Source organism: Simochromis diagramma, unplaced genomic scaffold (genome assembly GCF_900408965.1).
Source record: "Simochromis diagramma unplaced genomic scaffold, fSimDia1.1 OVJJ01000402.1, whole genome shotgun sequence".
Taxonomy (NCBI): Eukaryota; Metazoa; Chordata; class Actinopteri; order Cichliformes; family Cichlidae; genus Simochromis; species Simochromis diagramma.
In genome coordinates, this window is record NW_024386972.1 from 4,172,200 (window position 1) to 4,233,147 (window position 60,948).

Consider the following 60,948-nt stretch of genomic DNA (forward strand, 5'->3'; position numbering starts at 1 on the left):
TCAGAGGATTTTTTTTTTCTCCTCTTCCTTTGTCTATGAGTGGGAGTATATTTATATCACTATCAAGCTGCCTTATGTTTTGTAACACTGCAGGGTTAAAAATGAAGACTTCAACGGCACAGTTGTTGTATTTAGCACGGGTCAAATTCAAATTATTTTAAATACCTTTAACTATTAGGCTTTCGGTACTTTGTCTTAATGTGACCTGAAGTCAATTCAATAAAAAGCCAAGCAAAAAGAATTGCACTGAGATTTGTGGGAATAGCTTGTTCAAAGATGTAGCCTACTTTAAAACCAATCATGGCCCCAAGTGCTGAATGTATTGGGAACCAAGACATGGCTGTGCAAGAGCCTGACAGTTTTAACATTAAAATAAATTGCCTAACCTTTCCAACATCCAGTGACAAAAACAGGAAAAATGAAAGATAATGGGTTATTATTCACTGAGGGATCCTATACATAATAATGATCTCATCAATAATGTTACACTGGGACTCATATACTAGGGCTTGTGGCTTAAAAAAATAAAATAATGGAATTATTTATTTTGAATCATCGGTGCTAGTTGATCTTTAGCTGTTTAAATGAGAAAATAGAAAGGGGTACATAAGAAGAGAGTGAGAATATTTACTGGTATAAAAGAAAGACGAGCGGGACAAAGACCAGGAAAATGTAACGCGTTATAATTCTCTTCAGCTCTGTTTCCAACCGTCAGCCATGAGTCACTTTGCCAAATAGCACAGGCCGAACCACACAAAAGAGGCACATCAGTGCCGGCTTAAAGTACATGGCAGTAAGTGGGCAATAGACTTACAAAGTATTGCTGTGTTCGCCTGACAAATGCAATAAACAGCATTATCCTTCAGAGGCAATGCTGGTCGTGGCGGCTGTGCTCCACAGCCCTGTGCCCACCTCCTCCTCACTGTGGAGGCCAGGGACAACAGAACACTTGGGGGTAGCGGGTGGTAGTGGTGGTGATGGGGGGTTGGGGGTTTGTCTCATGGGGGGAGGAATAGGAGTTGTTGGTAGACCGAGACTGGCACCGACATGTGGGGAGGTGTGTGTGAGGCAATCTACAGAACAAATGAGGGCACCATCGCCCGTCATATTTCACATTTTCTTCGTTCTAAATAAGACAAAGACCATGTGAGCAGAAAGCTCTTAGGAGGCATAAACAGCTGGAGAATGCTGCACCTCCACTGCACTGTGACCCACGCTGCAATAAATCTGTATAAAAGTGATTATGATGAGGCAAAGTGATCAAGCAAATGAAATATCTGGGCTTTAGCATATAACTCAGTGAGGTGAGGTGAGCTTTATAGCCCTTGCTCTGAGGAAGCCTTACCTTGCATGTCCTGGGCAATTTGCTTCTCTTATTGCATGTTCTATCTTTACTCTGAAAGGGTTTGTCCATGTGAGCAATTGCATGTTTGAGAAGTTGCTCATGTTGTTTGGATACTTAAAGACGGCAAAAATTTAAAAAAAAAATTTATAATGAATTTTGTTTTTAAAAATGTAATAATATCTTTAGCTCCTGGAGGTGGATTGATTCTTTTTTTCCCCTGTGTTTCAACTTTTTGTGTTGAGTGAGTGCAAAGTTAATTGAGCAAACTCCAGGTATTACACTCATAAGAAACCACTTATGAATAAAAAAATCCAACCAACCCAGGTAGTATTCTAGATTTCCATGCGTGACAACTCGGTTTTGTCAGAGCAATATAATATGCTGTGACTTTATTGAGTTAAATGTATCGAATATAAGAAACATTTAACTAAAATGTGAAAAAGCAAAGAAATAAAACATTTTGACTTCAAGAAATTAGAAATTATGTGTCAGTTTCAATGAACAAATATGTTACAATAAGTTGTTCCCATTTTTTTCTTTTAAAGTTTTAAAATTAGGGGTATGTTTGGACATTAGACCAGCGGTCCCCAACCCCCGGGCCTCGGACCGGTACCGGTCCGTGAGTCGTTTGGTACCGGGCCGCGAGAGTTGAGGCTCAGGTGTGAAATGTATAGTTTTCAGGGTTTTTATCGGTTTTCAGCGTTATTTTGTTATCGTTTTTATCGTTAACTCAGTTTTCCCGGGTCTTTTCACATGTGTTATGAATAAATTTTCTTTTTTTCGGTACCGGTACTAGTTTTATTTTGTTGTATTTATCCGCGACACCTTAAAGGCCGGTCCATGAAAATATTGTGGGGCATAAACCGGTCCGTGGCGCAAAAAAGGTTGGAGACCACTGCATTAGACTAATGGGTTAGGTGGAGAATTCAGATGCCACTTCTAGCCCCTAAAAAGATTTGAGCTAGCCCTGACCTAGAAGGTTTTTTTTCTTCTTCTTCTTCTTCTTCTTCTTTTTCTTCATCCACACCCCACAGCGCAGCATCTTGGCTTTTTCCCTTCCAGGCAAACAGTCAGTGAGCCTCCCATCAGCTCAGTCAGTGTCCCAGCTTTCTGTGCTGCTGAGTCTATATAGTGATGATCTAGCAATGATAACTGGATCAATACCTCCAGCCATGTGGACAGCCGGCTGGGAGCTGCATCACTACTCTCACAGGCGACCGAGTTGCAAACACCTCACCCCCAACCAGCCCCACTTGCAGCCCCCCTCCCCACTTGTCTGCCGAGCTTCACAAGCTCCACGTAAGCTTCACAAGTCCTCTGGCACACTTCATCTTATAATTTGATCAAGTGTCACATTCAACTGATCTTATGGTCATAAATGAGAAATATGTGAATTTTATGAACTGTAAATGAGTGTCCCTTCATGGGTGGTTATTTTAGTGTCAAAATATATTAAATACATAGGAAGGGAAGGGTGTAGCTAATCACTGATCCTACACAGTCAGCATTGCACTTTGCATTAGATGCCATTTCATTTGTTGTGAAAAATAATATCAAAGCCTATTCTTCCTCAGAATACTGTAGAGTAAGAGGTCAGTGATAATCCAAAAAATATAGGTAAAATAACTCATAAAAGGTTTAAAAAGTGACTAACTTTAAAAGAATGCATAAAAATATAGTGTTACTTGTGTGCCGGGAATAAATGTGAGCCAGCAGCATAGGTAAAACCAATGAGATGTTACTTGTAGAGGAATGAAATTGGTTAATACAAAGGCATGTCGGTAATAACAATGTCCTTTCTCCGGTGACAAAGACAAAGTGCCTGCGTTTGGAGCGTACAAGCGCAAGAGACAAGTGATGGCTGAAGGTAGACTTTGGGAGAGCATTTGAATTTCATGTCCAAGAAGAGGCAGCCCATCATTAAAAAACCCTAATTTCTGTGTCAGGTGGAGTTACAGGTAATCGATCATCTTGTCACACCGATTTATTTTTTTCTGCCCGTTCAAAGTGAATTCTACTTCTTTCCAATTAAACTTGTTGCTGAAAAAGAAAATGTCTCTGGCTATTAAAGGCACATTTTGCCATGTTAGGTCTTTTTCCACCAAAGGTAATTTCTGAACATTTGGAAGAAAGATCCCAGGGGAGGTTGTGGCTTCCGGGCAATTCTTCATGTAGAGCTGATCTGAACAAAGCAGCCCTTTTGAGATTCGTATTGGCTGTTTATTAATGAATTTGCCCAGTCTCAGATAGTTTATTTCGATCTTTTCTACTGGCATTTTAGCCACAAAGAAAAAGGCCTACTGGTTAATATGAATGTCACAGTTTGCCATAGTTATAGTTTTAATAATAATAATAATAAAATATATTTTCTTTGTTAATTTAGTTACACATTTATTAGAGCAGGAATCAAAGGAAATTTGGTGGCCCACACAATTAATGTGGTTTTGCCACTTAGGTATCTCTCTTAGGTCTTAGTTTGGAGAGGATTTTCCTGCACTGACAGCTTCAGTCAGCCTGACACTTGGGAACAATGGCTCTGGCTCTGACAGTATGTGCCACCAAAGCATTGGAATATGTCTGCATAAAAGCGATTTACAGGTAGACTTCTAAATGTTAAGGGTTGTCAGCTTCAATTTCTTAAAAGTCTCTTGGCCAATCCAGTTGATAAAAGGCTTGTGCCTTTCTGGGGAAATACTCCTCAGCTCCTGACAGACAGTGACAGAAAATGCCACTGCTTATGGCCATCCACCAGTAGCAGTGAGGTTTCGCATGGCAGCAAGAGCTCCTTTGTCCTGGGTCTAATTTATCTACGAGGCTAATCTTCAAAGCAGGAAGGAGGGGGGCAGCCATGCTCAGAGGTGTGTCATTTTACAGGAAAGACCCACCAGAAGGATTTGTGACTTATTTGGATTATGAAGGGGGCCCTTCTTCTCCCGAAAAAAGTCCCAAAAAGTTCATGCTGCTTTACTTCAGGTATTACACCGAGCCACTTAAATCTTCTCCTTTCCATCATTTACAGTCTCAGTTAGGAAGTTAATCATATGGCTTGCGGTACTTAATGAAAGTGAGAGATGTAATTTGTTAATTTCTTCCAGTCTCGTTTAACATGGCTTGAGAGCCGCATGGCAGGAATTTTGTAAGATTCGGTGTCAGAGCCAAGACTGCATTCATCCTTAGCTAACAGCATTTATTTGGACAGAGGTGCAATGGCAGCAGAAAAGGAGTGGATGAGATGGAGCCTTGATTAGCAGCCAGCTTCCCAGCATGCTCTGCTATGACAAATGACTGACTTCGAACAATATCTAAGGCGATCAGGATAAAGTACCAACCATTTCAAGCCTCAGCAAAATTCTAATTCTAATTAGACTTTGCACCACACACCAAATAAAAATTGTTCCCAGGGCATTTTGGCCTATCAACTGTTTCTCCATTCGCTGAAACAAAACGAATAAAGAAAATGATTAAAGTGATAACAAAGGCATAAAATTTGAATTATTGAGGCACCACATCTGGGATCTGTATGTCACTGCGCTGCCATTTTTACCCTCTCAATCAGCACTCCATTCTTTCTGCTTGAGAGAAACTGCAAAACAGGGGGAAGCAAGGAAAAGAGGAGAGAAAGAACAGGAATAAATTGTAGCATTAAAAGGTAGAAAGTGAGAACGCAAATAGGCCTTCAGCTTTAGCGTTATTAATGACTCTTCAAAAATCTCAGACTTTTCCAATCTCTCAGAGAAGCGCATGAAGGAGTCTGCAGATGAAGCTGACCTTCAAAATGTTCTTTGGTCTTTAGTTAAGAAATTCACTTGCCATTATGGCATCATTAAGGAAACAAGGATAAAATTACTCCATGGTTAATGGCCTATAGGATCCCCCACCAAAATTTGTTTCAGATCTAATAAAACTGTGCTTAACACACTCGAATGAATTATGAGGACTGTTATGCAGGGTATTAAAATGTGGAAAATAGATTTTCTAGAGCTTGGAGGACTGGACTTTTCAAATCAGATAGTAGAATGGGATTTTCTGGGCAATAAATTCCACCATGTCTCAATTTAATTTCTTTCGGCTCTAAAATCTGAATGTATGATTTATCATATAGTTTTGGTCATATTTAATAAAAGAAATGCTGGGGCCAACTTTGCTGCCCCATGAAGAACAAACACAAGTATACGTTCACATGTTATGATCTAAAATCCAAAACAGGCTTTATCTTTGTTCATTTTCAGAACTGCACCTGAATGATGTCCCATCTTTCATTAAATCGAGGTTTGTCTGTTAATTTGTTTAATATTGGATTAGGAGAAATGATCCTAATTTAGGTATTTGCAAAGTGCATCAGCATTTAAAAGACGCAAGCAGCAAGCTGTTATGGAGAAAAATAAAGCTGCAGGCTGTTGAGCCTCTCCCCCACTCACTGCAGACCTGCAGAACTGTCCCATTTCTACCACTTATTACCTGCTATTGTAATCCAGACCCTGATGCCATTGTGAAATACAGACTTATTATGAAGAGGGGAAAAAGTTAGCCCAAGATGGTGCCACAGAGAGGTGGTTTCTGTGGTAATGGCATTTGCTCTCTTTAAACTTTAATCTTTCCTATTAATTCTCTGCAACTGGAGAATGTACGAGAGTTAATGTTCCATGAACGTGTTTCTCACTCCGCAATCTCTTCAAGCTAATTACCTTCAGGTGCTAAATGGTGGGAAATTGCCATCCATTTGGATGAGAAAAATTTCACCTCCTGCTCCCTAGTGAAACATTTTTTTTCTGGGCACATTAAGAAAAAAAAAAAGAAGAAGAAAAGAGGCAGGCCTCCATGAAGGTAAACAGTGGTCATAAAACTACCTCCTAGTCTTTTCTGTTCTCCTGCCTGAAACTGGAAACCATAGTCCCACTCTCCCACTACTGCTTTCCTGTAGAGGTCAGGTAGAGGTCAACAGGTGCTCTTCTTGACAAGGGGAATGCAGACCAGATGTTTGATTGGCATGAATCATCTAAACTGCCCATTAGAAACTTATGATGTGAAAGGATAGGACTCTTGGTGCTAGGGCATTTTTTAATTTGATGTCTAAACAGAAAGGAGATCTTGAAGTTGCTACATTTTTTAATTAAGCCCCTTTCAGACATGCTCTCCTTACCATTAACCTGATGGCTTCTGACTGTGTCGGTTTCACATCCTAATGACCACCCTGGTCACTTTTCCATAAAAGTCACAGCAGCAATTAAGGGTCAAACCTAGTGACTCTCTTCATAACTGAGCTATGTGTTGTTGCGCCAGCAGAAAGGTCAGTGCAACAGTATTAAAACTGTGCATGTCTGACTCAGTTTTTAATTTACAATAAGATTAAATCATTTATCTATGATGCATTTTTGCGACTCCCAATCAAGAAGAGATATCGCTCTGCCAGAGCTTGGGTGTGAGGTTTGAGGACAGCTGCTGCTGCAACATGCAATATATACACAAGGCTATATTGGTTTTCCAGGACAATGGAGGATATAGATGAATTTTCTATAGCATAAATACACATCCCTAGGGTACAGTCCACTCATTGCAAGTGCATTACGTCTTTTACACATACTGTATGGGAAATGTTGTGAGTTGTGAGCATAGCACAGCTCTCTGTACAGTTGTTGTGGGTTTGTCTAAATAAACCCTGATGAAATATGACAAAAAAATCACCTGTGTCTAAATGTCAATTCACTTAATTCACTTTAATAGACTGATAATGCCTACAATATTAGATACCTCATGTCTGAAAAGGAATTTCATCGTTAAACCAGTTATTACTCTTTGCCATGTTTAGTAGTTTTACTATGGAGAGACACATATAGAACTCGTGGCAAGTTTTAAAAGTGTATATGATAACGAACGTGACAGAACCTAGAATCTCAGGTCTACTGTAAATGTCTATAGAGTTTTGGACCTTTGAGCCTGCATAAATACAGTAAGGAAACAATAATCTTATTATAATACACAGCAGCTGTCTGCCTGTGTATTTGCTTGTTTGTCCACTAACTCCTCCCAGACCATTAGGAGCTGAGTAACCAAATTTGGCACAGAAGCACATCATGGCCCCCTGGAAGTTCTCATCTTTATCAGACAATATGATACCATCATGCTAGCTAGCAACCACCTATTAACATGCAAAAATGGCAAATTTTCTACATTTATGCAATAATAAGACCAAATAATTTTTTATAATAATAATGGATTGCATTTATATAGCGCTTTTCGAGAACCTCAAAGTGCTGTACAATTCCACTATTCATTCACTCTCACATTCACACACTGGTGGAGGCAAGCTACGGTTGTAGCCACAGCTGCCCTGGGGCAGACTGACAGAAGCGAGGCTGCCATATCGCGCAGTCGGCCCCTCTGGCCAACACCAGTAGGCAGTAGGTGAAGTGTCTTGCCCAAGGACACAATGACCGAGACTGTCCAAGCTGGGGCTCGAACCAGCAACCTTCCAATTACAAGACGAACTGCCAACTCTTGAGCCACGATCGCCCATTTTATTTAATAATAAAATCTTTAATTTCACAATCCCATTTAAAAATAACATCTAATTCAGATCCAAAAAGCAAAACTATGTAATATATATTATGACACATACAGCAAGCACCTGGCAAAATGACATTTTTAACCTTTATGCATCTACCGTCCATATAAAAGCATCTTAGGATTTTAATTTTGCAGGAATAAGATCTACTATACATCCGTAAAAGTTCCATTAAGCATCCCTGAATGCCTGCATGCTTTTACTTTGAAACACAAAAACAGCTGTCATAATTACAATAGTAACTTTCTCTTCTAGATTGTTAAATTTAAAAAACATCAACACCTTTATTCAGATAGATTTTATTACAGAAATCATATGTAAGTATAGTGAGCTATTGTCTTAAAAATTGTCATTAAGTCTTCATCCTGCACATAGTGAATCAAACCGTTTAGGAAGTCTTAAACACTGAATCCGTCCAACTGTACTCAGTCCCCTGTGAGCCACATATGAAACCCTTGTGGTGCAGTTCAGTGGGTTCTCAAAAAGAGTCAGGAAGATGCATCATATGAGGGGAGTAAAAAGGCCAGCTGGGATGGGTGGGCCACATTGTGATCACTCACCTTCATCCCTGATTTGTAGTCATTATCCCTACCAGCGTTTGAAGATCAAAAACAAGGACAGGGAGAGTGATGGGGGACAGAGAGAGGCAGCCAGAGAAAGAGAATAGGGGAAAATGACTGAAGGAGGGAGGGACAAAGAGACGGCTGGATGTGTGTTTGCACGTCTGTCCCAGTGACTGCCATTTGCCCCTGTTTGGATGTAGTAGTGTAGATGGCAGCGATGTTGGGAGTGGGTGGGGTTGGGAGGAGGGTGGATAAGGGTGATAGCACCTTAAAACCAACCAAGCTGCAAAAGCAATGAATATTAAATTCACGCCTAAATAGCTGGGTCTATGTGAAGCATTACTGTATTATAATTTTAGATTTGTCAGTGATGGGACGCGGGTTTGAGTTGGAACAACAAGGCACGTCAGAGCAGTCTTTACTCCTCTGATAACGGCGGGGCTTCAAATTGATAATCTTAAATTATGAGTTTCGTTTTTTGTCCTCTTAGACAAATGCAAATGAAGTGTACTTCATTTGTGCTGGGAAGTGTGATAAGGTAAGACAGTAAAAATAGGAACATATAACAATTATAGGCAAGTGTAATATTCTCTTTACCCATCCATGTTACAGTGTGTGTTACAGAGTGTAAATGTTGAAGGACTCCCATCAGGCCATTGTATAAATTAGCCAAACCCTTACTGTGCCGAAATCTATCCCCAACTGTTAGAGTGAGAAAGCAGTGATTTTTCCCTCCGTTTTTAGATTTAATTATCTTTTGTTGTTCTTTTTATCTACCTTCAAGGATTGTCCTCAGTGGGGGGTTAAAAGAATGGGAAGTGAAAAAGACGAGGGGGGTGTCTGATAGCAAGAATTGGGTGTGTAGGGCTAGTTTGTCCTCCGTTTGATCTGATTCCTTACAATGACACAGCGGGAAATTAAATATGAAACTGAATTTAAACCACTGCTTAATGAACAACGGGAAAACAAAGTTGGCTCGATTCCAACCGAAGTGAAAGTCTTTAACTTCTCCTCAGAGCATTATCGCTTTAGTTCGGCTTAATCTGGAGTCATTTTTGCTTCATTTAATCACAACATTCAGGGAAGTGTTTGATGATCTGTAATAAAATCCCAATTTCAAAATCATTTGTCTTGCATCTATATTTATAAAAAAAGAAAAAGTAAAGAAAAAAGATGAGAAGTAAAGCAGACTTTGTAGTGTAAAACAATAGTGTAAAATCTTCCTTTTTGTTTGACATATAAGAGCTGCGCAGTGGCAAGTCTTCCCAAATATTGATTTAGTAGACCTTCAGGAAAAGCTTACTCATTCCCCTCTGAGAGAAACAACATGTGTAGAACATTACCTGAATTGATGTTGGTAAATAATTTAGTATCAACCTTTACTGTATGTGCAGTCATTCAAGGGAAGGTGCACATACTGTACAGAAAAGTGTTATTGGTTGTTCCGCTTGTTTTTCTTTGGTTTATGCTCTGTATTTCTACTGCTCTCGACTATAGATTCTTGGTATGTACAAAAGATTGCAAATGCTTAAAAAGTATCTTGAGATTTTTTTAATTGATCGAACAATAACATTCTAAGACGCAATAAATAACACAATTACTGAAAAACTTATACTAAAGTTAATATTGTTCATACTGAGTTTCCTAACCTTGCTATTACCAACAGTATTATTATACCTGTAAACAAATCAGCAAATCCCTTTGTTCTTTACTGGTAGATTTAAGGGGGAATCATTTCAAAGAATACCGAGTGCAACAAAAACAGTGTGGAATGATGCCTTTGGCAGGTGAAACTGCTCCCCTGCCAAACTGTCACCATTTAGGCCCTGATAACGCAGGTAATTGCATTTCCAGAAGAGCAGGAGCAGATGAAACATGCTGTGGACAGATACTGCTGGCACACTGGCCCCTTCTGTTGGAAAATTTCATTTTTCCACAAGGAAGCCATGAATGCTAAGGCTGAATCCAAATCCGTTTTTCCGCACTTTATCAGTGTGTGGCCCACCAAGTGGGGAGATGGAGGTAATTCATTCAGCTGAGACTCACCACCCTAATCCAATTTCCAGCCTCCCCCAGCAAGAGATAATTACAAGTATTAAAGCTGTTAGGACAGGGGAGAAAGGGCCCTCTCTCTGAAACTCTGCTGCAGGCCCTGGAAATATCGACTGAGCGGGGGATTTCTGCTGGGAGAACTCAAGCTAAGGTATTGTTCAAAACTAAGAAAGTGTGTTAACTAATGAGGCAAAGGGAATCTCAAGGTATAAAAGGACACCCATAGCCACATGTCATAACAGACCCCAGGACTTTTTTTTTCTCTTTTTTCCTCTTTTTTCCTCGTGCATCACTTAAGCCTGCATGAACAATTGGTCATTTCATCTGTAAAGACAAGTAGGGTTTTCTGCACAATCAGTATGCATTTAATAGTCCTTGGGATGCCCCATGACTCTTACCTCCATATAAACTTCACAGTCAGATGCACAGGACTTTACTGTCATGTCAGTTTTTAAAAAAAGTTAAAATCTATATGGCTTTTAAAACTTCCAAACTAGTATCCACCACCCCATATAATATACACTTTTTCATTGTTTTCCTAGCTGTGGCCACTCCAGCATCGCATCCACCTACACATAAAACACTGGTAAACTATACCTTTCATGTCTTTGAAGCCACAATAGAGGACTGGGGTTGGAGCAACACAGAGGGTTTCTTTTTTCCACTGCTTAAACTTTGACTCTTCAAGACGCCGAAGCTGCATAGAGCTCTAATTAACGGAAGCAGAGACGCTTCTGCGCTCTCCCATTCAGTGCTCCACAATAGACAAACCTATGAAGCAGAACCGGGAATGGAATATTGAAGGAATGAATGGAAATGCACCCAAATAAGAGACCCAGTATCACCCCTGTCCACTCTTAGCTCCTGCTCTTTATTGTGTATCTTTGTTGAAGAGGGTCTGCCACAGGAGTCCCATTCTCTTTTAATTACTGGAGATCAAAGAGGCATGAAGAAAATGCATGCTTAACTAAAGAAAGGACTTTTTTTGTTTTTAGATTATTTGAAAAAATATTTGGACAAAAAGTTTTTAGACCTGGATGAACATTTTTTGAAGGCTATTGCCAACACTGCTGAGTCCTATAAACAGTTTTCGACTTTGCATACGGCTTTTTATTGCTATTAAAGTTCATGCAAATATGTTAATAAATAGATAAGCTATGTATGCAAGATTTTATTAATAAAAGTAGATGTTTTGAATAGTTAAAAGCATTACATTGTGTAATCTTAACAATTCTGTATCAAACTACACTAATGAATCATTCGGCCCCACCTTACACCTTAAACCCAATCCTAAATTTCTTGAGATATCTCAGTAACAGAGAGGGGCTAAGGATAACTAGGCCTACAAGGGACAGCCATTGAATTCATCACTTTAATGTCCGTCTCTGTTTTATACATAGCAGTGACTATTAAGCTCATTCCTGTTACTTGAAGCTGAAGAAAATTATCGTTTTCCGTACCTCTCATTTTAGAGATGTCCCACTGCTCCATGCATATTTATACCAGCCATTTTAGAGAAGTGCTAATGCAGTTAATGAGACAAAAACTGCTCTTAACCCATTACTATTTAGGTGTATTTCGATACCAAGATGAGCCACTTATCCCTGTTTGAATGCTGTGGTAATTCAAGAAATAGCTTAAAATGTTTCTATTACGGGTTCCATCGAAAGAGAAGGAAAAGGGAATGATCTAATTCAGTTTTGATCCAGTTTTAATGGACAAAATTAAGTTTGGGGCCTTTTTAAGTCTTCCCCAGGCAGGTATAAAGTATACAAATTAAAAACCAGAAACACACTTGACTTCAAATTATATGAAACAGAAAGACACAATATAAAGGAAAGAAAACATAACTTATACAATAGCTGCAGTTAAATGCGAGATACCAATTGATACTTAAACATGCAGCATACTGAAATCCAGCAGCAGACAAGAAAATGTTAAGCTTCACCTCAAGTAAGTAAAAAAGTTTCAATATGCTGTACTTGCAATAACTGATTGTATATTACATCCAGTGGTGATTTAGTTGAATAATGATCTTTCAGTATAAAGTCCGCTCAGTTTAAATAAAGTGGGTGTTGCTAATCGCCCCTTTCTTTTAAAGCAAGTATCAAGAGGGTCTGAGAATGGTGTACTGTTGCTTAATGGGCAAAAATAGCCTAGCTGCTGATATCATTTTAAACAGTGACATTCCTATTTCTTACCAAGTATGTCTACTATTGTTTGCAGGCTTTATATCCTTGAAATATTACTAGCCTTGGTGCAGGCGGAAACTGCATAGGGTCTTGTGTGAAGTTTTTAATATGTCACAGGCATAGTGCTGTTTGGAAATGCAGTGTATTTTACTCAGCCCCCAATAATCTATTCTGTTCAGCCAGGCGCATACATTGACAAATGTTTCCAGCATTAGGTATTTACCTAGTGGAATGTAATGGATGTAAAGAGTTTGAAAATGCCTGGCGCACTAACAGCATGGGCAGTAGCAAGACTATCTAGACTGAAGGAAAAAAAATATACTATTCAAAACGGGATCAATGGTTCTGAAGGATGGTGTATTTGTGTTTGTGTGTGTGTGTGTGTGTGTGTGTGTGTGTGTGTGTGTGTGTGTGTCCATGGTCATTTTGTGCGCATGCACGTGTTTTTGTTTAGCTCTGTCTAAATATATGTGTGTATAACTGTTTGTGCTCTGAACCGCTGACTGTAAACTTACCATAAGTCACCCTAGACACAGTAATAGTTTCAGCACAATCCATGCAGTGGAAATGTAAATATGTTTCCTTATGCAAAGACAGTGTAGAGGCATTAATTGTCACAAAGTGTTCCTGTCTGAAAGAATAAATGTGCATCACCCAAAGAGTTGGGCGAGGAGAACTTACGGAAGGACTAGCAAACTGCAGGGTTTCTAGAAAACGATGGCTTGGCCAGGCATCTCACAAAGACCCTCAAGGAAAGTAGATTTTTTTAAACACGCCAAAAACTTCCTACTTACATTACATACATCATTTATTTATTTTCCCACAAGAAAGTAATTAATCTTCAGTTGTGTATTCTAAAGTTTGAATCCAATAATTTTTTACATGCTAGACTTACTGATTGTTATGTTGTAAAATCTGTTTCCAGCACCAAAAACTTTTTTGTTTTGTTTCTTTTCAATATGATATAAATAATATATAGTATAGTGTAGTTAGTTAATATACAGCAACTGCATAACTTCCACTTGTAAAATGTAAATCACCTCAAATCACCAAAGCTCGCACATACCAAGGAAGAAAATCCAGGGACAAAAACAAAAGTGTTCAGTATGTCATGAATTTCTAACATCATTACCATGCAATAATGCAATAAGAACATTTTAGCAGCTGTATAAAAAAGAATTTAAGAATCTAACTCTCTATCTCTTTTTCTTTTTAGTTTAATTTAGTTTTCACGTTTAGTTTTGATGCCACGTGCTGCAAAAGTATTGAGGTTTCATATTATCTCTGCAGCCCTGGCAGGCTGAGAAATCTAAGTTTCTGGTGGGACAGAGATCTTTTTGGGACAGTTTGAAGGGGTTGATCCCCGGTTCAGCTTGAATTCTCTTCTCTTCATCTGTTAACTGATCCCTTTCTCTCTCCCTCTCTCTCTTTCTTTTACTCTCCCTGAAACTTCTTTTTCAGTCCTATAGAAGCTTACATCAACCGACTGATTCATTACATGTAACATGCATTTTGTCAGATTTACAGTGCAGGCGGCAGGACACTTTCAGGCAAAAAAAAAAGGGGTAAGCTCATTTTGATTTTATACGTTTTTATACTTTTCTAAATTATTGCTGTACAAGTGATTAGATTACTTAAAGGTCTGTTAACCTTTAAATAGATTTAGGAATACTTGGGTTCTAAATAGGAAGAAGAAAATCCAAATGTGGTACAGCTAAAAAAGAGGCAGGTCTTTCCCATCAAAAGTCTCATATATCTTTTAGAAATGTGATTTAAAATCCAGCCTACAACATGAGGGCTGCTATGATGTGCAGTCAATATATGGGTGGCGCTCCCCATAAAGGCCTTGGCCTTCTTTCTGTGTTTTGATTTATTGTCACTGTAACTCAGCTCAGACGGACTCGTGAAACAGTCAGTCAGTCCACTGTTGACACTGTTTTTCTTATTTGTAGCACAAATTTTTTAGTCTTTTTGTTTCTTTTGTCTATTTATCATCCATTGTTTTCTGTACAACCCTGCCGCCTCTACTGCTAAATATTACAGTCCAATATTTTGAAACATAAGCCAGTAGAGAAGAGTCATAAAAGCTGTATTAATACCTTTGTTATGGATCTATTAGTTTATTATAATTCATATTACTAATGCAGTAATTCTTGGTTCTATGATTGAAAAGGAATTACCAAATAATTACTTACTAGTTTTTTATGATAGTGAACATTATAAAGATCAGTTTTAGTTGTAGTCGGGCTTTGATATATACTACTAGAAATAATTTAGTACTTAATAATAGAGAGGTGGACATGAAGTTCTTTTTATTTTAGATGTTTGATATCCTTATTTACAGTCTTTTTATAAACACTTATAGCAGATTTGTGTTCCACTTGTCAAAATTTTTAAGATTTAAGCATAGCACAGGTAACAATTGAAATTACATTTTGTTGGGAATTACCTCTGTTCAGTGTTTAGTTAACCTTGTGTTTTTTAAATTATTAGCATTTTTAATGACGGAGAAGACTGACCTTTACCAAAATCCCCCTTGTAATTTGAGCTCAGTGTTGCTCAGGACGAATTAAGTGCAAGTTAATGATTAAGCTATGAATCTATCAGATATTCAGCATGGGAAAGTTTTAGGGAGGAATGGCTTGGCTTGGCTCAACAATCATTAAAACGTGCTGACAGCGATGAGAGAACAAGTTCCCACTTTGATCCGATGACAGACCCGAGCTTAGCCTAACGTCATCCTTCTGCTCTGGCTCTGCTCTCTCACTCTGAGTTTCACCTAGAAAAGCAGTCCACTTGAAAAGTGAAAACACTTCAAATATTCACGTGAAAAGAAATATGAGAAATAAGGACCGTAATCCACAAAGAGTGAAGTATCTGCATGGAAGGTTTTCTTCTGCAAACTAGCAAAACAGAAATTACAGACAAAGAGACAGGTTTTGGTTGTATCATCAAAAAATATTCGTTTTTACATCTTATTAGGATGCTTATTGATTTTTTATTCAACTGAGACAAGCTAATTTTAACTTTTACATTTATTGAATGCATGAGGTTTGATTGATTAATTGATTTTTTTTGTATAAACACATAATACTAAATATATTGCCAGTAAATAATCCATTACTGATAATTATGACAAAGTAATATTCAAAGCTAGCTTAGCTATATGTGAACTCAAAGACAAACACCATTGATCTAAATTTGTGGCTTTTGTGTTTGCGAGAGTAAACTTTTTTTCGTTTCTTTTGAGAAGATTTATCAGCAGCCTGAATCATGTCCTTACTTGAGCCTCAGCAGTAGGTGACAGCAGTGTAAGTCAGTGCTAAGCAGCTGAACTGCTGTGGAAACCAAGGTCTTCTGCTGCCCCCCAGGGGCTTGTACAAGAGATCACAGACAGCTCTATGTTTCATAAAACACTCATTTGATGTGGTACAGCTTTAACATATGTGTCCAATCATGCCGATAGCACAGCTCTCATAAAGTGTTGTGGATATTGTGTGCTTGTAGAAATTTTGCTCAAAACGATGTAAAATGTTAATACATAAAATATAAATAAGGCATTAATTAATGCTTTCTGTTTCTATAATTTACTTTTTATTTTTTAGTTAAATAGCAGATATTTTATTACTGGGTAATCTTATCTTCTTGAATCTTGAAAAACATTCGTAAAGGCAACCTACTGGATTGCTATATGGAACGTGCCTGAAAAAAAAATGAAATAGTGAAATGCATTAAGACACAGAAATGCTCATAACATCTGTTTCCTCTGTGTTACAAAGGATATTGCTTTGTAGCAAGCAATATGTGCCATCAGTGACTGGTGGAATAATATTTGTGTTCCCCCCTCAAACAGACACACTGTCAGAGAAGCACTTGTCTACATTTTGTAGTTTCTTGAGGAAAATAATTGCCTTATCTGCAACTGTCAAAATGATGAATGCCCTGGAGAGCACAGAGAATTGACTGATGGAATTGGGGGAAAATCTAATCCCTGATCTGAACACTTTGTATAATACATTAACCCCTCTGGTACAATAGGCTGCACAAAAACAGATTTGTATAGACTTGTAGAAATAAATTCAACAGAGGCTGAAGGATCGATAAACATCAGGAGTTATGGCATTGTCGGTACTGAGTCAAAGGGAGCGTTGCGAAAACATGAAGTGAGATGTATGCAGGAGTTGCAAAATATATAAAACCATGCCAAACATATTGGCATTATCTAAATCATATAACATTTCAAATGATATAAAGCATAGCTGTGGTGTTACAGCATCCATGTAGCCTACTAGTAATACATTAGAAAGATAATATATGATACCCAAAATTAAATTAATTAAACATAGCAGGTAATATGTAGGTAAAATAAAAAGTAAGTTAATGATTAAAAATTGGGCTCTTCCGCAATATATATTAAATATACAAACAATGTATTCTAATCATTGTTACTAAATTTTAACATTTAGTTTTACACATTTTTAACTGCATTAATCTGCAATCAATATATTTTGCAGTTCTGTGCTTGCAGCATGTAGAGCACATGTGCACAATTTTATTATTTTATTGAGAACAAGACATATAAAACGAAAAGCCCAATAAGACGCAATGAATGTAAGCATCACGTAAACATAGTTTAATGTTCAGTGCAATGAGTTGCGGTCCGACATAATGTATAGCAGCTGACAAATCTCCTTTTAGTTGTTTATGTTTTAATTACCATATGGTTGGAGTCAATGCAGTTTAGTAAAACAATATGTTCAAATTATTGTGATACAGTTATCACTTAGCCATTGTGTCCTGCACAATAAATACCATTTTCATTAATAAGCAATAAAAAAGTAAAATGTTCTGCTTCAAAGCAAAGAAGAGCAGATGGATTGTCATTCTATTATCGTATATTTTTATCATATATTTATTTATTTTTTAACCAAGTTGTTTGAATGCAATCTTATCAAAGTTGAATATTTAGGCTCGGCTGCAAAGAACATATTAAGTATAAGAATTCAGTGTTATAAATGAGCACACGTTGATATGCACAGGAGGATAATGAAATTATCCTGTGCTCTTCCTCTATCGGTCCACAAGCAGCAGAGTGTAAAATCTCACCCAGATATGAAGGGATTTGTCTCCTAATTAAAAACGATATTAACTTTTCATAACCTAATGTTCTGAAATGAAGTTTTCTAAAAAAACGAATGCTCAGAACCTACCTGTGAACGAGCTTTCCCTCTTTTTTTGTCACACTTGGGTGGAATACATTATCCCCAATATTAGGAGAGAACATACCTGTAACAGGTTAATGACCTCACACTTTCCACACCATTTCACTTAGCGGGCCATAGCCAGGAAAAGCTAAATGCTTCACTCCCAGTTCACTGAATTATGAATCACCTAAAAGGTGAAGTGATTAAAGATTCAGCATTTTGTGGATTGGCCAATAGATGGTCTCTTTGCTGAGCTCTGGTGGGTTCCCTTCTAACATTAGCTGAAAAGTGTCTTGATATCCATTAGGGAGGACATAAATATTAGAAGAGGAGTACAAATAATCCAGAAATAACCAATCAAACTGTCAGAGAGAAATTACGATGTGACGTATACTTAAAATCAACATCACAATCTCATCTGTAGCCATTAATAAATAAATAACACATTGGAAAACATTGAATCATGGGGATATTGGATTACCTTTTAATGAAATGATTTCTTTTTCACATTATTCAGTCTGATCTTATTATTATTATAATACATTTAAAGATTATTTTCACAGAAAGAATCCTGAATTTATCAAACGTAGTCTAAAACATAGGCATTTTCAAACCAGCCGGTGCATACAGTGGCCTAGACGTGTCAGATTTCTTCAGCCTTATCCGTCCTGTAACGAGCACTGACAGGTCACATGGCACAAACTGAGATGTCTGAATAATTTGAACAAATGCTAAATCATTGCAAAGCAGCCAGAGAGATCAGCGATGTGAGAGTGAAGTGTTTGCACTTCCCCAAGGCTCAGTGGCATCTGTTCTACATGTGTGCAGTAAAAACATCCATGTTTCATTATATTAATCCCAATTAACTGAGCTAGTATTAGAGTAAATATTCAAATTTGAAGTGCTAAACTATTAATTGGCGTTGTTCTTTGCAAGAAATTAGCATTGCAGTGTAATGGGGGGATATTTGATGAGAATTCCTTTTGTTGGTGTCATCAAAACTTTCTAACATTTCAAAAACTCAGTCATCCTGTTTTGGAAAGCTCAGATTCAGTGTCTATATTGCTCAACGTGTTTGCCATGAGCAAACAAAATGAGCAAACAAATGAGCAAAATAAAGACTGGCTGAAGTCCGTTCTTAATTGTGTAAACCGGAGAGGTTTGAGTCTAATTACTGTCCTTTGGTTCAGCTTGAGGCCACCAGGGAGAGCTGTGCCTCAGCGTCACTGGAACAAGCCACTCCAGCAGCCTTACTGTAACAGTAATGATCACCCACTCCTTCAGATTTTTCTTTGCACTATCCCTCCACATGTGACCCTGAACTTTAGCACTTTAGCAGGAGAGGATAGAGATTTTGGCATTGAAACTGTCCCCTAAAAGAATTTTGCATGACCCTAATGTGCTTTCATAAGGTGGGACTCAGGTTTGTTTTTTTTTAAACCTGGCAGGGGAATTAAGTGCAAAAAACCTCTGCAGGCTGTGAGGTTGTCGGGGTCTGTTGCCTCTACTGGCCATTAACTGGGGATTAGTGCTGGTGGGTCACACATCTCTTTGAAGAGGTAATTCCTCACACTTCCTTGCTATAGAAAATCAGGAAGCAATCATAGAAAAAAAAAAACATGCAGATGGTCCAGACAGGGAAGCCCGGGACCATTTTTATTCAATCACAATTAAGACTTGGAGTAGCTGCTGCCTTTGTGCGAACTTAGCACATCAGAAAATTACAGCGGACATCAGGATAAGCAGGAAATCCTCAGAGTCCAGTTAAAAACTGAAGGGGGGGAAAGGGTAGCAGTAAGATCAAATGTTTCTCTTTTTTCTTTGTTTATGAGCTTGTGGAGTCAACCTAACTCAGCATAGTTGCTTCACAGTTTCTCATATATCTGTCAACACAATATATTTGAGGGTATGTAAGGCTGTAAATTGAACTATAAAAGTAGTCAGAGAGGGGATCATCATGATGTCACATAGAGAGGCTTAGAGAACTGAAAAATATGTTAGTGGGCATGAATTGTTCTTCTGCTGCCGGAAAACAGTTTTAGTTATTGTGGAATATATTTGAACATGCTGACCTCTGCAGGGACAGAAGGTTAATTTTCCCACAGGAAATAAAGGCTTTCTTTTATTATGTTTAATCCTTGTAAATTTAAAATACTTAACATGTTTTGTCTGTGGCGACCACATAAAAAAAGCAGATTTCTCTCTCTGGTTTGCTCTGGTGGTCTCTCTGGTAAACTGTTAGCATGTCGTCCAAGCCAACCTTACGGTGTTGTATATAGCACTGAGGCTTTGTTCACCTTCTCTGAGCTGTTTTCTGTATTTTTGTTTTTAAATCACTGACTTTGTAAAAACCAGGGGCAGCCTAAATTGAAGGTTGAAGATTTCACTTGTATTTAAAGTTTGCACATAAACTGAGAGTCTTGAGGCATTTTTAAGGGCTGCAGTTGTGCTGTGGTGCTTGCAACGGGTGTTTACTCATTTTAGGTTTACGTGCAGCCGAAACACAAACATATGAATTATCTCTTTTATGAGGTGCAGCCATGCCCTTGCAGCCCAGTAAGGAGTCTGTAAAGAGATTCAGTTGGGCTGTGTTATGTTTTATCTTTGTTTTGATTACTCACTTTTAAAAATTCTGCTTTATATCACATCATGTGTAAAACAGTATCATCAATACTTCAGCAGTATATCCAGCTTCTGGTGCTTTTGCAGCTGCGGGCTGGGAAAAGAAAAACTAGGAGCCAATAAACTAACTTTAAAAGAGATGTTGCTAAGGAAACGGCTGCAAAGCAAACAATAAAATAAATGTTTAAATGCTAAAGCAAAAAAGCAGATTCACACTTTTAGTGTCTATTTATTTTTATTGATGTTAGCCCATGGACCATATATTATATTATATTATATTATATTATATTATATTATATTATATTATATTATATTATATTATATATGAACTATATTTGTAGTGTGAAGACATGTAAATTGTTATTTATAATATTTAGAAGTTTATTTTTTTATGTACATATTTATTTTATTTTTTATGTCTATTGTCTACCTTTAATGGTTTCATGAGTTAGTTCAACTTCACTGATATTGTGAGTTGTTGTATATTTGTACAACTGTATTTGTAACATCAGTGAATATAATTTAGTGTATACACTTAAATATCCTGTTAGTTTGAGTACATAAACTATGAGGTATGTTAAACTGCAAACTGACAAAACAGATTTTTGATAAATAAATGGTGATGTGAATTTGGCTTAAAAAAAGCAATACTTCAACAACTCCATATAAAACTTGTAATGTTTGTTTCCTTTAGCCAGACACTAACTATGTGACTCCACTGGAGAGACCTCGTTGCCACAGTTACAGCTTCTACTGTTTAAACCTATTTCTGTCGGATTATCAGCCGTAGGGTAACATGTCAGTCTGCCAGAGATTAGCAGCGTCTGTGAAAGACGAAAGTCAGGGGTGAGCATGGGTGCTGACTTATCTGCCTGTGAGAAACTGGTCATTTTCAAGCCATCTGGGAAGTCAGTGTGTCCAGAGTTAGAGCTTTGTTTAGTTTTCTTATGATGTAATTTAACCACACATCTCCTAAATTACTGTATGGGATATATTCATTATTGCCACTGCAAAAAAACATAAAAAACAAAAACACATTAAAATACAGTTTGTTTATAATTTATTATCGATCAGAGTCTCCTTTGTACATTTAGAAAGATTTTGTGAACCTTGGATCTAAACTAAATTGGTGTTTTACTATCAAGATCAACTGTGAAAAATTACTTAGAAAGAGGAACAAGGGGTTCCATCATCTTAAGCTCAGCTTCTGCCATTGGAAAAGTAAAGAGAGGTGTGTGTTTTCCCTCAGAGGCCTCTTTCCTGCACAAACTTACCAAGTAAATAGGGAAAAGCAACTCTTGAACTTTCTGTGGCCAAGGACTACAGATATGAAGGTAGGAATGGCTGTTGGTCAGGTAGAAAAGAGAGTGAATTAGTGACTTGATTCCTAATCTCTAATTTAGGAACCGAGAATCAGGTTCCTAAATTGTTAAAGTGTACACAATAAGTCACTTCCGAAGAGTGCTTGTTTAAAATTCCCATTTATCAATGCTCTGGTAGCTCATAAATTTAGAACCTTTAAAGTGAGCATTTTTTTAATGGTTTACATAATGTAACAAAAAACCCTGCACTGTCTGTCATCTCAAGAGGCTAATCACACTGGTGCTTATCTGTCATCAGGCATTAATGAACGGTCCTGGCCTTACCACCTGTTCTGCATATTCTATTGCTGCGCAGATGTTTTTGTATTTCAAGGGGCATTGCTTTGCCCAGTATGTGTAGCACTTGTCCAGTTTGCTAATAATCAATGTAACAATAAGAGACTTATGTGTTTAAAAGTGTGCACACCTGATTCTGTTCTCGCAGGGACATTTATGTGCACCACAGCAAACACCTGCCTTTTACACTTCTCTACAACAGAGGTAGAGAGGTGCTTCCAAGTGGACTGGCAAACTGCATGTCATATAGTTTATGATGTTCAGTGCTTTTATTTTCATGACTTTGTGGGTTTATTATTTTATCCCCAAGAGAATTAACAGCATAGGACCCACGTACATATTGCATATAAAATTCTGATAATTCAGACAATGACAAATGCACTTTCTAAATTTTCTTTCAGCTCTCTATTTTACATATTATAATATAGTATTAAACATACAGTAGTATAATCCATTACACTTTGCTATGGTATCATAACTTAAAATTATGAAATTCATTTTTAAAGAGTTTTAAGACAAAAATGAATCGAACATGTTTTAAATTACTTCAGAAAAATACATTTCAAATATGAAATGTCAGTCAAACTCAGACGATTTGAACACCAGAGGCCGATTTGGCAGCAATCGACTGCTTTAGTTAAGAGTTCTTTAGCTTGGAAAAAACTTCATGATTCAAAGTAGCAACAACCTTTTTAAGCTGCAGAATAATTAACTGAACCAAGTATGTAATTTCATCAAAAATAATGTTTTCATTCATAAATAACAGCCAAGGAATGGTCACTAACTAAATTTAATTTTAGCTGTTGCAAGTGCTAAGTGCCTATATATAGTTAAGAAAGGGTCTTTGTTATTTTATGAGTGGTGCCACCTTACTGACTGAGAACAACCATGCAGCACTAGCAATGGTGTCACATTATTTAAAGTTAGCATAGAGTATAGCTGCTGTTGACTGGCACTGTATGAAAACATATCTTTTGTCCATTTTTTACTAACTCTTGCCCTTTGTAAAGGATACAGTGTAGTGTATACATGCAGCGCAGCAGTTCTGCTGCACTATTGTTACTGTAAACCACTTTGGCTTATGTAAGGCAAGCTTACTTCTTGCGGTGGGAATAATGTCAGTAAATCTTTCCAATGTCCTGTTCACAGAGCACTTCAATTTTTTGATAAGAATCTTTCAATAAAAGAAGGTAAATGTTGGCTCACTCAAAGCACTGGCTCTCCCTATATATAGCATGTTTTTCTCAAGTGGGTATTTTACCCAGCTTTATCGTCACCGACATACCATATAAGACCACAGTCCTTTGCACTAGAAATAGGGTGGCTTTGTGTGTGAAAAGTGGCAGAGGGAAAGGTATGAAAATGTTCTTTTCCTGCTCCTGCAATCAGTGAGTAACCACTTTGTATAAGGCTGGCTTGTTTTCTCCCGTGTTGACTCCTCAAACAGTTTAAGAGAGGGTATATTTAGAGGGACAGAGATAGAACAGGACAAAAGACGGGTGTCTGTCTGCAATAAAGCTTTCTTTGCAATTTCATTGTTTGGATTTTATTTGATTGGATGTCCTGAAATTACCTGTCGTGATCGCAGGTGGTTTGCTTTCTTGCCATAAATACACAGAATGTGAATATAAAACATTTTAGACTTGCTTCTTATTCCAAAGTTTCACATTTTCTAGTAGTGAGAATGTATAGTCCCTGTCTGGCCCTTGTGGTTATTTTGGTCTGTTGGGCAAACTTCTCAGGAAACCATGCAGTAGAATCACATGGGTGTTGCACACATGACGTGTGGTTTGTCAAAACATACCTGTCTTTGTACTGCTGAAGCTGGAGATTAATCTGTACGTGGTAAATGCATCAGCACCACTTCTTATAGGAAATGAGGAGATTTGGGGATGCATAATGTTTCTCATTAGCCACCCCTGCTCCTTATAAAACCTCAACTGTAATGCCTGTTTTATTGTGACTAGTAGTGGCAGTAGAAAGGCACTTTGTGTTTGGAGCAAAGCCAGCAGAGTGGGACAAATGGAGTGACCCATTCAGTAGCTCTAAATTCTTTTTAAAGACCTCCTCGTTCTAGCTTGGTGCAGGCACAAAAGGAGGTATTGATGTAAGGAAAGACTGAAGCTTTGTGGCATGGGAAGCCATTCTTTCGCAAACATGAATTCAAAATGCAAATGGTAGCACTTACAGTGGGTGCATTTTACTTTAGCTCTGCTGCGTTTCAAGAACAAAAAGTAGAGACTTGTAAGAAATGACAGTGTTTTTTGTGATTTTTGATGTTGATTGATCTAGTGAATGATTAAATTCTGCTCCTGTTGGCAGTTCTCATAGTTTAACTATTATGTTATGTTAATGTCCCCCACACAGTCCTGTTTTCCAACAGTGTTTATGGCGTAAACTTATCCTCTGTGAAGCCTAAAGAAACAAAGTATATTGAAGGAAGGAAAAGTGAACACTCGGTGTTTTCCACATGTTTTCCACAAGTTAGTTTTGTGGTTTTAAATTATATTTAAAAGCCATGTTTCATAGTAAGTGCAACAAAAAAAGAATGCACAAGTATTAGCATGATACTTACTCACAGAAAAACCAAAGCATAGCTTTGTCAGCTTCTTTTCTTTGCACCACCTGCAGACCTCACCCCAAGTATTTGCTTTAAATCTCCCCTCACCCACAAACCCATTGTTTGTGTTGCAGGGGCCCGACTGAAAGTAAATGCCACACTAGTTTGACATATCCATGAAATGTTTAAGCTGTTCTAAACTAGAATGGATATCTAAATTTGGAATGAGAGCCATGTTTTATGTTTTCCTATGGGAACGGGTAAGGGTTGGCAGTACGGTGCATAAATACTGAGGTCACAATTAAATGATAAAAGGTGTTCCAGTGAAAACAAATGCAAATAAAAGAAAACTAAATGAGGGAGTCAAAGATTGTACTGTATTTGGAAAGAAAACCCCTGGTGTTCATCACCTGTCACATTGCCTATAACAAATGTAACCAAATGTTTTGGCAGCCAAGGGGTCATTCAACCAAAAAAAAAAACCCCAACCAAGCATAAAAAAATGTATTACCGGTAGTCAAAACACCAAAACACAACCCAAAGTTGTCTTCTGCTTTGATTTTTTTATGAATTCATTTGTTGTCAGAGTATTTTTACATTTATGAAAACACATCAGAGAAAGAAACTAGACACTTTACTGTTTTGAAAACTGGGTACTGCATTTTTTAAGCTGCCACAATTCATCACAATTATTGTAATTTTCTGCCTTTATACATTCTGTTGACCATAATGGTCAGACAGTGCGAGCTCATGCCCACATCTCTCAGTCACTTTTCACATGTTTTGTAGAGTCTAAATCCAGAGAAAATGGGCATTAATTTCCGTTCTGTCAAAGGCTTTTATGTTGTGGTCAGCCACAATGGAGTTCCTGAAAAACAAACTAAAAAAAAAAAGCTGAAAAATGTTATGTCACGCAGAAATTTGAAAATGTTGCTCAGTAGTTCAGTACATTGTGATTTCACAAGTCTTCCATGACACGGCTTGATAAAGCATTTCCTACCATCTTACTGGAAGATCAATGGACACGTACATAGATGCAAGTGAAAAAAATGTGTAATGTATGTATGTAAGTGAGAGAAAAAGGTCTTTCTTTTCATTTTGACATTTCTTTTAGAAACATTGCTAACAGCAGACACATCTGTGGTGCAACCACAGATCTCTGATGTCTGTCCCTGGCCGTATGTTGTGGAAAAAAAAGAAATGAAAGCAGTCATAAATCCCCAGGTTAGCGCACAAAATAGGAAAATATCTGGCTTTGGAGTGTCAATAAATGACAGATAAACCTTCCAGCTTTGCTCTTAACAGCTAGTAAGTTGTGTACTGGATGAGTTCTTGAGTGAAATTCTGCTCTCACTTCACGTAGTCACTCATTATCACATGCAACAACCTGAGTTTTATGAATTGCATTCCTCAGTGTGAGATAATTTGCTGTGTATTTAGATTTATGTCTCCTGCTAAACCATCATTATCGCCTACAGCAGTTTTATATGTCGCTCTGAGACAAGTCTGAATTACCTCAATTTTGTGTCTGTTTGTCGCAGATCGTACAACACACTATCATTCGGATCAACGGCGCAGGGTTGTTTTGCATATTTCAAACCCCTCATGGTTGATGTGGCAAAGCACCATATAACAGAGTGCGAGGGTGTGGTTACCTAAATGCCCTTATTTAACTGCTGAGGAGGGGGGCTGAGAAGGCTTTAATTCACTGGAAAGTGGTTATTCTATATTTGCCCCAACCATACAGTGACTCCACCCTCCACACATCCCACATAAAGTCACTCCACTAAAAGAGTTTATGAATACTGAACCCATTAGGTTTGGACTCAGATGCTGCAGACCTGGCAGCTCTTTATTACTCAAATAGAACGACCAAAATAACCAGATAATGACCTGTTAATATGAGTGAATGCACTTGCAGTGAGGTGGCTTAGCTCAACAGTAGAGGGGGAATGGATAAATGAATGATCCTTTTTTATAAAATCTCTCTATTTAATATAAAAAGATAGATAGAGAGTCTTTATAAACTTTCTCTCTGCATTTCTGTAAGAGGGTGTGGTCAGGTGGACAAAAATGACTTGGACCACATTATATGTAAAGTTCGGGTAATTACTAGGTTGAAAGACTTAAATAGCTGGGCCCACAGTGGTAAACACACTGGAAGTCAAGACAGCTGTCACTGCAGTATCCTTCCTCCTTGCCTCCTTAAAGACAAACATAATGTACCAAAAGCTTAAATATTTAGATATGACAACAAAGCAATGGTCACTTTAGATAACCACTCATACGGGAAATAAGTGAGTGGTCATGTTTCACAACTAAAACAATGAAATTAACTGTGAATGTTTACTGACTTTTTTTTTTCTCTGTGGATTACTTTCATGTACAGATTTCTAATTTTTTTAAAAAGCTTTCCAAACTCAAAAGAAAAGGAGCATTGGAAGGCAATTGTTAGAAGTGCTGTGAGGAATTCAAGCAACACCCTGCCAAAGTACCACTGGAAGAAATAAAAGGTGAAAGAATGAAGCCAAATTAACTTGAATCTGCTCACTGAGATATAGCGCAGTATCATTTATAAGTCACTCTTGCTTGGTTCTTATTTATATCTCAAGTGATGATTGTTTCAGAGATAAAAAGGCCAGACATAAACAACAACAATAAAAACTGGGTTGAGACTGAAATGAGACAAAGGCATTTTCAACTAGAAAAACTTGCATTTCCTGCGAAAATGCAGTGTGAATGCTGTGTAGTGGAATCTGCTGAAAACAGCTGAAGAACTATCTGCTGAAAAGAGCTGAAGAAGCTGAAATTTGTGCTGACAAGAAGTGAAAAAACTGAATTTCCTGCTGAAAAGAGGTGAAGAAGCTGAAATTTTTGATTGAAAAGAGTTTAAAAAATTAACCTGTCTACTGAAAAAAATGTTGCCATGAGTGGGATTCGAACGCAGCTCACCCTGGCAAGCTAAATCAGCAAACACACTTCTAATGTGGTCCTATTCATCTAAATGGGTCAAACATGGCATAAAAAGCTTACTATTTATAGTATCGTATAGTATAAAAGTTACTAGCACCAACAAATATAGGAGGCATTAGCAGAAAGAGCAGAACAGTTTAAAATTTGAATGGTGAAAATTGGATGAAAACTGAGGGAGTAGTTAACCAGCAAAGAACTGAGCAACTAGAATAATAAGGTAGATGGTAGAAGATAGAATAAAGAGAAACAGGATCTCAATAGTGTGAATGCTTCATGGTTAAAAAAGGATACATTTTTATTTCATTTTCATATTTTTATCTATTGGTATGACTTGTTCTGTCCCTTATATCCACAGATATCTGTACCATATATGCACTTGACATTGAACCTGACATTGGGTGGCACCATCGTGATAAATGCTTTGATTTTTCATTTAGCCCCAACATCTGGTCAAAGTTTCAATCAGTCCAGGGGATTTTTTTAATGGTGAACAACTGTGCCCACTGTACCCACGCAAAGTCTCTTCAGATGTTAGAATATTGTCGGAAACCATCTGGAAAACACCGATTTCACTGTGATCTTTTTCTAAAGACTGCAAAGAATCTTTCAGTGTCCACTTGTGTCCATCCTTCATCACTCTTTGCTAAATTAATGTTGCTACATAAGCAAATACAGGATGTAGCTACAAGCAAACCCCCGCTAACACTGATTGAAGTGGGATTCTACAGGAGAGCTGTTTACTGTGTTTGTTTTATTTTACGCCATCTGTGTTGTTTTATTTTACACCATCTGTGTATGTATGGCTGTGATGTGCCATATTTGCTTCCTGTTACACTGTCATTGTTTAGCCTCTTTTTAAAAAATATCTGACAAAGATGACAAAATGGGATGTGCTCATGCTCAATATGCTCCTGTCAGCAGAATGTAAAATTTTTTCAGACAATTTATTGAATTTGAACACTCCTGGATGGAGTGCTTTCATGTGAAAAATATGTCCTCTTCAGAAATAAAGCGTTTTTCAACTGTAAAGATTTATTGCAACAAGCTTTTTCTTTTCAAAAATAAAAAAAAAGAACAGGTTCTGTGTCAACAAATCGCCTGACAGGCCAGAGCGTCAAGGCCTGTTACCACCAGCCAAGAGGCTTGTTTCAAAAGACAGAGACCTCCTGACAAACTTTGCACGATTCTGCAAACCAGCTGCAGTTGGAATGTTAACATAAAGTAGCACTGTTACAGTCTGTTTTACAGGATGGGTGCTTATATTCCTGAACACATTTTCATGTACAAAACACTACAGCATACATGTGTAAAAACACCCCTGCATAGTGGGGGTAGAACCTGTGGGGCACATTCAGACACTTTGTCATAATGACTGTTTAGCAAATGGAAAAAATAAATAAATCATCATGGGACATTACCTGTAAATGACACGAAAGTGAAGTTGCCTGGCAAGACACTGGTATTTCCTCTCAAGTATATGAGCATTGCTATACAAAGCGGTTTCTGCAAGGTTCTTTGGCATAAGAGCAGCATATGTTGCTAACTGGAGTTACTTTACAAAAATAACTAATTGAGGTTCCTGGAAATGTTTGAAACAGCTCATTGTTGCTCAAAAGCTCTCCCTAATAACTTTCTATATTTGCTAAGGAACAAATATGGGAGTGGTTTGCAGGACGAGCTGAAAGCACCATTTGTGTAGGACAGGAAAAGAAATTGTGCAGAGTGCAAAAACAAAGATGTGCTCTATGTGAAGATTTTATCAAAACTCCAGACTGTTGCTTTCATAGTTAAACGTTTCATGTGTATTTTCTGCTCAACAGTCTATTTTCTTTGTCAAATTGTTTTAAATAGTAAAAAAAACTTTAAATAGGACATTATCAGAAAATATATCACTCTGTATCAGGATCTTCATAAAAATAACTTATCACAGAGGCTTTAGAAAGGTTGAAATTTTCTGCATCAAGTGTTGGAGTTAACATTTTTTAAAGTCTATAAAAAGCTGAACACTTTGTCCTCAATGAGACTGATAGATTTATCTGTTAGCATTTCCTCACTGCTCACAAATTTGTACCCAAAAAGCTTCATTGTTGGTCCACAAACTCTCTGTACCACTTGGGCTATCTTGAATGGAAGCTTGAACCTCCATTTCTCCACTTGTTCAGATGAGTTTTTCTGTGTAGAGTAAACTCCGCTTGTCTCCTTCGAGGCCTGGGTGTTCTTCAGAATCCAGGATTTCACTTGTGGAGTGAATGGGATTCCAGTAAACTTGTACATCTCGGTTGCTTTCTTCATGGGGAACCGAGCAATGTCCTCATACCGCACCAGCATGTATCGCCTGCGCAGCCAAAATGGCTGTCTGAGGCCGAACTCGGCAGACATTTTGATATTGTCGCAATTTCCTTTTAACTTCCTCACCTCGTCATCGTCAATAGGAACATTTCCACCCATGGCCCACTCCTTCCAGTTCTTGTATTTGGCTGCAAAGGCCACCATACGTGATGCCAAGATAGCCCGGGGATCGCGAACCAGCTGGATGAATTTTACATCAAGACGTGGGTCCTCAGCCAAAGGACGCAGAGTCTCGAGCTGGCGCACTCGTACCGACTTGATGGCAATGTGCTCTTTCTTAAGGCAGGATTCAGACGCCATTGTCAGGTTCAGGGGACCACAGCGTCTGGTCTTACAGTGATATCGTTCAAAAACCCCTTTGACAACAGGGCTGCAGACAGACTTCTCACACAGAGAGCTGCTGGACTCCCTGCGAAACAGGGCTGGGGTGATGTGGTCCACGGGAAGGGGGTCGATGAAGGTTTCTAGCAAAGAAAAGTCACACAGGAAGAGTTTTTGGAGCACATCACGGTATGCTTTGGCTGCCGCTGTAGCATTGGTGCCTCCAGTGTCCAAACTCAACATCTTTTCCACGTGCCACAGAGGCTCAAACAGGTAAAACATGTTTTCTCCCTGCTGGTTGAAAAACTCGCCCACAAATGAAGAGCCTGTCCTAGTCGTGGTTAGCAGGAGAATGTGTTTTCTACCCCTTCTCAATGCCCCTCGGTGCTCGCTGTAGTCCTCCACCCGCGGCTTCATCAGCGTGACGTTCCTCTTGCTGATTGACAGACGGAAACTACTGTGCTTCAGCAGTACGTTGGACAAACTGCTGGGTTGTTGAGAGGTTTGAGGGGTCTGCTTTAGCTTATCTGACACCCTGAAAGCATGAGAGAAACCAAACGCATGTTACATTTCAGGTTAACATAGAGTCAGAGCCTTGACGTCTAAAGCATTTTTTTAATATCTAATATCTCGCTCAGAAAAGAATTCAATCCTCCTTTCGTGATTGAAATTGACTTACCTTGAGATAATGTTGTTTTCTTTCTCAATGATAACAAGTGCCATAAAAAAGACAATGGGTAGAGTGTATTTGATCTTCATTCTTGGATGTGGCGGAGCCTGGATATGCTTTTACAGACTGCTTCTTAATAGCTTCTGCCAATCTCGCCAAGTCACCAGTTGCGTTCTTAAAGAGCCATCCAGTTATTTGTGTTCCCTGTTGTAGAAAATGTTTTATCCTGCAAATGAAATGAACATCAAACTGTCAGCTACAAATTTTACACATTTGAGCAAGGCTGTGGTAGAACACTCATTTTACTATTTTTGTAAATGGGGAACCTAACAATGCACTGTGATGCTGAGTCACAGAGGTTCCGCTCTTCTTTTATTTCTGAATTTGTTAGTTGCATACAGCACCACTGTGTTCTGCAAAACTACGATGAGAGTCACTTACTAAAGAAAAAACCCACCTATAATAAGATGCTAAAAATACAAAAAAGTATAACACATTGTTTCCCATTGGAATTTAAGCTAGTCCTTGCCATGAGGAAGTACTTGTTATCTTTAAGTGCAGCAGTGCGTTTCAGGTACATGCCCACCCACCACTGCAAGTCTGAGGTATGGTGCAAACTGTATTTATGAGTTAGTCTTTGTAGAAGTTGCTTTCAAAAACGAATGGATAAACAACTATTAGGGCACAAAGAAATGTGGGTACAGACTGCAATCAAGGACAATTTTGTCAATTAAACTGCAATCCCACAGCTGTCAAGCTGCTTGCCAAAAAAACTCCAGAGTTGTCTGGCTTGGAGTGAAATCCTTTACCTCCCACTGATGTAGATAACAGAACAGTCCAAATTGCCAGCTACTCCTCCTCAACACCAGGAGGATATCTTACACAAGGACTAATAGAAGTCCAAATGCTAACAGGACTGCAGAGTCGTGGAATTGAAAGAGGAAATCCTGCTTGTCACTGAACCATAAATTGCCGTGCTCTGAGCCTGGAGGCCATTCAGTTGTTTTATAAGTCTGCAGAGGGCAAGTGGTGGGTAATCAAATGAAGATAAGGGTGGATTTAATGGGGACTATTTGTGAATGTCTTGCACATTCTTGAAAGATTAATATTGGTTCACTTTTAAGATAATGGCAGCTTGACTCAGATCCCTGACTAATCTTGAGAATTAAGCATAATCCTGCTTACCTTGTCTGCTAGTGTTGGGTCAATACCACAGCAAGAGCAAATGAGGCAGCCTCCACCTGGAGGATATTTGCAAAGCATCATCAAACTGCTGTTTTTTGGGAGGTTGTGGGGTGGAGGTGGGGGTTAAGATCCATAAGTAACAGGCCAACCTTTTCATTTAACTGCATCAGGCTACGATAAGATGCCAAATCCTGTTGGAAACCCAGTTGGATGACCACTGTTTTCTCAATTCTTTAATGTCTTTGCCTTTCTGTGTTTCACACCTGGAGGTCCGCTTCTCACATCCTGTTACAACTTCTGTCCAGGGCCATGTTTGAGAACAGAAGCCAGTTCAGATGACTGCAGTCTAAACACGGGGAATGGTTAGACACTCCCTGTGAAATTCTCTGAGTGGGAATGGGAAGTTTACAGCTCCAATAGAGCACTGTTGACGTGGAACGGCACGTAATGAAAAGGTGAACAGCCTGTGTACTGAGACACGTTTTCACTGGAAGGAAAACTCAGCGCTGCCTTGCACCACCTTGCCGCATGCCACAACCACAAAGGCCTCTTTACACATGGAGTGAGTTTAAACCTTCCTTTGGGTAGAGATTGCAGAACATAAACTTTCAGGTCATTCAGACGTCACAGGGTCAGTGACTAAGCTCGTGGATGTTCCAAGTCATCTAGAACTGGTCAGATAAGACAACTGCACCAAATTAAATGAGTGAGTCTTCAAACCCATGGGAGTTTTTAAAGTGAGCAAATGAATTTCCAATGTCTGACCAAGCCAACAGATATTTAGCACATGGAAAGATAGAGTACAGCTGTTGTGCACTCTGTGTAATACTGTTATGCATTAACAAATTACGACATATAGCAAAAATGATTTAGCTTAATAAATAAGACACAAGAGGATGATTAGCAACAAAAATGTCTCTTTCTGTAACACTTACAGTTCTATGGGATTGAGTGTGTAGTTCTCCTCATATATGATTCAAAATAAACAAAAATATTCAACATCAACCATTCATCAAGAAAATAAGTAGTCTGATGTTTTGTCATTTATATGGTAAATTAGATGTACACCAATTATCTCAGCCTATTGCATCTGCTGGGTAAAGCAGAAAAAAAGAAGCTGACATTCTTGAATATTCACAAACCACTGAGGCATATGACACGTTTGATCATCTGCTCATAACAAAACTGCCACTGCACCATTTATCATCTTGTTACAAATGCTTTTAATAGCTGCCTCTTATTTAATGTAAATCTTATGTGGAGACAAATTAAACACCAGCCAACCAAACCCATCTTGCTAGAGATTGCATTGCAAATGTGCACTGCGGTGTCCAACACATTTTTCTGATAGATAAAAAAAGATAAAGGGATTACAGTGGGGAATTTTTTGTATATATTTAGTTGCATTAAGTCATTATGGGAAGATTTTTATAATCATCGGAGGAAATATTGTACTCTAAGTTATTTACTCAGTCACTAAAAACTTTTCCAATAGTTTATTGAATTAATAGTGAATGAGTTTGGGCTACAAACCTGTAGAAACTGCTAAAATCATTCGAGTTGTATGGACGCAGCCCTAACTGGTTTTAGTTTAAGGGTAAAGGTCTGAGTAAAATAGACATAGAATAGACAAGAATGAAACAACCCATTTTCCCCACGATATGACCTATACCCCATTAATTAAGATTATGCTGGGGGATATGCATGTGTGTTTAGTCATTGTGGTTATTTCAGAGCAGCTGTGGGGGTCATGCAACACATCTGTTCGCCATAAACACATGCATGCAGTTGTTTATGCAGAGGGCAGGTTTTTACTGTAAATAAATTGTGCTAATTTTCCGGCAACTTGATCTGTTAGTTTATAAAGACCCCACACTAAAAGACAGAAGGGCAAAGGGGGGAGGAAGTCAGACTGAAGCAGCAGTCTCTCTGGAGATCATGTGCCGCATTAAAGGGTCACAAGGACAAACCGAAATCATGCTTTCTTAATAAAAAAAAGAAGAAAAACTGAATGAAAAGTCACGAGTCACTTGGAGTGATGTCGTTGTAGCCAAGTGTTATTAATGACGTGTTAGTTTTTCTTTATTCATTTCTAAAATATCATGCGAATATGTAAAGAACAGCTTGTCCGCTCTCTGTACCCACCATTATAAATGAACTGCGGTCTCTGAAGGCGTCCCGCTTTTCATCCACTTGATCAGCCTTCCCTCAAAGAGCGACTCCGGAGAGAAATTAATTCCATTACTTTGCCAAGACTGCTTCACTTGTATGACAGAAAACAATCGAATTCAAAAGGAGAGGCTGGCCTAGTTTCAGTGAGCAAAACTCGTAGATGAGATGAAATCATGTTTGAGGGGGCTGCAGGTCAGGCTGCTCGCTGATCTGAATGACAAATCTATCCAACAGTTGCGAGTCACTGAATCACACGGGAAACTTTGGTCCAAAGGAGCGGAGCTTCAGGGAGCACTGGCGCACTGCCACGGCCCCTCACGGACCATTTCTTTAAAGTAAAAAGCTAACTTTGCACACATAAACGACATGGTAAACAATATAGGTTAAATATAGCGGTGCTACCTAAATAATAGCCCATGTGTTCCTTTTGGGGGTCAGTTTTAGGTTTTACTTTTTAGTTTTTAATGTCGTCGCAAAAAAAAAGGGCGAGCACTCCACCTAGTGGAGAAAAGTATAACATAGAGGTTACAGAGAGAACAAGGTGGGCTGCAAATAAACATGGTTTTCTTTTACATGATATGATATCATAATAGCGTCGTTAAAGATAGGCTGGGTCAATCTTACTTTACATTTTTACTTTAGAGTAACCTAAAGAGCAATTTTGTATGGCTTCTTTGCAGGATGATATTGTTTTTGCATACATGGATAACGTAATAATTCAACATATGACATTTTAAAAGTGGTTTGAGTACACAACAGTATGGAAGTGTCAATTTAATGTCAGTTTTATTTATATGACACATTTCATTACATTTAAACTTAACATGGTTAATATCAAGATAAAAAACTTAAAATGTACAGTAACATTAAAGTAAAAACAAAAAACCCCAGAGGAATATAAGTTTACAAAAAATAAACGTAAACACGCACACACAGTTATGTGTATCATCCGCATTGGATATTTTATTCTTCTTTATTTATTATTCTTTATGATAGGGCCAAGAGAGAGCAGGAAGATTCGAGAGTAATGGACCAAGAACAGACATTTGAAGAACCACTGATTGAATTTTTAAATTTGTGCTGATCTCAAACTATTAATCGAAATGTAGAAACCTCTACCCTTTAGACATGATGACATATCTAAATCAACAAAATCATAAAGACTTTGAATTAAGAAGTCGAGAAGTCAGTGTCGATCATGAGTCTTCTAATCACTGGTGATCTTTAGGTCTTTAGGTTGTTGATGGGTTTAATTGGTGATGAAATCTGATTGGTACTCATCATAATGAGTTGTTAGGTATGCATTCAGTTGTTTATAAAAGTTTTTAAAAAATATTTTTCTGAGAAAAGATGATAAACAGTTTTTTGGTAGCAGTGTGATTAGAGCACATCAGAGATTAACACTGAAAATGCCACCCTCTAAAGAACTGTTGACAATAATTACTAAACAAAATGCATTGTTTTAATTAACTGTTCTTTGATCGGTTAAAAACAACATAACACATTTTTGCTATTACTCTCTCAGTAGTAAACCTTAAAAAACAATGATGTAATAATGCAAATTATATAACACTCTCATGCCATGGAGACTTAACCTCTGATAGGTTGTTGAATAAACCCTTGCAGCCCCAGGTTGTTTACGGGAAATTTTACATGTACTTTATTCGCATTAAGATTATTTTCTCTTTAGCCGCCGAAAAGGTAACGTCTTTAACGCAATATTGAGGATCACTGCGTTAGAACTACAATTCCCATCAAATCTGTCGCTTAGTGATGACGCATAAGTAAAGAATTTTCAGGAAGGTTACAAAACCGTGGCGTCAGAAAGTTGCGCATTTGTTTCTGGAAAGGTGATAGACGACATTTCTCTCGGTATGTAACATTTACTTTCTATTTAGTATTTTGAACGTTGTAGCCATATAACAAATAAGACATATTTAGTCTGTAGTTAAATGTGTGTTTGTTCAGCGGTCGTTAGGCTAAGGGTTAGTCGCGTGATATTACGGCATTAGCTAGCTCAATTTTTGTGGCGTTTTTTAGTGCAAGAGCACATTTTACACTGTTTTTGTGACTCTTAGCTCAAAGTTCAGCTTTCTGTCACACGAATTCCTCTCAAAAAATTCTTCTTCGTGTTTGTGTTTTAGAGTGACACGGGACAGTAATATATCGTGACAATGTTGGTGGCGAGGCTAACGTGCCTGAAGGCTCTCCCGCTTGCTGGGCTCCGACCACTGCTCACTCAGGGCTCCCCAGCCCTGCGGTCACCCATCCTGAAGACCTGTTCACCCCTGCTCAGGCCCCAGCAGGTACTGTAAACTTTATCGCCAGGCTCTCTCTCTCTCTCTCTCTCTCTCTCTCTCTCTCTCTCTCTCTCTCTCTCTCTCACACACACACACACACACACACACACACACACAGCCTTTTTGGCATTACTATGCTTTGTGGTTGCTACATTCACCCTTCATTAGCCAGACTTTGTAGCAGTGTTTCCCAAATATAGTGCCTCCTGGCAAGTATTTGGGCTTTCGTCTCAGCTATACACCAATTAATACATAGTGAAGTAAAATAAAGGAAAAATGTCAGTAGAAAATATACCATCACATTTGGGCCTAATCTTTGTTGTGTGGTTCAAATGTCATGAGTCAGGCTTTTTACAGGGGTTGTTACATGTGCTGGTTTTGACAGCTGTGATAAACTGTATGTTTAGGCACACCTGACATCTGGACCACATCTATGGCTGAGTTGTAGCAGTAATGCTGACACCTGAGTCAGTGCTTTTAATATCAATTGTGGGTTGCACTTGGGCCACATTTTCATCGTTTTGCATGTTATGGCTTCAGCTGCTTCACAGATGTCAGCGTTGTTTATTGGGAGGTGTTTACGATTGTTGCCAATCAAGCCAAAGAAAAACCTAGAAAGTAAACATATGTGCTTTAAAAAAATTGTGGCCTTCAAAATAGTATTGGAACCGAGTTTTATGGACTTCTACCAACTTTATGAAGCTGTCTGATAAGGTGGTAGAGGCAAGTTATAATCAAGTTGAGTGGACGGCAAAGCAACACGCAATCGGTTCAGATGGTCAATAATGCCTTTCTTAACCAATACAATAAAAAAAAAAAAAAAATTTAGGATGCTGTTTTGTACAGGTCAATGCACGTATGGGCAAAACATGCCTAAAAACCATGGCTTTGTAAAGTACTAAAAATGCAGCTATGCTTAATATTTCATCTTGGATAATATTGGTAGAACACCTTAGAAATTTTAGTCATAAGTTTGTAATGATCACAGGGGGTGCAACTTGCAGCTGGACTAGAAACGGTGCAAATGTCAGATTGCCACTGCTCTAATTTGTTATGTAAACATGGTATTTTTTTGAAACTGGGTATTTGCTGCTTCCCCACTTTTGATTGATGGTGGGTGTGAAACCCTAACTCATGTTCAACATTTGAAGAGTCATGTAAAGCTGCTGCTTCTTCTTTCAGGGTTATTCCTCAAAGGCCAGGTTTGGGTTTCGCCGTGTAAAGACAACCAGAGACCAGCTAAAGGAAGCAGCTTTTGAACCAGCCACTGATACAGCCATCAAAAGTAAATGCTTTGATACATACTTCATTTGGCACCTGTTACGTATTTTCTACTCGTATATATCCTGAATTCTATGCTGTCTACTGACTTAAGGGTGACCTGTTAAGCTTTCACATATTTTTTGTTATTCATGTCTATGGATAAATAAGTAAAATTTTATTTGTATAGCACCTTTCAAGACAAAGATGACTTAATTTATTAATGTTTCTTAAGTAATAAAAGCAAGACTGAACTTGAGATTTGACATGAACATCCAAAGTGAGAGTGGAATCAAAAGTTAGCCCAAGGTTTCTGATAGATAATTTAACAAGTGTTGAAAGGGGACCAAGAGATTTCATTATCACATACTGTTTACACCATATGTCATACATTCAGGTGAGGAAAAAAAAACTGTCTTACCTGTGATTAATTGGCTGGGGGCGGGACTCAAAACCCAGTATTAGATAAAAAACAAGTATTTTAAAATGTAAATTCTGCAATTCAACTTCATTTTTAGAAAAATGTGAGATTTCGTGGTTTGAAATGGTTTTGTTATAGTAAATCTTTTTTCCTCTGAGGCAAAAATGTAAACTGTGTCTCAAATGATTTTTGTGTTGTGTCTGAAGTTGATAGCATGGGGAGAATGATACTGGCTGGAGGTGCAGCAGTTGGCCTTGGAGCTCTGTGCTATTATGGACTTGGCATGGCTAATGATATCGGTGCCATAGAGAAAGCAATGTGAGTAACAGATTAATTTTACCAACAGCACTTGAATTTTATTTTGAAATGCAGACCAGTAGAAAAGTGATGGTATCATACAAACTAAAGGCTTCTTTTCATCTTTGTACAGGATCTGGCCTCAGTATGTGAAGGACAGGATCCACTCTACCTACATGTACTTTGCAGGCAGTGTTGGGCTGACGGCTCTGTCAGCTGTAGCTGTGAGTAGGACCCCAGCTTTAATGGGTCTGATGATGAGAGGATCCTGGCTGGTAAGCTTTACAATACTTGCTTGCTTTTTTGTTTTTTTAATGGTCTTCACTCCACTGCACCATTATTATTTTAACCTTAGAATTACATATTACAGAGCTTGTTTAGTCAAATACCAATTTTTAAACCGTAGTTTATCTGATGTGCTTGAATTTTTCCGTTGAACTTATTAATATGATGATTTGTTTGTTCCCACCTAGGCAATTGGAGCAACTTTTGCTGCTGTGATTGGTGCGGGCATGCTGGTCAGGTCCATTTCATATGAGCACAGCCCAGTGCCAAAACATCTTGCTTGGATGCTCCACGCAGGTTTGTGTTTTTAAATATCTTTTAAGAAATTTCTCAGCCCTGTTGTCTCTGGTATGTAGTTGCCTTGGGTGAACACTAGAAGGCAGGCTTAGAACAGGTTAGAGGAAAAAGCTGCTTCAACAATACACTAGTTGATGGCACTAATATAATTTGTTTTTTTAAAAGAAATCGTTTTGTTTTGTTTTTAACTGTTTTTTTTCAATAATTGATAAGGTGTGATGGGTGCTGTGATTGCCCCCCTCACTCTCCTGGGAGGGCCTCTGATGGTGAGGGCTGCCTGGTACACCGCGGGCATCGTGGGAGGTCTGTCTACTGTTGCAATGTGTGCCCCAAGTGAGAAGTTCCTCAATATGGGAGGGCCATTGGCTGTTGGACTTGGAGTGGTGTTTGCCTCCTCTCTTGGTTAGTATAAAGCACGTTTATTTCATAAATCCTGTTTATAGATAGCCATGAGTATTACGAGCTAGTGAACATTCAGGCTGAAAATGTTCCTGATAATATCATCTTTGTATTTCACTCTGTGGTTTCATTGAAAAGTATAAGGGAGCGGCTGCTTTTTTGTTGTTGTTGTGTTGTGGGGGGTTTTTTGTTTTGTTTTGTTGTCATTGTTGAAAGTCTGATCTCCAACCTAATGCAATGCACTCTATTTATAGGGTGTCACATATTTAAACAGCAGTGTCCTTTTTGCATCAAAGTGGTTCTGTGCTGAAGTACTTATATTATGATAAACAATTTCTAAATGCACATCATTCCACTAAATGCTTTAAGACTAAAGCAAAGTATTGAATGCAGGATTTTGACTGTATTTATTGTGTTTGTGTTCCTGTAGAACCACACAAAGCTTGACATTTTCATAATGACAATATAAATACAGCTTAAAAACCTAATCTGATAAGTAAATTAGTTTTTCTTTCTTCATCCAAATGATTTTTGATTCCCATGAGATTACAGTAGATATCATTTTTGTGTAGAAATGCATTTTAATACTATACAGTAATTAAATGCTAAAAAGTAATACATAGCACAGTGTTTGTGTGTTGTCAGGGGTAACACATATGTTCAAATTAAACCGTAGTGGAGTCGGTGAAGTGAAATGTATATTGGGAAATGTACCTGTAAAAGGGCTTTCTCAGTCTTCTCCGTATCTTCTTATTGGATACTTTGTAAGAGAAGGTGTACACCTACGGTGTAGTTTGGGTATAAGAAGTAAATAGAAAATGGGGTGGATAGTGTGCGTCTCTGTCCAGAAAAGCAAAACAGAAGTTATTTCAAAATTCAGTTCACTTTGCAGTTAAGACATATTTATGAATTAATGTAAATGTATAAATAACTGCAAGGTGGTTAACAATTGAATCTCCCAAGTTAAGGTCTGTGACAGCCAGCTACAAGTTTCAAATGTTTTTACAGAAGCTACAGCCAGGCATCAGATTCATACTCGCATATGTGTGTTGTGCAGTATTAGAGCTGTATCATTACCTACTTATTAGTTTTCTATATTGTAACTTTTAGTTGACAGCTGCACAGAAATTGTACTTGTCAGACTCAATTTGAACTTTCTTTTGTCTTCTTCAGGATCAATGTTCCTGCCACCCACCTCAGCATTTGGAGCAGGGCTCTACTCCATTGCTATCTATGGAGGCCTGGTCCTGTTCAGTATGTTCCTCCTCTATGATACACAGAAGGTTATCAAGAAGGCAGAGACACACCCACTCTATGGCGTACAGAAATATGACCCTATCAATGCGTAAGTCACTTCAGGAATTAAAGTACACTAAAAAATAACTGGTTTTGAAGATTATTGTTGGTAATCTACTTGTACCGATATGTGGATCTGATACATTTATTTAATCTTACAGGTGTATGGGGATTTACATGGACACACTGAATATTTTCATCAGGCTGGTGATGATTCTAGCTAACGGCGGTAGCGGCAGGAGGAAGTAAACACCATCATGACTCGAGCTTCACTTTTATCTTCCACGGAGCCTGAGACAGTCATGTTTACTGCTAGCAGCATAAACCAGATGACTGATGTTATCTTATAGAGCCAAATCCTATCTAACTGCTAGATCAACATGAATGCTTTGAAAGCATGTAAAGATGTGGATTGCACTGTGTGGTACAAGATACCTGTCAAAGTAAAGAAGATAACACATAGATCTTACTTTGATTTTTGAAAGTATCTGGTTTATCCTGGGGCGCTTTAACAGATGAGTTAAATCTGTCAGTTTAATTTTGCATCCCTCAGAAGTCATTTGTATTATTCTCTGTTTTCTATTTATTTCCACTTGGTGGTGTTTCAGGTTTTATTTGGAGTGAAAATACAGAAAAATGTCACAAAACAACCAAAAGGCCACAAAACAACCAAAAGGCCACATATGTCAACCATAGATTGGTCCACATTCACAGTACAATAAACAGACTGTGCTGGATGTAATTGCTGAAGAAATTCTCTGGTATAGCACTTATGTAATGGGTTAAAGAGGTTCGTAATGTGTTTTTTTTGGGGGGGGGAAATAAAAGTAATTTAAACAAAGTAAATATGTCCATGTGATGTTTTTGGCACATGTTGCTGATGGAGATTTTTTGGAATTTTGTCTGCACTGGATAACGTATTGGGAATGATAACTTAGTTAAGTGACATGCAATACTGCCCACAGTCAAATAACTATACTTGTGCTGTATATGCATTATAATAATGCATATTAATAAACTGTTTTGATCAAGTAATTACGAGTTAATTATGATCGATTAATGGATATGTGGTTTATATTTCAGGGTATGATATTGAAAAAGGACATTCTACAGGAGTGCTTCTACTTCCGTTGCTGTGCACACTGTCATGGCAGTTTGTAAAATTGTCATGACCTCTAATCTGTTGATTGCTCATTCAGAACATGAATTTCATGGCATGTTCCATATTTCATACATCCATTGTATTTTATTTTTATTTACCGTATTTATTTATTCCAAATATGTTAGTTGGGGCACTGGAAACAACTCTGTTCAGTTTAAACATTTAACAAAGAACTTGGTTAGTGTTGGGAAATGGCTTTGTGGAGTTTTGGAATTAAAAGCTACTCATTTAGGTTTAGAAAAAGATCAGTTTGGGTTAAAATACAACAGTTTTTCTACAGCTCTGGTTTCTTGGTTGTCACGGTGACATGTCCCTCCTTTGGACAGCATGCAAATTCATGCGGCTATGAAAAATATGGGGGGAGAGAGTCATGAACATGCACAGATAGATCTTTTGCTGTGTGACTGTTTAAAATTTTGCAGCCCTTAAGATTAGACCATTCTAAAACTTGCTCTTCTTAAGTAGGATTATAGTTTCTATTTAAGGTTCCAAAATACATGTTCTGTCACTTGACTAAAGTTATTAGATAACAAAGCAAATTTTGGGATCCAATGCAATGAAAATCAGATATTCAGTTTCTTTGTGCCTTCCACCTCTGTCACCCCACTGAAAACAAACAAAAAGCAGCCCTAAAACAAACAAAGTACATTAACATTATAGATAATATGAGTCTTATCACAGAAAAAGTTTTACATTTTACAGAAACACTGGGATAAATAGTAGAACCGTGGTTGAATTCTTTCTAGAAGTTTCTGTTACTGTTACAGCCCACAGGTGCACTCGTACACAATGAAATGCTGCTATTCTTAGTAACACCTGTGCTTACGTGCCGTGTCGACGATGCAGTAAAAATATCTGCTCTGGCCAGTAAGTCAGAGCGATAAAGTTCAGTGACCTGTAAAACAAGCTTAGGGCACCTTGTAAATTTAATTGGTGTAAGCTGTGGTCTAAAAAAATTGCAACTAAATAACCTCAAACTTAAATATTTTTATGTTTATTTAGCTCTCCCCACTTCAGACCAGACTGAGACCAGCGGGAGTCCACCTTGTATTTCCCTATAAACAGTCAGCGTGTTGCAGCAGATGACAAAGGCTTAGTGTAGTAATCCTCTTGTGTACCATCTGGCTGTTCATCTAAAATTAAACCTTCAAACCAGGGCGCTTGCAACAGATGCTAACATCTGTAAATATGCAGGTGTTTCATTAAAGCACATTCACGTGGCGCACGCAGCTGTCAGGCATGGTTTTAAATCTCACATAATGTTCACGTTTAGGACACGTATGATTCATATATACTGTGTATTGATAAATCCCACAGATGGGAGGGATAAAGAGGGCAATAATGGATGAGCCTGCACAAAGCTCCAGTTTGCAGAAACCTGCCATTACTGGGGATATGTGACTGCCAGTCATTTTCAGATTGATGACCAATATTTGGTAGAGTTCCAAGGCTGTTGCTGCATAAAATAGGCATGAAGCAGTTTGTGATTAAAAGTTCAGATGACAGTAATCTGTGCTGGACGTTTTGTCACTTCAACCCAGTGACACGGTAGAAACTGATGCGTCATCAGTGCTATTTTTATTCTGTTGTCAGTGTTTTGTTTTTAAAAAACATGATTGTTCAAGCAAGCAGCATGACTTTAAGGATGGCATCTGTTAGGTCTATTGCTCTCTAAGCAGGGGCTATGTCCAGGGGTGGGGCATGGGGTGGTATAGCCCCTCCCCAGTTATCTCCTCTGCAAAAGCCACTGGACAAGACTACTGTGAATTGTTCAATACTCAGCACCACCGGATAAGATAGATAACTTACTTAACAGAAGTTACAGTTTTAACAGAAGTTACCGAAGTTACTGACATTTTTAAGTGCTTTTATTTAATGTTAGTTGTTTGAATGTTTGATTCACATTTTTAACTCCATCGAATTTATTTTAAAGCTTTATTTACTAATTATTCTACCATTTATTTAATAAAAGGCCTCTATGCTGTATTATTAGTATTATTATAAGCTATGCACAAAATGAGTAAATAAAATCATACTCAGCTACATTAGAATGACAAACTAATTCATTATAAATAATAATGATCCAGTAATATAATGCAGTATAGGGCATATGCATATTGATCTTTTCTTTCATATTATATTATTTTGGTATTTGACAGTGGTACTTATCAGAATAATTTTTTATGTTTTTCTACTGGTTAATCCACCTCAAGCTCTTTAATCAAAATGTTAAAATAGAAAAATATAATAAAAAAAATTATATAATGCTACTGTACATCTATTATTGTGAATGTAGGAGATCTAATTAATAATGCTGAGTTTCTATGCTTGTGCGCTAACATTTTTCTGCCTTAAATGAAAATGTTCACCCAGGGACTATTTTTATACCTGTGAATACAGGAAGTGCACACTCTACACCTTGGAATACAGTGCAGTCACATGACATGAAATGGTGCAAAACTCTCTCTTTAACTGTTGTCAAGGTTGCAAGCTCAAAACGTCATACTTGATTTTTCCACTCTGCTCTTCAGAGTGTCAATTTTTTTTTCTTTCATAAAATCAGCTCTTCTTAATCGAGCATTATGCTTTGTCTTTCGCCTGATTTGTCTGCTGGTAATTCATACCGGAAGGACATATTACAGTTTTAATTTTGTATTATTTATTTTATTTTTTATTTGTTCTTGTTTTTGTTTTTTGTTCGGCCACATGGTGTGATTGGCTTCTCTCCTTTTTATTTATAGGGTTTTAACAAGCCCATTAGTCACATATAGCCAAGGTGGCCTAAACTGCCCGCTGTTGCCAACCTTGTCTGCTCATTTACCAACACTAGCCTTAGCTGCACTCATGCACTTACAGCCAATAAGCTTTCTTTAGATCTTGCAGTCTACTTTCCCCAGGAAACCTAGTGACCTGCCAGGTGGCCCGTCTCAGCACAAAAAAACATGACAAAACAAACCGCTGATAATAACAACCAAACAAAAATCTGAGCTGCAAACATTTCCTATCAATGTTTCCAGACTAAACATGGATTCTGTGCCTCATGTGTGCGCCTGTCAAATGTGTGGCGAGGTGCGATGATCACACCATATTGTGTGAAACTTGAACTCTCGTCTCTCAATGATCCAGGAGAATTTGGAGTGAGAGCAATGTGGTAGAAGATGTGTGCAGAGAGAAGGGATGCGTCACTGGATTAGTGCCTGAGACGCTGTCCCAGCCTCTTCCTACTTCTGAGCCTGCTGAGACGCCTCAAGAAGGGCACGACACTCACTGCTCGCTTTCCCTCCACCAAGCCTTCCACATGAGCCAGCCAAGCCTTACCTCCCCACCAGGATGAAGAAAGAAAAGAAAACGCATGCTTTACTGTTTCTCCTTATGCTTCACTTCACCTCGGGTAAGGCTCTGCTTTTCTTTTACTGTCTTTGTTGTGTGTGGTTAAGACTTCTTGCCTCGCACTTATCTGGTTAATCCTCTAACACAGAGAGGGCATGTCTGTCTTAGTGTGGACTTTCATGTTGCTTGTACTTCATAAATTTCAACATGCAATGCTGTTTTTGTCTGGGTCTTAATACTACAGCCTTATTATTTCTAATTTAACTCTTTTCTCCTCCCTGCTTTCAATTCCTGCCCTTGTTAGCAAGTGAGTGCAACTCTTCTCACTGTAAAATAATAATTAAGGAGAAAAATAATTTGATGTGGTGAGAGACATTTGTGGGGTTTGTACAGTGTGTGGAGCAGCTTCCTTTTAGATTAGGTCATTGTTTTTCTTTTATATCTCTCTTCTGCTCAAATAATGTGAATCGTCTTTTTCTTTCTTATTATTTTTTTTATCACAAAGGGCAATCAGACTATGCTCCATATTTTTACGATAATGGTCCCAGCAGTACAAATGGAAATATGGCCTTGTTCAGCATCTCTGAGGATACGCCCGTTGGTAAGGCTCCCGTAAAATTACATTTTTTAAAAAATTATTATTGTTATAATTTAATATTTTTAAGTTTGGTATAATTTGAGCATGTTTTTACATTTAGTGTAGTTTGAGATGTGTGTTTTAAGTGCCTAAGTGTTGTATGAAATGATCTCACATGGTGCTAAGGCTCCAGCTAATCGCTGTAAGATCTTTTGGATTGTGACGTACATCACAGTCTTACGGGAAGAAAACATTATGGGTAGAGGCTCATCTGATCTAACCTGTCAAACGTGCCTTTTACACTAGTGCTGCATATAGACATGTCACGTTTCTGCCCCATTTCAAAGGTTTTGTCCCTGTATGTGTTCTTTTCTCATAGGAACACAGATATATGTCTTGAATGGCACAGATCCAGAGGAAGATCCAGTACGATATGGTCTTGCTTTTGAAAAGGGCTCTACAGAATATTTTAGAGTGGACCCAAAGTCAGGAAATGTGACTCTAATTCAGGAGCTTGACAGAGAGGTAGGCATTTTAATAAAGACTCCTGGTTTGGAAACACACAAAAAAAAAAACCCACTTTGGCTCAAAGTGATGTGACATCTTTATTTTTCATAGAAACAAGATGAAATCTCAGTGCACGTGAGCATAACGGATGGCCGTAATAAAGTAAGCTCTATAATCTACAGTGCAATTCAGTTTACAGTCACATTTTAATACTGCAATTTAACTGGAAACTCTATCATAAATATTAGGATTAAATAGTACTTCAAAAAAGTGCCATGACAGCCTGTAAAATCTATTTAACTGTGCATCATGACATTTTCTCTGATCACTATTTAGATTATTTCTCTGCAAACAATGTCATTTTTTTTATAAGCTGTAGCAAAAGCAGCTGTTTTGGAAATTTGTAATTGCTTTTCACATGTGTTTCAGGTTGTTGAGACAGTGAGAGTCTTTGTCACGGATACCAATGACGAGCCACCTGAATTTCTAAATTTGCCTTTTATTATTGATATTCCAGAGGTATATTATATAAAATAACTATACAGTTACATGCATGCATTCTAGAGTGTTTTTTCCTGAATGTAATAAAAGTGTCAAACTAATTAAATAATCAAAATTCAATAATGTTTGAAAATTATTGAACTTTTTGCTCCTTTCCCAGGACACTGCTCCAGGGAGTAGCATCTACAGAGTCCAAGCAGTGGATAAAGATATGGGCTCAGGAGGAAGTGTTTCCTATTATCTACAGGTAACTTCACAGCCTCACTGTAATGTGCTTTTGTTACCATGGCAACTTCAAAACAACTTGAGTAGTAACTCCCAAATTGCAAATATTTTTGAAGTTGAATTGAAGTAAAGATGCACAAAGTCACCAGTAAAATTCAGGCACGTTAAAGAAGCTGTTGTGAATTTTAAGAAGTTTTGTTTAAACTCAGGTGAAAAATGCCAGCCACATATCACAAATTAGAAACTATATAATGCACAAAGATCCAAATATCATACTTGATTAATTCTGGCTACTGCATCTATGTTTACTGAGCCATCAGTCAGAAAAAAGCACTCTCCAAAATGTAGCAGCTAGGCTTCTACGGCAGCACGTGCGCTGAAAAGTGACCCAGTGTAACCTAGGCTAAAGTTAAAGCTTTTTTTAGCCACGTTGCACATGGTGTCCAGATGAATACTGAGTTGATTGTAAGAGAGTACTAATCACAGAGAGGGCTCTTTATAGCTTTACACCTCTTTACATCTTCAGCTCTCTTAACTCTCACATCCTGGAATACTCCCTGAAGTCTGCCAACACCTTTATCCTCTTAGAGCCCAAAATGTATTTAAAACTGTTAACAAGTTGGGGTTTTTTTTTCATAATTTTAGCATTTCATTTTTTTCATGTCTTAATTTTTCTGTTTTTTTCTAGTTTTTTTTTTTTAAAGCTCTTCTATGGTTTGATTCAATTTCTGCTTTGCAATCCATTTAAAAATCAATTACATTTTTTATTACCAAGACTGCAATGCTATTATAAGCAAATAGCAACACTTTTAACTAGCGTTGTATGACCCTAACACTCAGGGATAACCAGAGGTCGACCTGACATCACGAGCATTGCGCGTGATGGAGGGAGGAAAAGGGCATATGAGTGATGGGACAGTGATGCAGGGAAAGATTAATCTCATACCATAGAGCAGTCTGGAAATCGTGTTACTTTAGTGGATTAAATTTCAATTACATTTGAGCATGGCATTGAAAGCTTAATAGGGGCTTAGGTTTGGTCTGGGCCAACAGCTGACAGCACAGTGGTTGTTAGTCTCCATGTGTCAATTGTGAGACAAAGCTACCCTGAAATGCCAAGGTTAAAATGAGCCAGGCTAAAATTGATCCGTACCATATCAGAATTAGCTTTATTGGTTTGCTAAATTTAAGTCGAAATAAAGCACTCCTACTATCTTTATTAACTGTGACTGTTATATTACCAGACCTCCCCATTCACCAAGTTCACCATTGATGGACACAGTGGGATCCTCAGAGTCAAACCTGGTGAGACTTTGGACTTTGAGACCACACCAACGCATTTTGTGACAGTAGTTGCAAAGGTGAGAGGTCACTGTGACACTTTTACATTTGGGTTGTGCCTTTATTTGCTTAATCAAGTGGTCTTAATACATGTAAACACAGTAAGTAGCTTAGTTTGCAGGTATTTCTGTCCTCAAATGTAAAGGATTTTCAACTTTAAAGTCATGTATTTTTGACATGCAATTGCATCAATCATGGGGTTTAAAAAAGGTAAAATGAAATTGCAGTTTAAAATTATTTAATTCTAAGTAGAAAATTACATCAAATCTAAAAATTAGTTATTGGAGTTTATCAATAACATTCCTTCTGATACAATTTGTTCATATAGAACCAAATCCTGCATATTGTAAAAAAAAACAACAACAACAAAACAACAAAAACAACATTATACTAAATACACACAACATAATTATGTTCTATGAGCAACCACTTGCAGTGACTGAGAGGAAAACTTCCTTTTAATGTGAAAAAAAAAACCTGCTGCAGAACTAGATTCAGAGTAAAAGTTGTTTTACCTTCACTGATTTGGGTGAGAGAAAAGGAAAGAGTGAAAAAGGGGAAAAGGGAGCTAAAAAAAATCTGTTGGGAATTGGTGAGATTTTAAGTTGCTGGTCTGCTGACGCACTGAAAGTTCTGCTCCCAAAAATAAGTATAATTTATCACTGTGAATAATAGTTGGTGGTGAAAGCTAGTTTATTTTTTGTAGCCTCGGCTCTTGGCTACTTAAATACCTGGCTGTGTAACATTTAGTAGATAATCCAGTTATTAAAAAGGTAAAGCTATGATGTATAAAAAATATTATATTATAGTGTTCCCAATTAAAAATGAATTTCATTGCCTAACTTTTGATTTTTATTAAGGTGCAAGTTTTTCCTAGGTTTTTTTGGCATGTTCTTTCTGCGCTTTGTGATTTTTAGCAAGTTAAGAAAAAACAAACTCTTAACTTTTTCAAGCAAGACATCTCTTTAAAGTGCAAGTAACATAGCATTTATTAGGTTAGAATACTAAAAAAATGTATATTTTTGGTTAAACTAAATTTTTAGTGTTTTTTGTGAGCTGGCTTCAAGCTGTTGTGACAGATAACATGTAGCAGAGATCCCATAATCCCAACATGGCCAAATGTAAAATAAACTTAACCATGTCTTTGATTAAATATAAAGGGTTAGCTAATTATGCCATGTGGTAACTCTGCTTTTACCTTGTTGTTGTCACAGGATGGAGGTGGAAAGTACAAGGGGAAGCATCAGGTGTTGACTTCCACAGCCACAGTAACAATTAATGTTATTGATTCCCAAGACATGCCTCCATACTTTGTAGGAACACCATATTTTGGATACATCTATGAGGTCTCTGTTCCTGTAAGTTCTTGTCGCATTCACTGAATTAAATTTGATTACGGTTATTGCTTTTGTCTCCATTGTGTTGATGTATTTTTTTACTTCTAGGGCTCTGAAATATACACAGTGTACGCTAAAGATGGTGACCAAGGCAATCCTAACCCGATACATTATTCCATTATTAATGGTAAGAACAATAGCAAAAAGAGAAAAGTGCAAGATTTAGTTGCTTGTTCGTAAGGCAAAGGTGTGTTACTGTGTCTTCTTTTAGATTATGATCAGATTTCAAACAAAACTTCTATCAACACCTTTCAGGTAGTGATGGTGTGTTCGACATAAATAGCACAAGTGGTTGCATCACCCTGACAACTTTTCCATCTTTGCTGAAAAATGAGCTGTATGAAATCAAAGTCAAGGTAACAAGTTATTTTCTACTTATCTTCATGTTTAAAAGAAACTTTTCACCGCAGTAGCTTTTGAAACCACCTTCAGCAGCCATAAGTTGAACGGATAGATTTTTTTCTTTGTACGACTTTATTAGTCTCTCACATGGTTGTGGATGAAGTTTGGTCCACTCTTTACAATATTGCTTCAGTTCATTGAGGTTTGCAGGTATTTGTTTATGCACAGCTCTCTTAAGTGCCAATCAAAGTATCTTAATCAGTTTTAGGTCTGGCCTTTGAGTGGGCCATTACAGCACCTTGATTCTTTACCTTTTCAGCCATTCTGTTGTAGATTTATTGCTGTGCTTAGAATCATCATCGTGGTCCATGACCCAATTTTGGCCAAGCTTTGTCTGTCAGGCAGCTGGGCTCACATTTGACTCTAGAAAGTATAGAAAGGAGTTCATGGTTGACTCAATAATTGCAAGGTGTCCCAGTCCTGTGGCTGCAAAACAAGCCCAAATCATGACCCCTCCACTACCGTGTTTCACAGTATGAGGTGTTTGTGATGATATGCTGTGTTTGATTTTCACCAGATGTAGTGCTGTGGATTAAGGCCAAACATTCACTTTGATCTTGTCTAGCCAAGGGACATTGTTCCAGAAGTCTTGGAGTTTCTTCAGACACAACTTTGCGAACCTAAGCTGTTCTGCTATATTCTTTTTAGACAGAAGAGACTTTCCTCTGGCAAACCTTCTAAAACGTGTTTGTCAGGTTTTGCCCGGCCTTGGGGCGTATTTTCTGGGATGTCCACTCCTAGGAAAGTTGCTACATTGTGTTAACATACACCTGAATGCTCCAGACCAGCAAAATTCCAAAACTTGTTATCGTACAGAGGTGGTCTCGCTGATGATCGGTTAAATAAATGCATTTGATTAGAATCATCTTGCTGCTGCTTCTTCTGCTTCTGGAATAGTTTTTAACAGGACTGCATAGAGTCCCATGAAAACCTTTTTTCACCGGTGCTTCTTACTCTCATTGACTATAATTTTATTTACTTGTGTATTTTTTAAACTGAAGGCATCTGAGATAGGCCCAAACAATGAGCTCCAGGACTATGATGTTACCACAGTGACTGTCCGTGTGGTTGATCTCAACAACCATCCCCCAACCTTTTATGGAGAAAATGGGCCACAGAACAAATTTGAAGTCACCATGTATGAGCATCCACCTGCAGGGGAGATCCTCCGTGGCTTCAAGATCACAGTCAACGACTCTGATCAGGTACATGAATTCCCAAATTTGCAAATATCTAACTCATCTTTGATTCATTCCTTGGACATGCAGCAGTGTGCTATTACTAATCAATAACTGTGATCAAAGGTGGTGCAATAATATTAAAATTTAAAGAATATTAGCCAGTTGACAGATCCATTTAAAGAAATTACGTACAAAGTTAACTAAATATGTGAAAACAAACATGTCGTGCAATAATGCCGCCCCAAAGTTGCAAATATCCAGCAAATGTATTGAAAGTAAAAATGTCACTCACTATGCCACCATGGTTAGTCTCCTCTACCTGTTTATAATAGCTCATGTAGCATTACATGACACTCTTATACTCTTATTTATGTGGTGGCAACAGCTCAGGAGGTAGCACAAGTTATGTTATAATGTTAATACGGTAATAAGTTGGTGGTTGCTCCAGTCTGCATGCGAAATCCTTGGGCTAACTGCGAACCCCAAGTTGCATCTAATGGCGTGTGAGTGTGTATGAATGTATGTCAGAAAGCACTTAAGCATAAAAAAGTGTTTGTGTGAATGGGTGAATAAGACATGTTGTATAAAGCGCTTTTAGTGCTTAGGTAGAGTAGAAAAGCGTTATAAAAGAACCAGTGAGTTTATGTAATGGATTTCTGTATTGTGCTGACACTTTTAGGGAGCAAATGCCAAATTTAAACTGAGGCTAGTTGGGCCGAGCCGAGTGCTTCGTGTGGTTCCCCAGACAGTCCTGAATGAAGCACAGGTGACCATCATTGTGGAAGACACATCCGGCATCGACTATGAAAAGGGGCCAACTCTCTCTTTTAAGGTGAGGCGCCGTATGGGCAATATTACAACATTACAATACGTTATTATTAACAAGTGTCGAAGAAATAATCCTGTTAGTTATTTTACTGGGTGGGTAATCTCTTTTGGTTACTAGGAAATATGATGAAGACCTGCTGTATTATTTGATTAATGGCTTTAGCCCATGAATTAACTGCATTTTCATTAACTTAAGCTTTGCCTGTATACTAATACTTTGCGAATGTTGCAACATAAATACATAGCTCACCTTTTGTAAACTGCCACAAAGATAATTTACTCCAATCATTTGTGCTTTGTAAAGGACCCAGGCTAGAAATCCATCTATCAATATGACTGTAGATAAGCAATAACAACATGAGCGCCCTAGCAAGTCTCTGATTTATTTCACTGACTGCAGTGACATTAATTTTAAAAATCATAAATCAAATCTGAAAATATTTTCTTTGCTTGGTTTACAGTTTCACAGAGTAGCCAGTGTGGCTTTAGATATCTGTCTATCCATGAACTCATTGATTATGAGTTGACTAAAGCTTTCAGCACTAATTTAATCACTCTGAGTGTGTCTTCCTGCAGCTCCTGGCAGTGGAGATTGACACTCCTGAACGGTTCAGCGCAACAGCGGACATAGTGATCAACCTGCTGGACACAAATGACAACATCCCTAAATTCACATCTGAGTATTACATCGCCAGGGTCCCTGAGAACTCTCCTGGAGGCTCCAGTGTTTCATCTGTAACAGTGAGTCAATCACAGTTAAACTCAGCTTTAACCTGATCAAAGTGATTATATAATCCATCTTTCCTCTATTAAATGCATATTGCTCAGCACAGTTCATTAGATAAAAGCAGATTGGTGCCAGACAAAAACAGGCTTAGCGCTCTCTTGCTTCAGTTTGCTACTCCTGGTTATGAAATTTGTTATCTCCATGTCACAATCTGGCATATGTCCTATGTTACTCCTCATCGAGGGAGATTATTAAAAAAAATATTGGCACATTTGTCCCTTGCTTGTCATCATACTGTAGAAACCCTGCAACCAGGCAATGTGTCCAAGTTAAGCAGTGAGAAGTAAAAAGCTTAATTTTGCTTCAAGGTTAATCATGTTGACCAATGCTTGCTGAACATCCCCTCGCAACACACTGTATATGAGCTTAAGACTCTATCTAGTTGTCCAAATAAATGACACAATAAATTATTTTCAGTCACCTTAAAGTAATCATATTTATTTAAGTTACATATCTATACACTATTATGATGTAATTTTCCAAATAAGTAATTAAAAAATTTTAAAGTGTAATTTTTTAATATTTTGTTGTGTAAGCATGAGTATGTATGTGTAGTATGTAGGAGTATGTAGGTGTATAATCGCCTTCCTTTTTTTCTCTGTAGGCAAACGATCCAGATTCCGGGTCTTGGGGTGAAGTCAAATATACGATTTATGGATCAGGATCTGATTTGTGAGTATAAACCTTTCATTGCTGCCAATTTAGGTTCATTCTGATCAGATCTTTAATTCTGGCATTTCCACAAAATGCATTTCACAGCCTAAAGTTATTTTGAAAGTATGAGTCAAAAATGCTCAGAGGCTCAGGGTGTTTAGTGCCAACAGGACACTAGTCTTGAGTCATCTTTGTGTCTTTGATGAAAGAGGTAAGCGGGAAACTGGTTTGATTGGCCCCTCTGCTGCACAAACAGCTCGCTCTAAAATGGCTGTAAGATGCTGGCTAATCTCCTAATTGGATTGGTAGGTTAAAAATAGAGAGCCTGGCCCATCTCACATAGGCAGAGCCAATTAATATGCAATGTGACAGCTGGAGCCACAGAAACGGCAGCTTTGAGAAGCAAGGCAGCATACAGCGAAGGGAAAGTGAGAATTTATGCCTGTCTGCAGGCTGCAACCTGAGTTAGTTGTGTGAAAGTTATCAGTTCCAAGAAACTTGTGAAATTTCACAGCGAAAAACAAGACAGAAAAGTCTGCTGAATAAAATGGCTGCATGCCCAATGTTGAACTAGAAGGCACTCAGAAAGCTCCTGGCAAGCTTTAAAATGAGTAAACCTGCTGTGTGTACGAGCAAGTATTTATTCCTTATTGTATCCCTGAAATTGTTATGAATGTGTTTTTAGGTTAGAGAAATATAACAGCTGGTAAAAAATTAAGCCCTACAGGGTATAGTCAAGCTCTCCTGATTAGTGATCACTTTAAAACAACCTCTGAGAAGTCTGAAAATCTCAAATATACATTCACAATGTTTGAAATGACAAAACAGTTAGAAGCATTATGGTTCCAGATCTGCAGAAAACACAGACAGTGTATAACAATAAGAAAAAATTGAAAAAAAAACTTGGCAATTATTGTGTAAATCAGATTTCTCTACAGATGTACATATGCATTTCATATGCTGGAGATCTGTCTTTAAGGAAGCAACTCATTAAACATATTCTCCCTGCAAATCAGGGTTCACGATTTTTCACCCAAACAAATAATGCTTCATAAGCAGCAAAAATCTACAAGTTTGTTTTTCCTACACGTTTTTTAAATCAACTGGATTAACATCTGAAGCCTTACAGTACAACACGTCTGTCCAACGAAGGCTTTTTTATAGCAAAGTGTGAGTCATGTAGAGATTCACAGGGAGCAATGAAAATCTGTCACTTGAGCTGTGAATTACGATGCCTGTATTAGAAACGCCTGGTTAGTTGAGATGAAGCTAAATGGACATCTGTGGTTGTGACTCATGCACTGTGTGATCTGAACTGCAGGTTTTCCATTAACGCTTCATCAGGCCTCATCACCACACAGCCCTGGACCAGCCTGGATGCAGAGGTCAGGTCAAAGTACAACTTTTATGTCAAGGCTGAAGATTCAGAGGGGAAGTACAGCTTGGCTGAAGTCTTTGTCACAGTCACTGACATGAACGACCACGCGCCAGAATTTGATGAAGTGCTCGTGGAGAAGACGATGATTATTGGCACGCCTGTCAAAATAGAGGTACATTTTGCTTTGAAATTGATCTATCTCGTCTCTTTTAGCTTAATCTGTGATTCTACTTTCACCAAGTTTCAGCTTTTTTGTTGTAAACTGAATGTTTTGGGAGCTTAGATAACAGTAAACATTCAATGTATTGAGCTTTGGTTCTAGAAAAGTTATGATTGCATAATTTGGCATCAAAAGACTAAAATTTTGGTGTGTAGAGCTTTTTAAATTTGTTAATATTCCATGGCTATAAATACAAAAAACACTATTTGCGCCTTTCTGATAAAGACTACAAAAAACAGCTGTTTAAAATGTATTCAGTTGTGTGGATTAACTAGAAACGTGTAACTAAATTAAATAAAATTTGATTTCAAATCTAAGGAAAATCTGAAGCCTGCAGTGGATATTCTGCATTAATACCTGGTTTAAAACACTTCTTATAAAGTAATCAGTGTGACTAATTAAAATTATTAATAGGGAAACAACAATTCCATAGCCAAGTACTACGGATGATAAATTGACTCATCTTAAAATGTATGCATATATGTGCCAAAGCTAGGTTAAAGAACGACATATTGCATGCAATATGTCAAATCTAATGCATTTTACAGAAACATCACAGCCTAAGAATAAAGATTTATTCGTTTACATTTTAACTAAACGCTATTGATGCTTTTTACAGGCCGTGGATGAAGATGCGGAGTCTCCAAACAACGTCATTGAATACTCCATCATGACCGCAGATCCTGACAATGCATTTGACATCAATGCTGACACTGGCGAGATCAAGCTGAAGCCTTATATTAAGTCTATGGAGATTGTACAGAACATCACCAAGCAGAAGGACTGCAAGTGGTCTGTGGTGGTCGAAGCCAGGGACCGAGGCTCTCCGTCCTTCAGCACAACAGCTGTGGTCAACATCGATATCACAGAGGCGGTAAGACTTGTTCCGACTCGGAGCATGCTTGCAGTGCTTCCTGTCCCAGAGCTGAGCTGTAGACGTGCATTTTAACATGAGTCAATAGGGACTGTTGCCATGCTACTATATGCTTCTGCTAAATCAGCGTCCTTGTTTCAGCTAGTCACATTTCACTAAGTTCATCTACTTTAAAGGATAACACTGGTAATTTCTTATAGTTTATTTAAAGATCAGAACTAACAATAAAGTTTCCTACTAAGAAGTGAAAAAAAATCCATTAATACTAACTGGACTATCAGGTTCTAAATGCAATCTAATTTGTGGCTTTAAATATGAATCATTACAGAGTTTTAAAACCAATTAACTCTAAATTTGTAGCTTTCCCTTTCAGAACAAAGTTTTATCATAAAAAATTATTTGGACAAAAAGACAGTTTTAACCATTCTGGGAATGATCCACTGTACAGTCAAAGGCCACTTCATTAGTTACACTTTTTCATTTACTGGTTAACACAAATATTTAATCAGCCAATCATTTGGGCTCACCAAATAAGACAAGAGGAGACTCAAAAAATGTTGCCTAAACTGATGAGTCACAATTGTTGCTGCAGCATCCAGATGGTGGGTCAGAATTTGGCATGGGCAACATGAATGCATCAATCCATCCTGCCTTGTGTCAGCAGTTCAGGCTGGTGGTGGTGATGGTGGTGATGGTGGTGTAATCATGTGGGGAAATTTTTTGGCATACTTTGGGTCCCTCAGTACCAAGTGAGCATTGTTTAAACACCACAGCCTATCCGAGTAATGTTACTGCGCATGTCCATCCCTTTATGGCCAATATGTACCCATCTTCTGATGGCTGTTTCCAGCAGGATAATGTGCCATGTCACAAACCTCAAATCATCTCAAACTGGTTTCTTGGTCATGACCTCCACAGTCATTCAATAGAGAACCTTTGGGATATAGTGGAGCAGAAGTTTTGCATCTTGGATTTGACACCAACAAATCAGCAGTAACTGTGTGACGCTATCAAATCAATACTTAGCTCTGAGGAATGTTTCCAGCACCTTTTTGAATGTATGCTTTGGATTATTACAACAATTATGAAGGCAAAAGAGCCAAAGCCAACCTAGTGCTGGCAAGGTGTGACTAATGATGTGGCCAGTGAGTATATATGGTCATGGCTACACATTTTACTTGTTCATGGAAAAATTCACACTCATTTTGATCTTTGAAATATTGATATAAACATTAGCATTATCCTTTGAAGTTTTTGCTCATTTGCATTGATCCATATTTTTCTAATACTTTTTGTGTTTTCATCCTGAATCCATTCTTTCACTCTCCATGATGTTTTTGGTTCTGTTTGTGTGTTGTGTATCGTGATTTTCAGATAAAAGGTCGAGTTGTTTCATACTTCATGGGCCTCAGCAAGCGTCCGCTGACTGTTTTTGGAATTTTTTTGAGCATTCTCACGTCCCTCGTTTTACTAACAATCTGCATATCCACCATCCTGTACTGTAACGCAGTGAAAAAGTCCCGAATCAACCCTGAGAGTAACTACATTAAAGTGGTCCGCAGAGTCAAGTGAGAAATAACCAATGCCTGTCCTTCATTTTCATTCATGAACATTAAAATAATGTTTACTGGCTGGGTTAGGTCTGTAAAAGAGTACTGGAGTACATTGAAAGAAAAGTCTTTTTTATTATTTACTATTTTTACTTCCACAAACTTTTTTGGTCCCATGAACTGGTCATTATTATTGTTTAGCCCTCGTCAGTCAAAGAGAAATCCTAATGCATCGCACTGCCAGACGCATTCCTAAACATTAGAGACATATGTAGTTGCTAGCTTTCCTGTATTGTAGGGCAGAGGATGGATGTCTGGGTGCGAGTGTGAAAGTGCTAGAGTGTTCATAGATATGTTGTTTTGGGCCTCCTCTGTCAGTGCTTTGGCATCCAATTTCATGTTTGCATGCTTTTGACAAATACTTGGAATTCAGGTTCAAACTGTTTTATTTATGCTCTTTTACAGACTCCTCTCAAGGGGCCTGTGGCAGCCTTTTTAATGAAAAGTAGGGACAATCCTTTAAAAGCTCTAGGCATGGTCACTTTTATCATTAGTGTTTTGGTAGGAGTGACTGTCTTGATCTCTACGGCTATGTACATGCGCAACTCAAAGTCCAACAGGATCATGCCAGCACGCCGCATCATTAAGAGGCGACCCAGGGACCAGCAGCCTTGGACCTTCAAGATACCTGTTATCAAATTCACCAACCCTGGAGAAAAGTTCCTCATAACCAACCCGGAGAGCAGCCTCCAGCAGGAGACAGGCAGCCCCCGGCTGAAGCCTCCACCTCCCATTGCTCCCTGTCTTCCGCCTCCACCTCCCTCTAACGTGCGGCCCAATGAAAGGCCGCGTGCAGTCCCAACAATATCTGGCGCACTGGCATCCAAAGGCTCCAAGAAGGCTAAGTCCAGCCGCCGTAAGGAGGGAAACATCAGCTCTGCTTTAGTGTCGGAGCTTAAAATGAAGCTTGAGCAGAAAATACACGAGAACAACCAAGGTTATTATTAACTTTAATGCACAAATATCTTCTTTGATGGCTCTTAACTCACTTCATCCGAGTTCTGTGTGATGATGAGGTTACGTGAGCCTACCTTTATGTTATTTACAAGCAAACAAAAGAAGAGAGTGGTTTACATAATTATGTCTTAAGACAAGATAGAAGTGGGCTGCAGTGTATTCTCAGTTGACCTGCTTTAGATAAAAACAGGAGACAGCTTGAGTCAGCAGTACAGTACTAGATAATTCACCACACTGCCATCTTGAGGAGGATTATCATTTTAACATTAAGAAGCATTGCAAGAAATTGAAAGCTGAGAAGTTGCTCTTTTGTATGATGAAAATGTGCCACTGTAGGTTTTCACAGTAAGAGCATCTTGCTTTTATTTTGTTGAGTGAGTCACTGTAGAAAAATGCTTTTATATAAGTGGATGTGGATCTATTTTAATTGTACAGCACTGTAAATATGGCAAAACCGCAGCTGGATCATGATGCAGTAAATACAGCAAAGTCAAAATTAGACCGTCTAACTCCTCTTGAAGGATGTTGTTGATAAAAATCAGTCATATGCTTGAAATTTTTGAGCTCAGATTACTATTTATATAAGCTGCTTGGACACTTAATTCATATGGGTATTTAAATGTAGTGTCAAAAATGTAGGGTCTTTGCACTGCTACTTTCCATGTTACTTTTAAATGCCTTCAAATGTAGGCAAATACAGTGTCATCACTGCAAGAAATATGATGTTCCTGATTCTATCTTAGCTTACTATTGTAAATAAGTTTAGAAAAACTATATATGTTACATATAAATAACACTTGCCTGGTATTTCAAAGTAACATATTTGTACTGTCTTTGTACTGTCTTGATTTTGAATAAATATTCAAAAATATCTTGGTCTGTGCTCAATTTTGTCCTGGTGGTTTGATTTAGTTTTTTAGTTTTTTTGGGTTGTGGTAAAGACACAAAAACTAAGACACTGATTAAAATAAAGAAAACAATACATACATTATTTTTGCACAGCAACACTGTCCCCATAGTTGAAAAGTTCACTGCAAATAATGCATTGGCTTAAGTGGACTGGCTTAAGTACAGCGCTTAATTTTGATGTTTTGGTACTTAGAGTTTTTATGGTTAATCTTGCCTTATGAAGATCGTAGCAATGCAAGGGGAGGGATCACTAGTGCAAACAAGCATGGGACTAATGTCACTCTGTTATGTAATGTAAATCACAATGTTATAGCAGCTGTGCTTTGTTAGTCTCTTGTTGTTGTTGTGAATTTCTAATGTAAATGTCACTGTTTTCATGGCTGAGGGTGGAACTCAACCTGGCTATCGATGAACCACCATGACTAATACTACAGCAGTAAGTGGTAACATGTGGCCACCCTTTCCATGTCCAAATTCCAGTAGAGTTGTAGCCATGGGTTTGACCAGTGCATAGAAGTCTTTACCGTCTTTTAATTGTTGAGCTTATTGGGGTTATGATGGTAGGTTGTCTACCTCCATCCTATCCCTAGCACTCTCTGACATGCCAATCATGAGTATGTTCTCCTCCACTACATTCACAAATTTTCTCTGTGGTCTTCTTCTGTTCCTTCTGTCTAACCTTTGCTCAATATCTCCAGTATCCCTCCTCTGCACATGTCCAAATCATCTCAGCCTTGCCTCTCTAACTTTGTCTCCAAACTGCTCAACCTGAGCTGCCCCTCTGATGGACTTGTTTCTAATCTTGTCCGTTCTAGTCAATCTCAATTAAAGTCTAAGCATCTTCAGCCTCACCACCTGTCTTCTTGTCAGGGTCACTGTCTCCAAACCAAACATCATAGCAGGTCTCACACCCCTCTTGTAAACATTTCCTTTCATTCTTGCTGCTATCACAATTCACCCCTGACACTCATCTCCACCGGCTTCATGATGCCTACACTGTCTTCTTTATCTCTCGTGTGCACTGTCCATTGCTTTGAATAGCCAATCCCAGGTATTTAAACTCATCCAACTTCACTATCTCGACTCCTCGCATCTTTACCTTTCTACCAGCCTACCAGGTTTCAA

General features: G+C 38.0%; 3 protein-coding genes across 6 annotated transcripts; 2 read left to right on the plus strand and 1 right to left on the minus strand.

Annotated features, from left to right (window-relative positions):
• Nucleotides 1-28,740: 28,740 nt before the first annotated feature.
• Nucleotides 28,741-34,729, minus strand: LOC120738162 (carbohydrate sulfotransferase 3-like). Of its 2 annotated transcripts, XM_040039278.1 has the most exons (4): nucleotides 34,402-34,729; nucleotides 32,257-32,312; nucleotides 31,081-31,297; nucleotides 28,741-30,936 (listed from the first exon to the last, which is right to left on the minus strand). In XM_040039278.1, the coding sequence occupies exons 3-4, from the start codon at nucleotides 31,158-31,160 to the stop codon at nucleotides 29,721-29,723; spliced, it is 1,296 nt and encodes a 431-aa protein (XP_039895212.1). In that variant the 5' UTR covers nucleotides 31,161-31,297; nucleotides 32,257-32,312; nucleotides 34,402-34,729; the 3' UTR covers nucleotides 28,741-29,720. The 2 variants fall into 2 exon arrangements, with proteins under 2 accessions (XP_039895212.1, XP_039895211.1); XM_040039277.1 differs by lacking the exon at nucleotides 32,257-32,312.
• Nucleotides 34,730-36,153: 1,424 nt separating this feature from the next.
• On the plus strand, nucleotides 36,154-41,829 carry ghitm (growth hormone inducible transmembrane protein). The gene is made up of 9 exons (XM_040039199.1): nucleotides 36,154-36,300; nucleotides 36,573-36,734; nucleotides 37,911-38,013; nucleotides 38,616-38,727; nucleotides 38,840-38,981; nucleotides 39,180-39,288; nucleotides 39,502-39,690; nucleotides 40,861-41,032; nucleotides 41,145-41,829. The coding sequence occupies exons 2-9, from the start codon at nucleotides 36,603-36,605 to the stop codon at nucleotides 41,230-41,232; spliced, it is 1,047 nt and encodes a 348-aa protein (XP_039895133.1). The 5' UTR covers nucleotides 36,154-36,300; nucleotides 36,573-36,602; the 3' UTR covers nucleotides 41,233-41,829.
• Nucleotides 41,830-44,811: 2,982 nt separating this feature from the next.
• LOC120738193 (cadherin-related family member 1) lies at nucleotides 44,812-60,657 on the plus strand. 3 transcript variants are annotated; one of them, XM_040039346.1, is made up of 18 exons: nucleotides 44,813-45,536; nucleotides 45,780-45,782; nucleotides 45,981-46,076; nucleotides 46,432-46,577; nucleotides 46,671-46,721; nucleotides 46,989-47,078; nucleotides 47,221-47,307; nucleotides 48,530-48,646; nucleotides 49,841-49,984; nucleotides 50,072-50,150; nucleotides 50,279-50,379; nucleotides 51,427-51,630; nucleotides 52,286-52,438; nucleotides 53,011-53,175; nucleotides 53,826-53,893; nucleotides 55,197-55,425; nucleotides 56,093-56,347; nucleotides 58,363-60,657. In XM_040039346.1, exons 1-18 carry the CDS (start codon nucleotides 45,476-45,478, stop codon nucleotides 58,903-58,905), a joined length of 2,592 nt encoding a protein of 863 aa, XP_039895280.1. In that variant the 5' UTR covers nucleotides 44,813-45,475; the 3' UTR covers nucleotides 58,906-60,657. The 3 variants fall into 3 exon arrangements, with proteins under 3 accessions (XP_039895282.1, XP_039895280.1, XP_039895283.1); XM_040039349.1 differs by having other exon boundaries at nucleotides 57,722-58,481; XM_040039348.1 differs by lacking the exon at nucleotides 45,780-45,782 and having other exon boundaries at nucleotides 44,812-45,536.
• The last annotated feature ends 291 nt before the right edge of the window (nucleotides 60,658-60,948 follow it).

What these genes read in the sequence shown, in the direction of transcription:
- ghitm (XM_040039199.1), top strand. Translation starts at nt 36,603, where the DNA reads ATGTTGGTGGCGAGGCTAACGTGCCTGAAGGCTCTCCCGCTTGCTGGG. An exon ending in CCCTGCTCAGGCCCCAGCAG is followed by an intron (nt 36,735 to 37,910) that starts GTACTGTAAACT and finishes TTCTTCTTTCAG; the next exon opens with GGTTATTCCTCAAAGGCCAG. An exon ending in TGCTTGGATGCTCCACGCAG is followed by an intron (nt 39,289 to 39,501) that starts GTTTGTGTTTTT and finishes ATAATTGATAAG; the next exon opens with GTGTGATGGGTGCTGTGATT.
- LOC120738193 (XM_040039346.1), top strand. Translation starts at nt 45,476, where the DNA reads ATGAAGAAAGAAAAGAAAACGCATGCTTTACTGTTTCTCCTTATGCTT. An exon ending in GTGTTTCCTATTATCTACAG is followed by an intron (nt 47,308 to 48,529) that starts GTAACTTCACAG and finishes TTATATTACCAG; the next exon opens with ACCTCCCCATTCACCAAGTT. An exon ending in ACATCGATATCACAGAGGCG is followed by an intron (nt 56,348 to 58,362) that starts GTAAGACTTGTT and finishes GCTCTTTTACAG; the next exon opens with ACTCCTCTCAAGGGGCCTGT.
- LOC120738162 (XM_040039277.1), bottom strand. Translation starts at nt 31,160, where the DNA reads ATGAAGATCAAATACACTCTACCCATTGTCTTTTTTATGGCACTTGTT. An exon ending in GAAAACAACATTATCTCAAG is followed by an intron (nt 30,937 to 31,080) that starts GTAAGTCAATTT and finishes TCATGCTTTCAG; the next exon opens with GGTGTCAGATAAGCTAAAGC.